We start from the raw sequence: 72089 nt of genomic DNA on the forward strand, positions 1-72089 counted from the left end.
GGGGTAGTCTTAGAAAGGGTGGACAGAGCAACCTTAGCTCACTGGCAAGTGCAAGAGCCAGGCTAGAATGTGGGACATGACTAGCTAGGCTATCACATCTGCTGGTTTGCATGGGTAAGGGGTGGGAGTGGACTGGGCAGGGCCAGGCTGTAGCACTCGCCAGTAAAAGTTGGGACTGGGGGCAGGCCAAGTTAGGCTGCAGCATCCGATGGCAAAGGTCGAGACAGGGGACGGGCTATGCAGAGCTGGGTCATAGCAACCGCTTGCATGTGCAAGATCTGTGGCTGGGAACAGACCTGGCTGGGACCTTAGGGACACCCCGTTGAACTTCTGGTTACCACTGGTGAGTGCAAGGGCCAAAATAGCAGTGGTGATCTGGGCTGGACATGGCTTAAGTGTCCTTCAGCATTGGCATACACAAGCTCTGGGACATGCCAAGCTGGACTATATTCCAGCACCTTCTGATGCTTGTGAGAGCCAGAGAGGGTGTAGGACAGGTTGGACTAGGTTTCCGCTCCCACTGGGCCACATGAGAGCTGTGTCAAAGCATGGACTAAGTGTGTCTGGCTTATAATATCCAACAGTAAGAACCAGATAGGATATGTACCAGTTGGGCAAGGCTACTGTTCCTGCCAGGACAGGAGGTGGACTAAGTCAGCTCAGACCAAGGGCCCACCAATGTGTGCGAAATCTGCCACTGAGAGGTGACCCAACAGGAGAGCTTGAAGAACTCCTTTGTCAGGGTGCAATTCCTGCAAGTGAACGCAAGAACCAAAGCAAGGAGCAGCTGACAGCAGACCAGGTTACAGTACCTGCCAGCATATGTGTAGCTCAGGTATGAGGGCAGGCCAAGCTGGACCAGTTCATAATACCCATGGGCAGATCTGAGAACCAGGATGGGGTGCAGGACAGGCTGGGTCTGGCCGCATCACCAGCCTATTCACATTAGAGCTGGAACTGGAGACTGGCTGTGCCAAATTGGGCAGCAGCTCCAATCAGAATAAGCTGGAATGGCGCAGATCAGACCAGGCCAGCTATAGCATCCACCAACAAATGCCGAAGTGAGGCAGGCCATGTGAGACTGGGCCACAGCACCCACCAGCACACAGAAGACTGGGTCAGGCAGTTGAGCCTTGTAGAGGAGTAATGGGAACCCCACTGCTAGACCACCACTCCTGCTGGCAAGCATGAGAGCTAGAACTGGGGATAGATCAGGCAGGACAGGGCTACAACAACCAGTTGGCCTATATGTGAACTGGGTTGGGGGAGAGCCAGGCCAGGGTAACCGGTTTTATCCACAGGTACAAGCATGATCCAGAATAAGAGCAAGCAGATTGGGCTTTGCCACAGCATCAGCTGGCAAGTGCTGGGACTGGGGGCAAATCCTGTCAGGCTAGACCGCAAAACCACTTGGGGGTGGAGAGTGCAAGATCCGGGACTGGGAGTGGGTCCAGTGGGAAGATTTTGGGCTCCTTTCATTGGGCTGCAACTCCCACTGGTGACCATGAGAACCAGGACTGGGGACAGGCCTTGCTGGACAGGCAGTGGCACTCATTAGCAAGAGTATGTGCTGGAGGGTGGAGTCAGCTGGATTGAGTTAGGCTCCAAAGCCCAATGATGAATATGAGATCTTAACTGGATATGGGGCAGACCAGACCAGTCCACTGCACATGCTGGCAGGCACAGCAACCAGAGCTGGGGAGACGGTCCAGTAGGGTTATTGGGGGTCACTCTGACTGTGCTACGCGAGGGATGGACCAGGCTTGGCCACAGTACCCATTGGCTTGCTGAGGATGGAGGGCAAAACAAATTGATAACTACCCCAGTGAAACTTGACAGCAAACTTCTGGGCCAATGGAAACTCAGGGGTGGACTATGACAACCGATCGACCTCAGAAGGATTTCCTCATCCTTGGAGCAGCGCTGTCAGCAGTAGCTCAGAACTATCCAAAACACATGAACAAATCCCTCAGAAAATGTTCCACCATGGGCACCCTGAGATGGCAGTGGGTGCTAGTTCCCCATCCCCCAGGTAACACAGCGGTTGGGACACTGGGCATGGTTTTCCCTCCTGTATCTCCCACTCCCCCATATGTAAGAAGAAGAAAAAGAAAATGTGTACAGAGTGGTCTCACGCACTATCCCCTGACCCTCGACCCTTCCCACCCTGATCTACCATGTAAACATCATCAATAATAAAAGTAAAAATAAATAAAGAAGTAAAAAATTAAAAAGGAGAGGAGCAAATGTTTGGCATAGATGTTTGGCATAGACTCCTACAGAGGTGGAATAAAAGAAGAAATGTGACAGTTAACAGTGTTCATGTTCTCCTATTCTTCCTAGTCACTGTTCGTCCTTTAACTCCAAGTCACTGAATCTGATCAGTCTGGTGGTGCTTGGAGAAATGTGATGAAAGCCATGGCGGTCTGCGATCCAGCTAAGGCCATCGTGTTATTTCATCACTATCATTCCCCTCTGGCTGTTTTGTTCTCAACGCATACATGCCGTCACTCAGTCTCTCAATTAACTTTGTGTGGGTGAGAAACATGTGTTGTTCAGTTCATATTTCCCTTAATTTAACTGAAGTTCTGCTTGGTGACTAACTTAGATAACAATATACTATCTAATAATATTTGTTCACTACAGACTCTAATATTCATCTTGTAAAAGAATAAGTTGATATATGTTTTTCAGTGCTCATCAAGAAAATTAACATTCTGTAGAATTTATTTCATTTGCACATGTTTTTTTTTAATCTGATTCATCTAAATGAACCTCCAAATGAGCGAAAAATGCATCTAAATATTATATTTTATTTGAACAGTCTATTAAATGTTAAACATCTCAAATAAATTTTAAGAGCATTTCTGTGAGGGGAAAACATTTCCTTTAGAGTGCTTTTCAGATTTACTTGTTCTAAATCCATCGCAGAGCCATTCAGAATTTAAGAAACCTGGATTTGTTTCAGACATCACATAGTGCAGCTATGTTTCCATGGTTTCATTTTCCTAATGTGTCTCTTCAATATCTCTTTGTCTATTAGCGATACTCCTGTCTCCTCTCCCTCCTGTTGTGAAGTGTGTATTTAATAACTGCTAGCTTAGATGTATTTAAATACAAATCACCTGATTGGAAATGTATTTCTGCTGTTAGTAGTCCTAATACAGTTTTTCAGTTTCCGTTAATTTAAGGTATAGCCACTTTCACGTTTAACATTGGGCTTCACAATGAAGGCTGAAAGCAACTTTGCTTTGATGGTGCCCTGCTGCCCTCTAGCGGAGGTTTGTAAGGTCCTCTGCAACCTGACAATTGGTAAGTCTATGGGCATGTCCCAAAATCAATAACCATAGTTTTTAGTGAATCATATATTCACAGTTCCATAAAATTCAAGTTTAAGAGCTTATTAAGTGAGGTTTTGTCTTTTCTCTTTTTTCCTTTAATATTATCAGGATCTCATATATGTTTTAGGAAGAATTCAAAAAGGAGAAGGAAAGATTCTGTTATTTCATTGTCTGGCAGGTTCGCAGCTAATTCCCTTTACCCTTAATTGACATCTCTCTCCCTCATGTAAATTAGCCATCTTCAAAAGCCAATGTGCCTTCAAATCTGTCATCCCTTAAGCAACCAGAGAGAAGTATCAAATATCTAATTTTCTTAATGAATGCTGGGTTCCTGTCAAAGAATGCTTCTGTGAAAATTTTTTAAAATTCAGTCTGATCTTAGAATAGTAATTACTAGAGCCTGGAAATGGTAGGGGGTGTGGGATAAAGGGAATTTGGATAACATATAGCAACCCAACTAATTAGTTTTAGCTTTCCACAGCACAGTGGGATGACTATGGTTCTTAATCATGTATTTGATGCCATACAAAGAACTAGAAGACGGAGACTGAAGATTGCAAACGTAAAGGATAGATAAGAAAGTGGGAATGCAAACTACTTGATCAGAGCAGTTTACAGTACGTGTATAGGTTAAAATGTCATTCTCTATCCCCATAAAAAAGTCAAAGTATTACATATCAATCAAAAAATTGAAATAAAAGCAAATAAATGGTACCAGTCTAAATCCAAAGATCTATCAGAAACTTCTAGAGGTACCTTTTTGCTAAAAATAAAACTACATAAGGATTATACTGGTCTTCTGTAGGAGAAGTTGCATAGCAATGTTATAGCATGAGACACTCTTGTGAAGAGGTTTTCTGGCCTGAATGGAGTTATCATGGATGTAGTTACTTACTGAAACAATTCCATATCTGGTTTTCTGAGATTTGTTTGTCATATTATATTCTAACTACAAACTAAAATTTAGTGGAAATAGAACAACTTCAATCACATATCAACAAAAAGGCAAAGTACCATCATTTAACAGGCTCTGGTCATTTTGGTGCCCAGACTCCTTCAAATCAAAACCAGAATATGCAGTGCGATTCTCAAAGCTGCGTTCTACAGGGCTGTGCAATAAAGACATTTTTAGCATAGCGAAGACCATAAAACTCAAAATGGAAATCTGAATTTTCATGCCATTAATTTTTACTTATTTTTGTTTGAAGACTGAGGGGGATAGTTAGAGGATCTTCATCTCCTAGCTCGCTCTTCTGTGCCCACAACAGCCAGGACTGGGCTAGGCTGAAACCAGGAGCCAAAAACCTCTGTCCAGTTCTGCAATATGAGTAACAGGAACTCAGGTGCCTTTGCCACCACTTGCTGCCTCCTAGGCATTCATTAATAGCAAGCCCAGAAGCAGAAGCAGAACAGGAAATTCAGAATTCTCAGGAAGGTTGTAGGCGTTGCCAGACATTTCTCAAGGGCTCTGGCAGATCCAGACCACAAAACCTGAGTTTGATTTCCAGTCCTTCCAAAACTTCTCATAGCCTGACTTTTAAAATAATGAGCATTCCTTCCCCATAAAATTATAAGCAGCATGAGATAATGCAGTGAGGGACAAAGACTCACATGATGTATGCTATGTTCAAGGAGTTTAATAAACCTTTTTAACTCTAAATCTGATAGAAGCATTAAATTCTTCCTAGTCTTCTGACAAGAGAGTATTGTTTACCCTTCTCCCATCTCCCTAGCGAATTTCCCTTACTGTGTGAATGCCTTTTCATGCAATAATTTTCACTTAGACCTCTTTTTGCAGATGCTAACTACTTCAGCGAACAAGGAATTTGTTAAAAGATACTAATTCTCTTATAGCACCTGGAAGGGTCAAAAACTTAGGCTTAAAGGTCACTGTTGATGGCTCCAGAGAGATCCTACAATCACTGCAACAAGGCCATGGCACCACCACTGCCACTCTGGGATGCTTAACCACAGCCCTTCTCAATGCTGAGTCCCTCAAGCTTACCCAAAGTAGAATTCATGCTAGCTTCAGGATCGCATCTGATGCGCAAAATAATCGGGAAAATGGAATCTTACAAGAGAAAATTCAAAAAACATAAGAAATTGTTCCAAAGGCTTGGCCACACCACCTTGCCCTCTGTTTCTTATTATCGCCATGCAACTCTACTGACTCAGAAGTTTCTACATGAGGGCCAGAGTTGTGGTACAATGGACAAAGCTGCTGGCCTTCAATGCTGATATCCCATGTACATGTCTCAGCTGTTCCACTTTCGATCCAACTCCCTGCTAATGGACTGGGAAAAGCAGTGACAAAATGCCTGGGTGTTTGTGCCCTGCCACTCAGATAGTAAGCCCAGAAGGAGCTCCTGGCTCCCAGCTTTGGCTTGGCCCAATGTTGACCATTGTGGCCATCTGAGGAGTGAACCAACAGATAGAAGACTTCTCAACATCTCTCCCTCTCTTTGCAGCTCTGACTTGCAAATAGTAAGTAGTTCTTTTAAAAAAAAAAAATTCTAGAAACAGGAAACCTGATAATCAAATTTCAGAGTTAATTATAAACCAATTTGATCCTCTCAGCTGTTTTCATGTTTATTTCTTACTCTGCCTGGACATGTGAATGTGTGTACCTTAATAAAAATAATGCTAAGCTTACTCTGTGTGCCTTGGCTGGTTGATTAACCACTTATTAAATTTCAGAACATTTCAACAAACAGAAAATAAAAACACAAATATAACACGATCTGTGCCTTTTATATTTGGAACTAATCCTTTCTAATAAATATCAAGTAAACTGATTATTGATACCAGAACAGCCCTATTAGGGAGAGTACTGCAAAAACAAGTGATGTTTAGAAGTGTTTAATTTTTAACATCTTTAAAAGGAGATCAAAGTTTAAAGGCATTGTGTGACAGTATCGACAACATGTGTCAATAGATTGTTTTGTATTGCTGGAAAGTTCAGATTTCACCGTGTGTTTTCAATTTTTATTCATATTAAAGTTTTTAGGTCTTTCATTGCCTTGATCACTATTTTAAACTCTGTTGTTGTCCTGACTCTGTAAAATGGAATTTTACATGATAAAATGTCTTTAAAAGTAGAAACATCTCACTATGATACTAATGTTTTCATTTTCAGTCTTAACATTACCATTTTTAATTTACATTTCTTATGTATACTCATTTAATAACCAACTTTATATTCAGTAATCACATTTTCCCGTAAGCTTTGATTAAAGCAATTATAGTAAATGAAAATAAGAAAGTAATTTCTGTAAAGACATTCATAAAGCATCACTTTCAAACCATAACATAGACTTTTAAATAGTTTTGTGCAGCATTAGGCTTACAAAAAAAAAAAAAAACCTTTCTGTTTCATTTAAGACACACAGATCTAAAACTTTTAATGTCTATTCATCACTCTTTGTGTTGACCTCCATGAGTATGACAGTAGAAGGCTTAACACTAAGGATGCTCAATAAATGCCTTTGAGTGAATGTCTGGCCTTTTTAACTTAGGCCAAGAAGGCAAAAGCATCAGCAAAAAGACCTCTCTAAAATACAGAGCTAATAAACTGAGAAAAGAGGTAGGCTCTTCACAGTCACCCGTCCCAAGTTTTCTTTAGCCCTAAACTTCCTTGGCCAATGCTTATTTTTGATGTACTTTAAAGAGTAAGAGTACATATCAACATACTTAACTGACGCGCCTGTGGAGACTGCTCTACCAACTTAAGATACAAACTAATGCACAAGAGGTGGCTGAATATTTTCTATCTCCCCTCTACTGTACACAAAACAAGGAGATAATATTCCCAGCTCATAATTTTCTTACACTTGGCAACCTGAGCATGTGTTCTATAAATTGTACTAATAATGTATAAAGCAGAAAAAGTTCAAGACTACAAACACTGTTTTTCTAACAGAGTTTTATAGACTGTTTTACTGATTGGGATGAAATCAAGAAAAGAAAATCTCATGCAGGCCCATGACCTGTGAAGGGGTCTGCACGCTTCCACGGGAGAGACAGTATGCTTTCTGCATGAATGAACCTACTCCTTGTGTGGCATTCTCCTCTCTAGGCGGGGGAGCTGAGGGAATTGCCTCCTGTTCATTCTTCTATTTGTTCATCCTCAAAATCCTTGAAAATCCCTCTGTCTCTCTCTCTCTCTGTCTCTCTCTCTCTCTCTGTTTCTCCATCTCTCTGTCATACACACATACACACACACAAAATGAGTTTTGTCTCAAGTAACAAAGAATCGAAGTCACAACATCTGCAGGCCCAATAGCAAGGGGAAAAAAACAGAAACTGAGAAAGGGAGGGTGCACAGCAACTAATCTTTAAGAACATTTCCTGGAAGATTCATACAAGGCTTCTATTCGCATCTCTTTAAGCTGACCCAAACTAATAACAAGGCACAAGAGACTGAAAATGTCAGTTTTATTCCTTGTCGCGTGCTTCTACCTTACAAGCCGCGGCTTTATCACAGAGAACAGACGGAAAGAAGAATCTTGGAGACAACTAGCAGGTTGCCACGAGGCTCCTCCTTGTGAGGAGGTGCCCTGTGGGATTCCACTGCAGCGAGTTCAGGGCAAATGCCTTGCCTTTCCCCTCAGCCTGCACCTCCTATCTCCCTACCCTGATCCCTTCTTTGCAATATTATTGCATTCAAACAAAGGGGATGGAACATTTAGAATTCTTTGGGGAGATACCAACCTTTGCAAGCAGCACAATTACAATTTGAACATAATTTTAAACTAATAGTTTTTTACCCGTGCCACAGATCACTAGAGTGAGGTGTCAAAGGAATGTTGATTTGTCAAAAAATGGAGCAAAGCAACAGAGTCCACCCACAGACTTTATTCTGTGTATCTTTCATGTGTTGGATTTCTACAGGAGTTATTGTGTAAAGAAAGGTTTTCATTGCCTTTAGAAGGTGAGATCATTTGTTCCCAACCCTAATTCTATATTCTCTGAATTGGTTTCTTGGGAGCAGTGTGGTCTTAGTTCTGAAGCATTTCAAGAGCTAATGGATACGGGTGAAAAGAAAAGACATGTGAAAATTCTGCTGGCCTGTCATTGTGACTTATTCTTGAAAAATCTGCTTTTTTGGAAAAATCATAATCATGCATACAAATTAGACATTTAATATGTCTTGATTAGATCTATTAGCATATTTGTCTCCCAAGTAACCATAGCTTATGTGTGTCATTGAAACTATTATTTCCTTTCATTTATTTTTGTGTCATTTAATTTTTACTTTCTAATGTTTTGGTGGACTTTTTTTTTGTAATGTATGATTATATTTATTGCCTGAAAAAAATATTGGGTATTCATATGTGGGTCAACATACCGGCAGGAAATAATGACTGACAAGGACTCGTAAGTTTGTGTGTCAAGGCTTCACCACAACTTTATTGTTTGTTTCTGTAGTCAGAATTTTCTTAGCAGTCCCACTTCATTTGTCAGATATTCCAGAGGAACACAAAAGAGCAATAGCATTTATGTTCTGTTATTATTAACTACAAAACATCAATCTTTTTATTTCTGGTAGGTTAGTAATTTAATAAGCTTATCTCTCAAGAAACAGTTAATCGTTCTGTTCTAGATAAAATACTCCAAGAATTTATTTCTCTCAGCATCTGTCTCTTCATTTTCCAACTCATATTTCTTCATAGCCACAAAATAGCGAATGAAAGTTTCTCCCAGAGCCTGTCTCAAACACTGATCTTCCTCCAGTGCTACAAGAGCATCTTCCAGTTTCAAAGGAATCTCAGATGGTTTTGGTTGGAAAAGTTCTGTGCTCTCGTCTGAATCAGCCACTGCAACACAGCTACTCTGAAGCCCATCTAAGCCAGCAGCAATGGTGGCAGCCAGTACCAGGTACGGGTTTGCCGTTGCAGAACCTAGCTTGTTTTCTATGCGGGCACCTTTGTCACCATGGCACTTGATGTTGAAAGCGCAGCTATTATCATTGTACCCCCATGTTGTGGGCACACTATCCTTCAGGTCCTTGCTCTCCTTGGCATAACGCTTGCGGCAGCTAACAGCTGGTGCCATCAGGCAGCTGAGAGCCGCAGAATGCTTCAAAAGTCCTGCCAGCCATTTTTTCCCAGTGATTGTAAGCTGTTCAGTCCCAGAACTGCTGCAGAACATGTTTTTCTTCCCGTTGGCATCCCACAGACTATGAGACAAAATTCCTGAATTGCAGAATCCAGTCTCAATGAAAAAGCTGGCAATGTAATTATATTTCCTTGCCACTTCTTTGACACCTGTTCTGAGAGTAAATGCATGATCAGCTGAACTTATGCCAAATTCAGGCAGAAAACAAATTTCCATCTGACCAGGCCTGGTAGAGGAGGAAAAGCTCTCAACATTGGCTCCTGTGTGGTACAAGCCATCAACAAGCTCCTGCATGAATGGCTGATCATGATTATTTACTAGTGTTGAAGCAGGAAACGATATAGTCTTTGAGTTGATCATTTCAGGCATTCCAAAGATGCAAAAATCATAGATGAAGGCAGAGAGGAGGGAAAAACCACAGTCCTGCAGCTGATCCAACTGCCGCTTTGCAATGTACCGTGGGGAAGTCAGCAGTGGCTCTCCGGTCACAGTGAAGGTATCACATATCACTCTTGCAGTCCTCTCAGCCCAGGGCAAAACTCGAAAGGTAGATAACTCTGGCATCAGGACTATATCGCTATTAAAACATGTGGCTCGGATGTGATTCACTTCATTGTCCTTAGGATTCGGTATCAATTCAAGATAACCTCGAGGCATGAAAACACCATGAATCACCTTTTCCTAAAGAAGGACAAAGATAGAGTAACCAGGTTCTGAACATTGAAGACAAATCAGAGCTGAAAAGAAGTCTTGTGGATAAGAAAAGTAAAATGTGTTTGACATTTGTTAACACTAATTTAATACTAGATAAATGCTAACTATTTTTAAATACTTCTTATATATATGACCTAATACTGTAAGTCTTGAAGAATGTACTTGTTCTTTTTAAGAAATTTCATTTACTTGCTTTAGATTCAGCAATTTGATGTTAGGGCTGGTGCCATGGCTTAACAGGCTAATCCTCTACCTCCAAGCAATGAGCGTCCCATATGGAGCCTGGTGCATGTCCTTGCTCTGGCTCAGCTCCAGCCATTGAAGCCATTTGGGGAGTGAACCAGTAGGTGGATGATCTTTTCCTTTTTGTCTTTCCTTATCTCTGTAAATCCCCCTTTTAAATATAAATAAATAAATAAATCTTTAAAAATATATTTGATGCTGACATCCATTTCATATACGGCCAATATATATATTTTTTTTTCTTTTTTCTTAAAGAAACAGGAATGTTAACACCAAATACTATGGAACCTGTAAAGATCAAAAAGTGAGTAAAGAAGATTATTTTGTCAGTTCCATAATTCAGTGAAAACAATATTTAAAATCATCAGTACACCAAATAATATGACAGACACACAAATTAAAATCTTCTCCCTCCCCCCGACCCCTCACACACACACACACACAAACTGTGTATGAGAGAAAACACATGATGTATTTGTCCTTGTGTAATTGGCTTATTTTGCTTATCACACATGATCTCCAATTTCACCCACTTAGTTGTAAATGCCAGGGTTTCATTTTTTATGCTGAGTAATATGCCATCGTCTGTATATAACACATTTGGTTTATTCAGTCATCAATTGGTTGGCATACAGGTCAATTCCATATCTTTGCTATGGTGAATTGCATTGCGATAAGCATGGGAATAAAGGTTGCACCGGCTTCATCTCTTTGGTTACATTCCCAGGAGCGGTATAGAAGGTCATGAATATATGTATTTGTAGGTTTTTGGGCCTGGCATGGTGGCCTAGCGGTTTAAGTCCTCGCCTTGAATGCGCCAGGATCCCATAAAGGCACCGGTTCTAATCCCAGTGACCCTATTTCCCATCCAGCTCCCTGCTTGTGACTTGGAGAAGCAGTCAAGGACAGCCCAATGCTTTGGCATCCTGCACCCGTATGGGAGACCTGGAGGAAATTCCTGGCTCCTGGCTCTGGATCGGCACAGCACCAGCCACTGGGCTCACTTTGGGAGTGAATCATCAGACAGAAGATCTTTCTCTCTATCTCTCCTCCTCTATATATATCTGACTTTGTAATAAGAATAAATAAATCTTTAAAAAAAAATAGATGTATTTGTAGGTTTTTGGGAAATCTCCATATTGTTTCCTATAATGGCTGTACTAATTCCTACTAAGTGTTTTTGGAGCCTCTTTTTTTCCACATCCTCACTAGCATGTGTTATTTTGACTTGAGTAGCAGTTACTTTAACTGCAGTGAGGCTATCTGGGTTTTGGTGTAGGGTTTTTGTTTTTGTTAAAATGCCTGAGCTCAAGTCTGAGCTCCTTTTCCAATTCAGCCGCCTGCTGATGTGCAGCAGATGGGGGTTCAAGCACCTCGGTCTCGGTCTGCACAGGAGACTGCAGCACTGGCGATTGAGTGCATTTGGAGAGTGAGCCAACAGTTGACAGATCTGTCTCTCTACCTCTCAGATGAATGTTTAAAATAACAAATAAATAAAAATTAAAAGCATCCTCAGTGCTTAGAGAGCTCATTGTGGTCAGTTTTACAGCAAACAGGACAATTTTTCTAACACCAGAGAAGCCAGGTCTGCAGACAGCTGCTCACCTGCCTTTTACTCGCTTTTACAACTCAACTACTTTACAGCCTCACAAAGTTTCACAAAACTCATGTGTGAACAAATCTCCAAAGTTAGTTTCCAATATGTAGCAGTCTTTAAACCAGCACAAACTGGGTGTTAGTAGATATGACTTCTGGTCCTAGCTTATTTATTAATTACTTGTGTGCAATTAGGCAAATTGCTGGACTGCATGCCTCAGCCTCCATGTCTAAAACCAAAGAGTTGGGCTAGATTGATGCTTAAAGACCGTTGTCTTTAGGGTTCATTTGGGGAGTGAACCAAATATCTTTCTTTCTCTATCTTCCTATTTCCATCACTTCATGCCAACTTTCAAATAAGTAAACTTATTTTTTCAAAAAAGAAATAATGCTATGTTAATTTGATTTTTTAGCTTGAAGATCTGCATCACTTCTGTTTGTATCTGAAAGGAGAGATGATGTGTTTTATTCATGAGACTTCTAAATGTTCCTGCATTTTTAATCTGTGTTTGTAATCTCTTAGCTGTAAATAAGGGAGAACAGCTGGTCACCACTTCATTCTAACATTCCTCCACAAACTTGAAGAATAATAAAATTTCTCACTTCGATCTTCAAAGCATTTAATATGTATTTTTCTGGCTCTCTTTCCTATTACTGTCATTTTCCTTATTTCTTTTTAAACATGCTAAATTCAAATGACACATCGCTAGTGCTGAGAAATATCTGTGAACAAATCCAGGATAAAGAATTAGCATAAGTCAATTTAGGAACAACTTCATATTCCAGCAGAGATCAGTATGAACTTAACGAGAATCTTACCAAATAATGCAAATTCCTGACAGCTAAAATCTGGACCATAATAAAGGTCACCTTGTGAAATAACCCCAAAATTAGTTATCAATATATCATGTTTTGATTTGATCAAAGAGTTCCATCTATGATTTAGTCAGTCCTTTAATAGAACAGACAAAGTGTAAGTTGGCTATAAGGTTTAAATGTGCTAATATTTGTAAGACATTTAGTAAATACTGGGCACAGGGTAAATTCTCTGGAAAGAGGAAACATCATTTCATCATATTTTCCCTGTTTGGTCTTTTCCAATTACATACCAGTCCATTCCCCTAGTCTTAATAGATGATTGTGTTTTTTTTTCCAAAGTCAATATTTTTTCAGTTTAATAAAACATAGATATTAGTCAAATGAAGGAGAAAAAGACACACTAAAACTGAGCCAGAGGCAGTAGATCCAGTTGAAAAAAGAAGTTCTTTGAACTGGAAATGATGCATTACAGACTACCAGCCCAGCTCTGCTGCTCACTACCCACATAATGCTAGCAAAGCTTCCCCTAAACCATTCTGGCCCTCACTTCTTTCATTTTAGTACAGGAAAAGATATAGATTGCAATACTTTTTGTATGGTGGTATGGTCTCATGTAATAATTTTCAAGATGAGAGTTTATGTCTCACAAGTAGAAAAGCATTTAAAAATTGTCTCACAAATATCAAAATTACTTTTCACTAAGCCAAAAACAAATTCAAAATATTGCCCTGAGCCAGCACTGTCGCATAACATAGGAAGCTACCACCTGTGGTACCAGAACCTGTTTAGATGCTGGCTTAAATTTGGGCTGCTCTGCTTCTGATCCAGCTCCCTGCTAGTGTGTCTAGGAAAGCAGCAGTAGATGGTCCAGCTGTCTGGGCAGCTACACTCACAACAGAGTTATGCATGAAGCTCCTGGCTCCTGGTTCTTGGCTGGTCCAGCTCTAGCCATTTTGGCCATTAGAGGAATGAACCAGTAGATAGAAGATCTCTCTTCTGCTGTCATTCCCTCTCTGTTGTAACTTTGCTTTCAAATAAATAATTTTTTAAAAAAATAATGCCTTTACTATGTAGTGTTTGTATGTGTGCACACACATTGTTCTCATTGGCTTGCACAAATAAGCCTTTCTAATGGTTCTATATAAAACATTTTCCAAATAAGTCATTCAACTTAAAGTATATGTACTCATGAAGCAGTTACAATGATATTTACCTTCAAGTTTTCCAAATTAATTTAACACATAAGAAGATAAGGATACTTCATAATCATTACTTGATACATTACATGATTGTTACATAATTAGTATAAATAAACAGATAATCAAAAGAGAAATTAGCTAGTAGAAAATTAGAATCAAAAATAGTTGTAGCCCTTAAGAATGTTACAGAGAGGTTATCAAAATTTTCAAAATAAAGTTGTTTTTTGGTTTTGTTTTTGTTTTTTAACTGGGGATAGTATTGTGCAATACTGGCTGAGCTGCCACTTACATTACTAGCACGCTCTCTGGGCACCTGTTCAAATTCCACTGCCTAGCTTCTTACCCAGTTCCCAGCTTTATCACCTGGAAAGTAACAGATGATGGTCCCTGACATTCAGGTGGGAAAGCTAGATAGAGTTCCTGCGGCTCCTCTTCATCCTGGTCCATGTCACAGCTGCTGAGCCATTCAGGAAGTAAACCAATGGATGCAAGACATTCCTCTCTCTCACTCGCTCACTCTCTCTCAGTCCCTCTTTGCTCTCTCCTCTCTATACCTACTTTTCAAGTAAATAAATAAATCTTTTTAAAAGCCTTTTTTCCTAGCTGAATTCCAGGAAAAAGTTGATTCTTTTATGTAGAATATTGAACAGAAAAATGGAAAAATACTCTTAACAAAAGTATGTGAGAAAAGTTTTGGGGAGAAAATGAATAAAGAATATAATACTTATGTAAATTATATAAAACCTCAACAAATGTAAGCAGCATATTACATTATATTTTTATGAGGGAGTCCAGATCCTTCCAATAAGTATCATTGAGTGCCACTAGTGGGATAAATAATTCAAATATGACAAAAACTGAAGAGCCGAAATATTAATATTTGTTGGAGTCACACAGGTATGGGAAGTACCCGTTATGTTTTCTAATAGATTAAAATAGAGTCATGTGAATTATAGTTTGGGTTATCAGGATGAAAAGGAGCTATCATGTATGGATACATTCAAAGAACCCCTCTAAGAAAGTAATTTGGATTTTTTTTAAATGATTTTGAGAATTTTTTGAAGATACCCAGTGTTTCCCAACACAAAACACACAAGAAAGTTGTAATTTAGACATTAAAGTGATAAAAACATAATGTATTTTTAAATAAATTAAAAAGATGGGTTTTTTTTTATTTTTTTAAATGACACTAACTCATGTCTGTTCCTGAGAAACACAACAAATCAGTTACCAGAATAAAAGCATGACATAAACTGATTGAAACATCCTGCAAAAAATGTCGAAACAAAGATAAAAAGGTTTTGATATTACCATTTTTCAAAAATTCAAAGCCATTGAGTCATCTAATAACAATAAAATATTATCAGAATTAGAACCTGAAGAGGATACACACTTTATTTAGAAAATTATTTCCATTTATTCTTTCTTTCTTTCTTTCTTTTTCTTACTCTTTTATATTTGCTCTTGGGTCCCTCTGTCACAATTTTCTCATGTCAAATAAAATACTATCTTCATAATTAGACTAAAGGAGAAATGATAATACTGTAGAGAAAAATTATTTTAAAAAGAAGAGCTAAAATTGCCAGACTTAATTAGTTTTATGTTTCTATTGGGTAAAGAAACTTGCTGTTTGAGAACTGAGAGTATGTTTTCTGTTCCCAGTAATATGCTTAATGAGAGGGAGAACAAGAAAAGAACCAAAATGAATTATTGGTTTTTCAACTTGAATTTCCATGTAGGTTACAAAAAAATTGTTTTTATGTAATAGGGACTATTTGCTTGTTAATGGTTATGAAATTGCATTTAATCATAGCCACATACAAAACTCACTTGGAAAAAGTGTGCAGGAATACTCTTTGACCGGGACACACCATGCAGATCAGATGCTTCAAACTGGACAAACTGGAGGTGATTTTTGGCCATCTCTTGCTTAATATGCTTCATTCTAGAAGAAAGCTGAGGTGGCGTCAGAATTTGAGTGGCATCCCTGGTACAATCTGTAAAATAAAGAATGGCTTTGCCTCACTTTACCATCACAATTGAGAAAAGGAAAACCTGAGAGTAGTTAACTGGTCATTTTGATTATTAACAAAAGCCTCATGTAGTCCTCAAGTCATTGACATCAAATGGGAGACTTTATTTTTCTTAACTTGCCTTTAGCATCTTCCAAAGAAATTGTGTCTAAATAATCAACAGATTGGTTATAAATCACAACTAGGTTATAAGTAACATTGTTTTGATGAGTATATAGCAATGTCATACGTACTTTACAGAACGTCTATAAAAAACAGAATAAATTCACATAACGGATAGCACTGGCACCATTAAGTCTACATAGATAACCACCATTGTAAAGATTTTTAGGTTTTTGAGCTGACTTAATTTCTTTTTTCTTTTTATTTTTTTTTAAATATTTTTAATTACATTTCATTTTGACACAGTTTCATAGGCTCTGGGATTCCCCCAACCCCTCCTCATACCCTCCCCCCATGGTGGATTCCTCCATCTAGTTGTAGTATTACAGTTCAAATCCAGTCATGATTCTTTCATTGCAAGCATGTACCATACATAGAGTTCAACATTTTATTGTCCAGATAATTTCAACAGTTTCTTGGGGAGACCATCTCTGATCTAAAAGCAGAACTGGCAAAATATCATCCTAACCAATTAAAAGCCACAACATAACATCAACAACAGTTTACAGCCTTATGGGGTTAAATGACATGGTATTGAGTGACCAACATGTTAGAAAATATAAGCTCTTAACCACATCCTGTGATTACTTCATTCACATTTCTATTTTATTTTATACACATCCAGCTGCTATACACTTTAAAATGGCTATAAGGTACTATTCAGCTGTTTCGTGTCTGTTTTCATTTTTGTGTTTATTAGCTTATAGTGTTGAAGCATAATTTTTACTGAACTTGGTGGATTTTAGGATAGTCCAAACTGGCTTATAACTCTAACAAAGTATATGCCAATAGTTGAGGCACAGAACAGTTTTAGGAGGGCTGTGCAGAGAAATCCTCAATACCTTAGTGAGGAGTAACTAATCTTTGTGTCCTACCTAGTAAGGTATATGAGAGCCAAAAATTCCTGTAGTTTTAGATAAAATTATTTATTTTTGTTGTTCTGTTTTTGAGTGGTTTTTTGGCAATAAGTGCATTATCCTTTTGTAATAATATCAGAATGTAGGAAACCTACCTCTACCAAAATTCATACAAGCAAACAAAAACGTTTTTCAATAATGAGAGTGTAGAAGATGAAAAATCTGTATTATATATCAAATTTTACAGTTAAATACAAAGAAAACCATTCTTTTCAGGGCTTTTAAGATAGTATGAGGTGTCTAAATTGAAATAAATTGAAAATGAATCATCTAATGTGAGCAACTCATTAATTGTGTCCTGTAGAGATGTTATGAGGTAACCTAAATCACACTTATCAATTTATTGCTGAAATTGAAACTAGAATTGATATTTCTAGACTCAGCCAGAGCTCATTACTACAATATAAATTAATACATTCACAGCACATGGTACACAGAGCTGTACTGCTTATCCTCAGTTTCACCTTGTGAAGTTTCAGTTGTCCTTGACCATTGTGTTCTGGAAGTTAAATTAAAAGGTTATATATATAAACAATCTACAAGTTCTACATTGCATGCTATTCCGAGAAGTGTAATGAGCCATTTTGCCATTCTATTTTATCCTGTCCAAGGATGTAAATCATCACTGTGTGTAGCATATCCACATTGTACAGGCCTCACATATATTAGCCACAATAGTTTCACAAAGAATATCATGTTGTCACAGTGCTACTGCCTTTATTTTAGAAATGATTTTAAAATACAAGAACAGTGATTCTAGTGATTTTATTGTAATCCATTGTTTTAATTACTCTAATCGTATTAGTTACTCTTGCCAATCTCTTACTATAGGTATGTGTAAACAGAAAAAAAAATAAGGTATGAGGATAAACATTTGTGGGAAATGAAATTCCAAGATAAGTCTACTTTGGTATAAAAAAGGAAGGAAGGAAGGAGGGAGGGAAGGAAGGAAGAGAGAGAGAGAGAGAAAGAAAGAAAGAAAGAAAGAAAGAAAGAAAGAAAGAAAGAAAGAAAGAAAGAAAGAAAGAAAGAAAGAAAGAAAGAAAGAAAGAAAGAAAGAAAGAAGAGAAGAGGGAGAGAGAGAGAGAAGAGAGAAGAAGAGAAAGAAAGAAAGAAAGAAAGAAAGAAAGAAAGAAAGAAAGAAAGAAAGAAAGAAAGAAAGAAAGAAAGAAAGAAAGAAAGAAAGGAATTAATTCAGGACCGGTGTCTTGACGCAAGTGGTTAATCCTCCACCTCCAAGCACTGGCATCCCACATGGCTGCCTGTTTGAGTCCGAGCTGCTCTACCTTCCATCCAGATGTCTGCTTTTGGCCTGGGAAAGCAATAGAGGATGGCTTATGTGCACTCACATGGAAGACAGGGAAATAATTTCCATGGATGGAAATAAATAAATCCTTTTTATAAAAAATGAAATCCATGCAATTTAAAAATATATATACGTGTTTGCCATGATCTTTTTGGAGACCGTCTATAAGATTCAACATGTTTTGCACCAGGATAAGCTTATCTTTCTTCCACTTTTCCAGGAGCTCTTTGAATTACACCTCTTTTGAAGCCCAATAGTCATAGTTTCAGGCATCCACTGGAGATACTGTCCAGAGGTTTAGAAGACTTTATAGACTGCATTGGTTCAGCACAAAACACTGAAGTTCATCTGCCTCTTTAAAAAAATATATATGCATTTTCATTTGAAAGGTAGATTTATAGAGTGAAGGAGAGACAAAGAGAAAGGTTTCTCATCTGCTGGTTCACAGTTCAAATGACCACAATCATAGGACATAAGCCAATCCGAAGTCAGAAGCCTCTTCTGGGTTTTCCATGTGGGTGCAGGGTCCCAAGGACTTGGGCCATTCACAGCTGCTTCCTCAAGCCATTAACAGGGCACTGGAAGGAAAGTGAAGCAGCCAGGACATGAACCTGTGCCCATATGGGATGCCAGTGCTTGATTGTGAAGGATTAGCCTGTTGAGCCATGGTGATGGCCTCTTATGTGCCACTTAAATGCTGCTTTGCCCTGAAAACCTTCTTCTCTCTGTGCTCTGCTTCCTCAATGATAAATATCACCTACTCCGTGGGCTGGTTATAAGGATTAAACAAGCTGTTTAACAGTTATTGGTAGACAGTAAAAAACACCTAAGTGTTATTTAGGTGCATAAAGTGAGTAGAATTACCATAAGAAATCATACCACGGGCCCTGCACAGTAGCCGAGTTGCTAAAGTTTGCACACACCAGGATCCCATATGGGCACCTGTTCTAAATCCGGCAGCCCCACTTTCTATTCAGCTCCCTGCTTGTGGCCTGGGAAAGCAGTCGAGGACGACCAAAAGCCTTGGGACCCTACATCTACTTGGGAGATCTGGAAGAGGCTCCTGGCTCCTGCTTTTCAGATTGACTCAGCTGCCGTCGTTGCAGCCACTTGTGGAGTGAATCAGAGGAAGGAAGATAATTCTGTCTCTTCTCTCTGTAAATATGACTTTCCAATAAAAATAAAGTAAATCTCAAAGAAAAAAGAAATCATACCATAAGCATGTCTGTGTTCAAACAGCCTTCGATCTATTGCACTGCTGATCTTCAACAGCTACAATTCTAAAGCAGTGCCTCATCACTCTTTTTCAAGAAATAATTAGGTATTAAGTGAGCAAAAAGATTGACAGTTTAAAAATGTAATTTAAGTGGATTTTTAGTATTTAAGGGAAACAAATTACTGATTCCACCTATGTAAATATCTTAGAGATAATATCCTGTCATTGATATGCCGGCCACTCCAACTCTGAGGCTTTGGACTCACCTTTCATTTAACACAAACAAGTAAGCTGTATTATAGTGCTTCCTGCTAAATGAGCAGCTGCTGTGTTCCCAATCGGCTCTAAAACTTTGGGTGTTTGGCTCACATTGAATAATGTATGTTAAACCAAAAAATATGTATAGACATTCTATAATATGGAAATTTTCACATAACCAGTATTCAATGTAAAATAAGCAGTTTCATATGACGTTTCCTACAAAAGGAAAAAGTAATTGTATTTGCACACTGGTGTTACGATGACAGCTAACCTTACTGAGCTTTTTTTCCTGACCTTATCTCTACCTTCACAATTTTCTGTAGTAAATTAGTATTATTTAAAAGAAGCAATATAGCCATCTATTCACAACAGATGTTTGAATCATCACTGGGTATTTCATACTATTTTCTAAAAAGAACACAAAAAGCTGTCCTCACAGGCCTTTAAACTGTTGAGAGAGAGAATTACAGAGAGTAAACAGACCCTCAGAGGACAAAGGGAAAGGTGCTGGGGGAAGCCCATCGTCATCTGAAATGACACCTGTGTGAGAAGCAGTTGCAATGTGGGACACATCCAATTCCTGATTCATTCGAACACCTCCAGCTTTCACTATGACTGGGCAGGTGTGCATATGTGCCAAACAGTTCTGAAGGATAACAAATTCACCAAACCTGTCCTGGAGGCTGGACTCTGAAGAGCAAAAGCAGTGTTCCAGCTGAGTGTTTCTCTCTTAGCTTACAGATGGCCACTCCTTCCAATACCTTCACCTAGCGTTCTCTCTGGGAATGGCTGTGTCCTAATCTTCTCACAGTGTTGGTCACACCAGATAGGGACCTACACTACGGACCTCATTTAACATTTGATTCCTCTTTAAAGACCTCATCTCTCTATTCAATTACGTTCTGGGGTGAAGTATTGAGAAGCAGGAATTCAATATAAAAACTGAGCCAGTGTCCATCTGTTACGCTGCGTTCCTTTCTTCAGACCCCTCATGTTTTACCTCCCTGTCATATTGTTTTATCACCTGTTACTGTCCCTTCCCACTGGCACATCAGCCGCACCACAGCAGGGCTTTGCTGTTGCTGTGTGCTCAGGACCTGCAATGGTGCAGGAACAGGATAAGCACCCCATAAATATCCCTCTAGCAGGTAAGTAAGAGTGTGTGTGTGAGCGAATAGATGAATCAGTGAATGAATTAACACATCCTCCGTGAAAGACCTTGTCTAATTAATAAGTAAAAAATAGCATCATATATTTTAGTTTGTCTCCTAAGTATCAATTTTTCATTTAAAAATTCAATTATTTCAGCAAATATAAGAACCCTATCCAATCTAATCTCATTTTCGAGACATCAACTAATCTTGCTGCATCATTGTCTGAATTTCTTTTTTGCAGATAAATCATCCTTGTTACTGACAATTAAACTTTTTGGCCAGCCTTTTCCAACTGCACATGATAAATAGCAGGCAGATAATTGCCAGTTCAGGGGCCCATTTGTTCTTACAGTGTGATTCCTGGGAGGTGTTCTCCTTTCCTATCTCCTCAGAGGACTAATAAATTAAAGCAATGTGCTTTTATAGGAGGTGTTTTATTGCTGTGTTTGGGGAAAAAAAAAACAGCAGGAAAAACCCTAAACACTCTATAGTAACTAGAAGGCCCTGGAGAAATGCCTGTGTCCAGTGACAATGAGGACATACTTCAGTTAGAACAAGCAAGACATAGGCACTTATACAGGGCAGGCTGAGTAGTCCGTTGCACTTTCAGAAGAAAAAAAACAAAACAGTGCAAAAAAAAAAGTGCATTTAAAAATACATTCCAGGATACACTCAGCTTATTACATACCGGGAATGATTGGCTACACTCTCACTGTCCTTCATTGATACGGCCACAGTGCGAGCCACCCTGCTAGTGAAAATGTGGGGGCAAAACAGATGTAAAAAGAAAAACAATTTTAAAAGGCGTCTTTCTTTAAAAAAGAAGAAGAAGAAGTAGTACCATCTTTAGAAAAACTTAGAATAGTCATTACAAAGAAACATATACTATTTCAAGCATTTTACATATAAGTTTTTTTTTTAGAATTATTTTTAAAATATACCCTGGTGGTTTGCTTCTAGGTTTCATCTTTCTTGGAAATCAGAATCTTTGAGGAACTTAATCCAGCAATAATGCTACTCACACCCATAATCATGGTTAGTGTTGCAAAGAGAACTCATGGCATAAATTCTCTCACCAGATTTTTTACTTAAGATTAACAAGTGATCAACTGGTCTCTGGTCTGTGGGTGGCTACAACTAGTATATATAAAACAAGGATCTGCTTAGAGGAGGATAGCAGATGCTTTCTGGTCAGTCTTTCTAGCGCTAAAACATTTAACCATTACAAAATTCAGATAAAAATCCCGACTTTCAGTTTCTCTTGAACATAAATCCAGCAATTCTTTTTTGACTATTTACCCACAACAGTCAATGGCTGGAGCACAGAAATACCATCCTCTAGCTCATGGTGTGGCACATATTTTCTGCCCAAGGACAGAAAGCAAATATTTGTAGCTTTGCAGGCTACATGGTATCTATCACAGCTGTTTAAATATACCGTTTTAATTCCCAAAGAGACATAAACAATATGCAAATTATTTCTAAAAAAAAACGTGTAAGTGGCTATCTGCAGGCAGAATTGGACCCCTGGTTTCTGTTCTAGTTTCTCATCACCATCATAGCTTGCTGTTTCTTCCAGTGCCCCACCTCTCACATTTGTTTTAGCTACCTGCTCCCACCCCAGGGTATTTTAATCAACAGTTCTCAATGTTTATAGGCTATCAATGTTAATTATACTTGCTTCATGGGGAAAATCAGGAAGCCATTGTGCAGAGAAATTCAGAGAAGAGAAATGATGAGGTAGACAGAATTATCCCTAAAGATGTTCACCCCTTGTTAATCTCTAAAACATATTAAAGCAAACAAGATTGTGGATGTAATTAAGACAACAGATCTTAAAGCAGGAAGATTATCTTGCATTATCCAGATGATCACTTAAAATACAGACCTTTCTCCAACTAGTTATACAAAAGAGGAAGAAGGGGAATTAAGAAAAATTTAAACATATAAGAAAGACTTGGGGCCCTGCGTTGTCTAAAAATCAGGGAACAGAGAGAGGCTCCTGGGAACTGAGAGACATCCCAGTTAAGAACCAACAGGGAATCAGCAACCTCAGTCCTACAACCAAAATAACCAGATGCTCCCCTCCTATAGTGCCATGAAACTATACTGTTTCCCAGAATCATTAACCCCTTGGCAAGACAGATAAGTCACCTGAGTAAACTTATACCTCTGACATGCAGAACTGTGGCATAATAGATTTATGGTTTTCCTTAAATGTGAAGCTCATAATAATTTGTTATGGTGTCAATAGAACACTAAAACGGATGGAGTCCCAACAGTGTTCACGTCCCAGGCTCCAGTTCCTGCTAGAGTCTTTTGTGAAGGAAAGAATTCAGCCTTGCCCAAAGAGAGGTCTGAGACCTGCCCTTGACCACTGAGAGGTCATCTTTATATTCCTGGAAAGTTCTGCCTCACTAGAGTCTTTGCTTAGGAGCTATAGGCCATGCCATAGAGTCTGATAACATAACAGTAGAGACTTTGGATGCCGTGATGTGTTCTTGGGGCCTCAGTGAAGCCAGAAATGAAGGTTAGCCACATGGCCCATTACTCATGGCATCTCAGCAAAGACTCTGGGTGCCAGGATGGGCTTCCCAGGGAAAGGGTACCATCACAGGCCATTCCCAATAAATGATATTTTTATTGGAAAACCAGATATAGAGAGAGGAAAGACGGAGAGGAAGATCTTCTTTCTGCTGATTCACTCCCCAGGTGGCCACAATGGTCGGAGCTGAGCAAATATGGAGTTAAGAGCCAGATGTTTCTTCTGGGTCTCCCATGCAGGTGCAGAGTCTCAAACCTTGGGTGTCCTCAACTACTTTACCAGGCCACAAGAAGAGAGATAGATAAGAAGTGGAGCAGCCAGGACACAAACCAGTGCCATAAAGAATCAAGACGCATGCAAGGTGAGGACTTTAGCCACTAGGCTACCATGCCAGGCCTCCCCCAAAAAAATCCTTTAAAAAATACTATTATCCACACACCAGAAATTTAAAACAATAAAATTCCACTTTTAGAAAAGACTTGGGAGATCTTCCATCATTTTCCATACATTTTTTTTTTTTGGCTGAGAAATGCAAAAGAAAAGCAATTGAAAAGTAGTTTATAAAGTACAGGAGGATACATTCTTCAAATGTTCTAACTTCCAGATTAGCATTTCTCAACACAACACAGATTAGCATTATCTCTAGCACAAATACCAAGTTGGAATTGGTGGTTACAACTGCATGCCAGATAGTGATGGAATGCACACTGGCAAATTCTTACCAGAATTTGGGTTGTGTTCACCACTGGGAACACTGGCTGACGTTTTGGGGGGTAATGGTTTAATCACCATTGTCTGATCAGCAGAGTCCTTGTTATCCTGTGACATGTGAGTATCAGCAGAGGTAGGTCCCGTGACTGGTTGGCTTGCATCCCCCAATTTGTGATACATCATCTGGCTTCTGATTCTCTCTGTAATTACACAGAAAAGCATTAAAGTATATCGCCCTTGTTTCCAACTGTCTTCCAATACCATACATAGGGGAAGACTTGGAAAAATAGTAACTTCGTGGACAGTGATACACCTACCACATGAGTGTTGGTGGCAGTGATTGGTCCTACTTGCTGGCCATAGGAGAATGCATTGTCTATTTGGAATTTCAAAACAATACTTCAGCTTTAGGCAACTGCCTAGGTTGTCTTGTAGCTAGGAAAGTGTTACACTACTTGGAGAAAAATAGCCAATAGCTGGAGGGGATATAGGGCCTGGCTAATGATATGTCTGTGTTAACTATAGCAATGTACCAACATCGTCACAATCCAATTTTTTCTTTTATTAAAGATATCTGGGGAAGGTGTGGAATGTTGGGCCTGAACACGACACTCTGGCATCCAGGCCCACCACACCACTGAGCTGTGGTTGATGGAGGCTGCATCTCTCAGGAAAGGGACTCTGGGGACGTGTTGGAGTGGGGGTTACTAAGGGTATGTTTGACAAGTAATGAGTGACTTCTGGGGACTTCCACAGACATCAAAAATAAAATAAAATAAAAGTCTGCCATTTGCAACAAAATGGTCCCCACTAGAGAACATTATGCTCAGTGAAATAAGCTGATATAATAGGTAAAAATGTAAATACACATTCTCACAGATTGATGATATAATGGAGACAGCCAACCATGAAGCAGATATGTTGCAGTAGGTTTCTCCACTCCTGAACAAAAGGGGGACTTCCACTGAAACAGTTAAATATGCCATAATAATAGGGCACTAGATCTTAAGGTCTTGACACACTTAACTAGCAGAATGTTGGACTTGATTGCTGCTGAAGGACTACACTATCGTAATAAAATGACAAGGAAATCAGGGAGGAAAAAAGAGAGGGAGAAAGGAACAACAGAGGAGGAGATCCCTATTCTGACAAAACTTTAACATAGAAAACAATCATTTAAAATACAAAAATGGATAGATAAAAATAAATAAATACCATTTGCATCAGGTGTATCCATTTCTCCTGCTTCAGTTGAACAATCATGTGACTTAGCGACTTTCTTTCTTGTCCTTCTCAATTTATTCATTCTACTAGCTTCAGTCTCGTCAACTTCATTTGTTGCTGTGTCCTATAAGAGTTAATAAGCAGAAAAGTCAAGTAGCTAAATATTTCACTCATATTAATTCATAAAACAATCACTGAAGTACATTATCATATCTATTTTAAATATGAGGAAAAATGAGTAAAGAAAAAGCTAATTATCCTGGAACAACAGATTTTATAAATGAATGAGCTAGTATTTGAACCCAGAAAAACTGTTCTTAGAGTACTCACTTCTCAATCATTATTATTAAATGCTTATCAGTCAAAATTCTCCCTCACCATTGCTGGACTACTGGGTGCTGAGCCAAGGTCCAAAAAGGCATCCTTTGGAAACGAGAGTTTAACTTTTAACTCTGTAGTTGATTGTACAGAGGTCCAATGGTCTCAGAACAGTAGGACACTAGTAAAGTGCGATGAGTGGAAAGGCATGATTAAGAGTTTTTTGTCAGCAGCTCTATACCAATAAATTTAGAAATATTTCACCATTTGTCAAGCTTTACAGTTCCCCCTTGTTGTACACATATATTGAGCAAGTAAGTAGTGCCTGGTTCATACTAACTTCTAAACAGATGCTATGGTTGTTCTTACATTCATACACCATGCACTACTGAGGATCTCCGTTGGGAAGATACCTCAATTTTAGGTGATACCAAAGGCCCTAAGCATCCTAGAGATGGCTCCCATTGGGCAAGGCTTTAACACCCTAGCTAAGTAGCTTTAGATTCTGGACACTATGAACTAGATAAGCCCCTCAAAGCAACAAGGATTTTGAGGATCCTCAGAGGGAGAATGTGACCAACATACTCTTGCTCAGAATCTACCACATTGTTATTATTAAACAGACAGAATAGTTTTTTCAAGTGTCTTTCGTAGGCAGGGAATTGAGGACAACTTCAAGCAGAAGAGGAGGCATTGCAGTTGAAGATAAAGGTGAGATAAGCTTGGTTGGAAGAAATAGGAATGCATACACAGAAACAATTTAATTTCCATGGCGTGAGATAAACATACAATTCTAATTCATCTCAACTTTACAATTGTCAGTATTCTACTAAAACAGGTTGATTCTAGTCTCTTTTGACATTTCTACCAGAACTTTTTCTATGCAGATATTTTTCTGCTGTTATTTCCCAAGGGCTCCTTTGTGTCATAATCAGGAATGGCCATAAGGAATGCTTAATATTATAAGACATTTTCATAATTTATGTTTTTATCAACTGACACTTGTTCTCAACTGACACTTGTATTTGAAAGTTGCTTACATGTATTACTATAAGTTTGTCACTTTATATTTTAATTTATTGACATGGCCAAATTAAATAGAATGCTTACCCTAAAGGAATATTGCTAAGCATTAAATTTAGACCCTAATTTGACCTATGAAGTTCCAATACAGTAAGCAATGTTATTTAGATTCTAAATATCACTGACTTCATCATTTTCTTTTAATTTTCTCTAGCAGCTACCTTTTTAATGTAACCACATTAAAAACTCTGGTTTTGACCCTGTATAATAGCAGTATGCTACAGTGGAATCACAGTTTAACAACTACTCTGATTTTCTCAACAGTGGTGGTGCTTAAAAACAAAGCAAGCAAAAATGAATAACCCCAAGTTTTAACCTCCATTAAAAATTATGGGGAAAAAAGGGTCAATGTTTATCAAAGTTAAAAGAATATGTCAAAGAGGGAAAAAAGTTTTCAGTTACCTTAAATTATGCTTTTCAAAGAAAACAAGGAAAGTTTTTTTAAAAACATAAAACAGGTATTTTAAAGAATACAACACAAACTTCAATTAACTAATTAAACATTTTTATCCTTTTTAATCCAATATTGTTTGTAACAACACAGTCCAAAAAGACAATAAAAAATGTATGATCATGAATCCACACTACCATTTTTTTTTACAGCAGTAAAAACTTAAAAAGCAGTTTGGAGCAAAATAGTAACCGTTGAATATGAGATGACTCTTTCAAGTGGACTCATTTTAAATTAAATATTTCAGTTCTCCATCTTTTGTCACCTGGATCATCACAGTCTTCACCTTGTGCTTACCCTATATCTAAGTCTACTCATACATAGCTTCCATCACAGCTATTTCATGATTATTTATCTAAATCACAAATTTGGCCTTGTTGTTTAGCTGCAAAGATTCACATCACCTTCAACAAACATTCCAATTGGTGTTTTCTGAGGCCTCCCGTATGCCAGTTTCATCAAACACTCTGACCTTCATAACTGGCCATGCTTTACGCACAGCTCTTACCTTCCTCTGTGCCAAACCAGCCTCATCACTCATCTGGCCCCCATTGCTCTTCTCTTACTGGACTCCTATGGGGTTTTTTTGGTGGGATAGTTACCCACTCTTCTGATGACCATAAAGGATCAGCCGCCTGAGTGATTTGAAGTTCTCACTCCACATATCATTAATGTTCTTGTCTGGGTGCAAAAAGTCATCTCTGCATCTCCTGTCCTGTCTAAATGGTTATTTACTTAACTGATGGTAAATATTTTATTGTGCACAACTTATATTTTGGACATAAATACTGTGAAATGACTAAATCAAGTTATTTAATGCCTGCATTATTCCATATTCTTATTTTTGGGGGCAAGAATAGTTAAAATTGGAGGCAGGCATTTGGAAAAGCTGATGAGGACCCATTTAGGAGATCAGCATCCTATACCAGAGGGCTTAGATTTGGCTCCTGGCTATGCTCTAGGTCCTAACCTCCTGCTCATGGGTCTGCTGGGATGTACTGGTGATGCCTCAGATGAGAAGGATCATGTCACTCCCACACAAGACCTGGGTTGAGTCCCCAACTCTCAACTTTGGCCCAAGCTGGAGGTTATGAGCATTTGCATAATCAACCAACATAGAATTCTATCTATGAAATACATGAAATCTGTTTTTTATATTAACACAAACTTTAAAATAATGTTCAAAACTCTATTCCTTTAGCAATCTTCAAATATTCAACTATTAATATTGACTGTGGCCACTATAAAATAAAATGGATCTTCTTAGATTAACCCTCTTATATACTGAAATTTTTTGTACTTTGACCAACATCTTCCCATTCTCCCTATCTCCAGCTCATGATAGTCAATATTTTACTTTCTGAAAGCTTAACTATTTCCTACTGCAAATACATGTGAGACCAGTGCAGCATTGTTCTTCCTTGCCTGGCTTCCTTGTCCTCCAGGCTCATCCTTGTTGTCACAAATGATTGATTCCTATATTTTTAAAGGCTGTTCTAACCCTGGCTGCTCCATTTTCCATCCAGCTCCTTGCCTGTGGCCTAGGAAAGCAATCGAGGATGGCCCAAAGCCTTGGGACGCTGCACCCTCATGGGAGACAGTGTGGGAGGCTCCTGGCTTCGGATCGGCTCAACTTTGGCCATCGCAGCCACTTAGAGTGTGAACCAGTAGATAGAAGATCTTTCTCTCTGTCTCTCCTTCTCTATGTACATCTGCCTTTCCAATAAAAATAAATAAATCTTTTTAAAAGGGCTGAACAATATTTCATTATATATACATATATGTATCATATTTTCATACATTCATCCACATATGGACACTTATATTGATTTTAGTGAATGTTGCCTTTCTGCATAGATTATAATGAACTTGGGAGTGCAGACATCTCTTCAACAAATTAATGAAAGAGGATAAATACAAAACATTCATAACTCTCGTTGACTAGTAACTTACTGGGACCACTCTACAGAGCAGCGCATTTATTTATTTAACCAATACTTAAAGATTGTTTAGAATTGGTCAGTTATATGTCTAGATGTTCAAGGAAAATGTTAGAAATGAACAATATGCTGTTCCATGGAACAGAAAAGTAATACACAATTTCAAAAATGTATATGAGTAACTATCATATAAATGAAGAATATTCTAGAACCATTTTCCTGATGAGACAGCTGAGGTTCTGGCAAATGCAGCAACTCACCTGGCTTTATAGCTAGAAAATTGGCAGAATCAAAATATGTATGGTGTAAGACCCTCTTTTGCTTCTTCATGCTACTTAAAAACTGTAGGCAACAAAATGGTGGGAAAAAAGGTTTCCTTTTGTCAAGCACTAAATGTTGAACAGTTTTATAGAAAGAGGATCGAGAAATTCGGCTTTTTTTTCCCCAAATTTCTTACTTCAAGTAAGAGTCCAGGATTATATCTGTCCTTCATGGTGAAACAAAGCATAAGTAAAATCCACAAAATTTTTGCTAATTACAGAGAATCTTCATTTCATTTGCCATGATGGACATAAAACAGAATGGACTATTTGGAAAAATGCTGAGCTTTTCATTCCCAAGCACATTTGTGAAGGAATCGCATGGCCAAATGTCAGGGACAATTGGATTATTTCCAATCCTACCACCAACTTATCAATTATTCACCCTCACTGATTTTTAAATAAAATAACCTAGATCCAAATTGGCAAGTATTCACACACACCAAAAAAAAAAAAAGAAAGAAAGAAGAGAGAGAGAGAGAGAGAGCAATATTTGTTGTTAAATGCTGCTGTGTGACAGAATGTAAATGACGGTAGCTGCTCCCCACTGGAAGAGCTCTGGGACTTGTGTTCCCAACAATCTGGCAAATGAACAGCAGCAAATACATCCCATCTCTGGGGGCAAGGCAATCAAAATTTGCAATACAAAACTCCGTGCAAGGAAAATAAGCCTCAACAGTTTCATAAAAGAAAAAGCAATTTTATAAAGCTCTAAACCATGTATTTTTGTGGTTAAATATTAAATGAAGCCAAAATTTTGGTCAGTACTCTAGATTTGGTGCTAGCCCTGATTTTACTGAGCAGTTTCTTCGGCGAACTGAAAAAAAAAAAGAATCTATGCATTCACTAAAGAAATTAAGATTTTATAGCTAAAAATACATTTACCCGTGTACGTAGGGCTAGAATAATATAGGAAGGCATTGTAGATGGGCAAAAAATCCCAACACATTTAAAAGGTAAGAAAAGGCATACAGAGCACAAATTTGGGCTGCCAACTGCCAGCTGTGAGCCACTATCTTACTTTGTCAAGGGAACAATTGGAGAGAAGTTTGTAGTAGCAATTCTACAAAAAGAGGAATGCCATTGAACAGCGGGGACAATTTGATCACACAACATTGAGCAAAGCATTGCCAGTGACTCCTGCATGTGTTAGTTGGAGGTGATACTGTCTTCCTGAAGCAAGATACCCAGCAATGAGCAGAGAGGAAACACTATCTTAATAAGATAAGTAGAGGCTGCTTTGGCCATGCGCCACTGGGTGATTTTATTGGAGGGATAAATTCACTGTCCCCACTGACTTTGAGTCTGGCAAGAAGGGTTTGGATGTCACTCTGGACTCTTGTCACATCTTCAAACACTGGATGGAGCTTCCTGGGCCCAACCAGCATATGTTTCTGGAAATCTAGAGAAGGAAAAGACACTCCACTAAGCCACAGGCATATTTCAAAGGTTAAAGCCATCAGAAGAGAAAATCAATGCATGGTTCCATAAATTCATACAAATAAATGCAGAAACACAATAATCATGAATTATTATGGGGTGCAGCCAGTGATAGCCAGCACCCATTGACAGTGGGTGAATGAAATGTGGCTGTGTGTCCCGCCCTCTGTCCTGAAGGTGGGTCCTAACAGCAATGGAAAGTTAATTCCATCCTCAGCCAATCTCCTCCCCACCACCACCACCTAGGTATTTGCTTCTGCACACCTGTGGCTCACCTATCAATTGAGAGGGGACAGTATTGCATTGTTGTGTAACCACTACCCTCACAAGCCCATTAAAAGGCGTGTGAAGCGGGGAACGGGCTCACTCTCTTTCAGGTCAGGTGCTTTCGTTACTCTGGCACCTCGACTCTTGGCTGACCCAGGACAGGTCCCCTGATGGTCCCTATGCACTGCTTAGATTGGACAATGGATATAGTAATGTTGTTTCTGGTTTGTGTACTATCAGGAGGTCCAGAAGCGGTGAGGCCTAGCAGTGGTGGAATGTGGGCAGAGAATCCAGGGAAAGGTGAATGTCTGCAGCTTTGTAAGTGTATCCGGGTTATTCATTGCATGTCTCTTAGGATAACTTACAGTTTTGGGGAAGCTGGGACATAGTTTTTCAACTTAACAGATGGATTTAAGGGTAATGACCATTTGTTCCCCTTTGAATTATGTTTGGCTGGTTTACAATTGGTTGGATTGCCGTATGGACTTGTGATTTGCTATTGCTAGTATGCTCAGTTATCACCAAGCTTGGTTAATAAAGACTCCTTAATAAGCCTTAGACATGTCTGGTGCTATCTCGATCGCACCCTGGAACAGAACAACAAACAAATAGGATTCCCCAAAAGATATACATCACTACCTCATTATTAGAATGTGGAGATGAAGCAATTGGTGAAATGCCTGAAAAGGAATTTAAGAGTGATTATAAGATTACTCAGAAACACAAAGCAGTGCGTTTCATGTTTTTGAGTAATCCATACATTGCATGGATTAAAAATCCAAAGAAGATATATAGATATTGATGAGGAATCAAAATTAAATATTAGAAATGAAGAATATGTCAACTAGAAAATGCAGTGGAAACCTTTAAAACAGACTTGGCGAGACAGAAAGAAGAATATCCGAGGGAGAAAACAAATGTTTAGCAATATCTCATACAAAAAAAAAAAAAGAAGAAAAATAGGAAAACTGAAAGTAGCATTTGAGATTTGTGATATACCTTTAAACAACAAAGCATTCATGTCTTAGGAGCTACTGAAGCTGTGAATAGAGTAAATGCATTAGAATACATATTCAATAACATAACAGCAGAAAACATTCCTTTTTAGAGAAAGCTAGTGACGTCTAAATATAGAAAGTACATAAAATTCCTTATAGACGTGGTAAAAAAAAAAATCTTCACCATGAAATATGATGGTCAAAATTTCAAAAGTAAAGCATAAAAGCTTCTAAAATGTGCAAGAAAGAAACGTAAGATTATCTTAAAGGATCTCGAATTACTGATAGACAATAACTCAACACAAGCCACGCAAGCTAAGAGACGAGGAGAGACATAGTCCAAATTCTAAAAGAGAAGAGCTATCAACCCATAATACCATATCTAGAAAAACCTACATGCATAAATGAAGGTAAAATAAACACCTTCCAAAACAAAAAATAAATTTTTGAAAGAATTTGTCACCACTCATCCAGCCTTACAAATTAAACTTAAAGATGAGCTACAAACAAAAGCAGAGCTAGACATCCTCATCGTGGAGAAACGTGAAGGCGGAACAATCTAGTAAAAGTTCAGAGGGACCAACATGGTGAAAGTGCAAGTTGGGCTGCCACCTGCAATGTCAACATCCCATATGAGTGCTAGTTCACATTCTTGTTTATCCATTTCTGATCCAGCTCCCTTTTAATATGCTTGGAAACGCAGAGAAGCATGGCCCCAAGTGCTTGGGCCACTGCACACACATGTTAGTCCTTGAAGACTTAAAAATACCTTCTAGCTCCTGGGTTCATCTTGGCCCCACCCTGGCAATTTTGGTCATTTGGGTAATGAACCAATGATTGGAAGATCTTTCCCTCTGTGTCTGTTCCTATCTCATTAACTTTGTCTTTTAAATAAATTGTCTTCAAAAGAACACAAATAAACTCCAAATAAACAACAGGAATATTTATGCAAAAGTTGCAGACCAAGTTGTTTCTCAACAATAACTTTGATTGTAAATGGCCTACATTATTCAATTAAAAGATACCGACTGGTTGATACAGATTAGTTAAATGAAATAAAAAACAAGACCCATCTACTTGCTGCCTACAAGAGATACACATCACCAGAAAAGAAACATGAATATGTTAAGTGAATGGATGGAAAAAGATAACTCAAGCTAATGGTAAGCAAAAAAAAAAAAAAAAAAAAAAAGCCAGAGGTATCACAATATCATTTCAAGACATACTATAGTACAGCTGTAATCAAGAAAGCCTGGAACAGAATAGAAATTAACAGACTTAAGCAGAATTTAACAGAAATTAATCCATGCAGCTAAAAGCAACCAGTGTTTGAAAAACGAGCTAAAATAAATCCCTGAAGAAAGGAGAGTCTCTTGAACAAATGGTGTTGGAAAAACTGGATCTTTCCATGCGGAAGTATGAAACAAGACCCAACTTTATACCCTATGCAAAAATCAACCTAGTGTGTCAAGGAACTGAACCTAACACTACCAAATGACTAGAAGAAAACAGGGGAAGCACTCAAGACATTTGGAATTGGCAAAAACTTCTTAGGTAAGGCCCAGAAGTTCCCTGCTTGTGGCCTGGGAAAGTAGTCAAGGACAGCTCAAAGCCTTGGGACCCTGCAGCAGTGTGGGAGACCCAGAAGAAGCTCCAGGCTCTTGACTTTGGATTGGCATAGCTCCAGATGTTGCGGCTGCTTGGGGAATGAACCAGTGGATGGAAGATCTTCCTCTCTGTCTCTTCTCCTCTCTGTATGTTTCACTTTCCAATAAAAACAAAATAAATCTCTTTTTAAAAAGATATAAAATCCACTCAGGTGTTCATCAGCTGATGAATGGATAAAGAAAATGTAATACATATGGATATATACATGTATATATAAAATAAAATGAAAACAATTATATTTATTGAAATACATCATTCCCCAACATACAAATAACATTTTCTCTTACATACAGTACTTAGTATACAATACAAAAAACTCATGGAAAAAAGTTGACATCTTCCAATTTGGTTGTTGCTTTTAGTCCTTGTTTATGTTCCTATGGAATTGTGGTTTTCCTACCTTTCACTTATTAAATATTACAGTAACTGGTGCATTACACCTGTGATTAGAAAGTGGATCTGAAATTATGTCATAAAGTCATGAATTTAACTATTAACTTATACAGGACAGAAAACAGATCCACCCCAATTTACTTATCGTATTACTTAGCTAAAAATCACATGCAAAATTCTTGATATGTAGATTTTAATTATTATTATGTGCTATCATTACTCTCAGTTTCACAACTTCATACACCCATAGGTTCTACTATGAGGGATGTGTGGTTGATCTAGTTTCTATTCACTGCCACTGAGAGTTTGGCAAATGCCTGATTTTTGGCATTATTTTGAATATCAGAGAATTTGAGGGGGAAATATCAAATCTAAAATTAATCACTGTTCTTTTTAATGAAAGGCAAAGAATGGTTGCTTTGGGAAGTGATTGTCCTGGGTAATTTTCTTCACACACACAATCTGTGCTTTGGAATTCGAGGTGCCTCTCTGGGGCACTGTGCTTCTACAGCTCACTTTTACGCTGCTGTTGTTCACGTCACCAGGACATCTGGTGTGGAGCACAGTCATTGTCCTCCTCACAGTAGACAGTAAAAATGATTGCCACCATATCCCTCTCCCAGTCCCTCCTGAGGATATAGCATCACACAAGAGAGTACCCAGCACCAAATAGACTATGACTCCTGGCTGTGAAAATTGTGAACCTTTTTCTTTTCTTTAAATCATAGTGCTTGTTTTTCCTCCTTAGAGACAACAATCGGCATTTGGACTAATCTAGACATAAGAACAGCATGGCTCCTAAGGATTGTCAGAACAGTTGTTTCACTGGGATCCTGAGATGCAGTTATGTGAACACAATTCTGCAGAAGGCTTGGAATTAGTATGGAAAACTTAGTCAAAAAATAGTTAAAAATTTCAAATGTTGATGATATTCATACAGAGCAACATTTCTTTTTTCTTCTCTAACCCATCTTCTGCAGTTACAAAATAATGTCAGATAAATGTGTTTGCCTTTATCAGCTGGTGCTGTGACAGTGACATACATTAGAGGCAAACTCTCAGCTCCTGCTCGGTTAAACCCTGAAAAGTACGTGTGTTCTTTCCTCTGCCCTAAAGCACATTGTTAAATTACTGTAAATACAGTAGTGACTTTTTTATTCCTTAGATTTTTAGCTAAATTCAGAAGGAGAGAGGATTATTTCTATACAACACCATTTTGTGCACAATGCATTGCCAACCACTACTCCATGCACATAGTTGATTTGCCTCTTGTGTTAAATTTCCTTAACATCATCTAAGAAAACCGACACCAGACTTGACTTCAGCTTGCTTCTGAATCTTCATTTGAATCTTTCAAAATGGTCTGCTAAAAACAAAAGACTAGAAGTTTGGTACAAACACATTAAGAACTGATGGGAAATGTTTTGCATTGACAACATGAAGTGTTTTACTATATTATATTTCCCATGCATGACTATCACCATTTAATGTTTTATATACCTTAAATACAATTTTAAAAACGGTTTTTACATTTTGCAATTTAATCTCAAAGTACATTTGTTAGAAAAAATAAAAGATCCAAAATAAAACCAAATATGAACAATATGCTGTTCCAAATATGAATGCAATGTAATTAATAAAAAAAAACAAATGTTTCTCTCACTAACAACCAAAATAAAAAAATAATTTTACAACATACTTATACTTTGGAAACAGTGTTTAATAAAGTTATCTTAAAATTTATTCAAAATAAGTGAACTTTCTTAGATAAGAATTCCAAATTGCTGAGTTCTTATTAGGTTTAGAGACTTACTGTGAAATAGAAAATTTCTTCAAAAACTTTCAAAGAAAAATATATAGGAAGTAAAATCTTACTATTTCTATTTTTATACATACTAAAATAGTTACTGCAGAATAATAAAAAGCCTTGCTGTCAGTATTTTGGTGAAGAGCATTTTAATTATTAACTCCATACCTCCTGTAGAAGGTCCCCTTCATCACTCATTTCAACACTTTCTTATTGAAGTCAGCTTTGGAATCCACATTATCTGTAACAAATGCACTCAACGTGTATTTATAGGTATGCCTCCACCAAAGACAGCAAATGATGAATTCCATGGTGACTTTTTCCAGAGGGGACTGGCAGGTAGAAAGAAATAGTAATAATAAACATCTGATTCAGGTTTGTCATGCCCAAGGCACAGTGTGCTAGCAATGTACTAGAACAATCCAATGACAAGTGCTCGTCTACGCCTGACTCCCTTCGAACAAAAGACATACAAAGCTCAAAAATGTGTTGATGACTTTTTTCTCTAACACGCTGGATTTTTTTGTTACATAGCAATTGTGTTCTGGAAACAAGTCTATTATACTCTGACAATGCAACATTTATTAGACAACTATGCTATCAAACATTACAGACAAAAACACAAGTTAAAAAACGCAGCTATAAGCAAACCAGATTCTACCAGAGGTAAAGATTCATCCATTTTTTAAAAATAGGGTGGAGGGAGTCTATGTCCTCATCTTTTAAAAAGATTTAAAAGGCAAAGAGGTGGATGGAGAGAGATCTTTCATAAGCTGATTCCCTCTCTAAGTGTCCATGGCAGAGTTGGGTCAAGCCAAAGCTAAAAACCAAAAAATTTAATACAGTTTTCTCACACAGATGGTAGTGACCCAAGTGCTTGAACCACCTGCTGCCTTGCAGAATGTGCATTAACATGAAGCTGAATCAGACTCACACCTGGGACTTGAATCAGTCACACTAATGTTGGATGCAGGCACCCAAGGAACTACTCAACAACTGCACCAAATATCTGCTAGACCTACTTATTTTTAATTCCCATTTTCATTTTCATTTTGTTTCCTAAAAGTTGTCTGAATTCCAAGTTAATTTTGCTTCTTTACTATATATCTGCAGCCATCTCTATCTGGCCTCCACAATTCTCCATCTGGAGCAAATTGTAGCCCATCCCAGCTATGCTCAATGAATGGGAAATCATTTATAGGCTGCATCAGACTTGTAGAAACAATGCCAAGGCAGAGTACCTGAGAGTATTTTGTCTCCATGCTACTGTACTCAATTACAACTTCCAATATAGTTAGTACAGTTGGTGGAACGAAGGAGGGATGATAAGGAGTTTCTTCTGTTTCAAACCAAACCCTCTCTAAGGTTTTTCCCTGTGCATATGTACAGTTTACACTGCTAATCAATCTAGGTCTTCTGGGCCTCAATAAACAGATTAAGCATTCCAACCTGTCAGGCCTGATGTTCTTGGTCTGTTTAAAAAGTCTTATTTCCTAAGAACAGATATAACTGTTTCTATTTTCATCATGCTGACCCTGAACTCTCCTCCCTGCTGCTTGATTTCTAACAAAACCTTAGCTTTAAACCTAGTCCTGGATGCTGATGCCCAGTTACAAGTGTATCCTCCACAAAGGTATTGTGGACTTCCAGGTTTACCCAAGAAAACAAGTTGTATCTTCCGTGCTAGTATCTGACTTGGAATTCTTGGTTCTCTCCAGACCACTGGCACCGTAATCAATTCCTACAACATGCCAAAGCCTATTCCCCTTTTGTGACCATATTTACTTTCACTCTATCTAGTATATGCCACTCTCTATATAAAATATGCCAATGGGGAAAAAATCTTTTGTGAAAAATTGTAAATGTTAACCTCAATCACAGAAGAGAATTGTCTGAGTTGTGCTTACGTATCAGAAGACAAAATCCTTTCTTCGTAACACTGTCCAAATTTTCACCTGGGAAATTTATTATCCTCTAAGATGTTATTTAATTCATTTCATCTTCATAGTCTAACTTTCCTTTGATAATCTTACCTTATTGGTGTGAATCTATGAGTTTCTTCTAACTATACTCCCATATACATCCAAAAGAGGCTTGATTCCCTGTCAATATGCATATTTTTGTTTTTAAAATATGTATAATACTTTAAAGTGATACATAATTTTTAGGAAAAATCACATTTTCTGCATTTAATAGTCATTATGTTCCTTTAATGAGCTCTGTTTGTTAATTTGTTTCCTCTCTTTCCACTTGTCTTTTTCTTTCTTCTTCCTTATGAATTTCAGTATCTTCTCAGTCCTCCTTGAGTACTTTCCTTTGTGGAATTCAATATAATGCTCATAACATTGGTTTACCGCTGATTGATTCTTTTCTGTGTCCTTAGTTGCATTGCTAGGTGTCTAAAAAGCATCCCATTTCTTTCTTAAAATTTAGGAAACCAGAGTTGGCACAGTAGTTCAATAGGCTAATCCTCTGCCAATCCCATAGGGTTCATGTCCCAGCAGCTCCACTTCCAATCCAGGTACCTGTCTTGGCCTGGCAAAGCAGTGGAGAATAGCAAACGTCCTTGGGCCCTTACATCCATGTGGGAGACCTGGAAGAAGCTCCTACCTCCTGGCTCCTGGCTTTGGATTGGCTCAGCTCCAGCCATTGTGACCATCTCATGAGTGGATCAAAGGCTGGAATATCTTTCCCTTTCTGCTTTTCCTTCTTTCTGTGAATCTCCCTTTCCAATTAAAATAAATACATTAAAAAAAATAAAGAGCTTAGAAAGCTATGTCAAGGTACCAGTTGATTTGCTTAGTTTTTTCATAATTCATCCAAATCAGTGTTTATTCTTTTCACAAATATCAATAATCCATGTATTAACTTTATATAGCTACAGTGAAGTTAAAACCAAAGCAAATAGTGACTGAAATTCCCAGGTAATCAACACAATTTATTAACTGCTATTATCTGCATCCCTTACAACCCTGTCTTTCTTTGACCCTCCAAGTGAAAATTCTTCTTCTAGCATTGAAGATAGTAACAGCATTGCAAAACATGACATTATTACATTACTGGCAAATAAATCAGATAAACCTCACAAAGTTATTAGAATTCACTCCTCATTTATTTTTTTTTTATCACACAGAGAGATTGTTACATGCACAGGCTGGACATAGCAGAGAGATTTTTAACTGCGAGATTTTCATTTCCAGCAACAACTTCTTCAATGATTATCTTTATTCTCTGTTCCACTCACCAGACCAGGACCCCATCATTTTTAACCTTCTTGTCAAATTTTATTCATTCCCCTTCTTAATGATAAATCAGTTCTTCCCCGCTCTGTATCTTAAGATTAGTTATTTTTAAAAATTCATTTGAAGGTCAAAATTACAAAGAGATCTTTCTGCTGGTTCACACCCAAATGACCTAAAGCCAGGAGTTAGGAGCTTCAACAGGGTCTCCCGCGTGGGTGGCAGGAACCCCAGAACCAGCATCATCTACCACTGCTTTGCTCAGGTCATTGGCAGGAAGCTGGCTTGGAAGTGTAACAACTGGGATACAAACTGGTACTCATGAAATGCAGGCATCACAGGCAGTGGATAAAGTGCCACAGTGCCACTCTGAGATTAGCTATTTCAACTTTAACCACAATTTCTGTTACCACCAGTTCAGTTGTATACTTACTAAGCATCAGGATAGAACTTACAGTTCTGAGTGTAAATTTCAAGTGCTTTACTAAGTCATTAACTCTCTTCACAATCAATGACATTAGCTTAATATGCATTCAAAGTTTTACTGTAATTTAGTCAGTTTTTACAATGGAGAAACAAAATTGTTTTCTATTGTTTACTTTTTTTATGATACAATTCTATAGGCTCAAAGATTTTCCACACCTCCCTCTCCCTATTATTACAATAGTGTAGTCCTTTAACAATAGTCACAGGTCCATCATTCTGCTATTTAAGTGACATAGTAGGACTAGACAATGGCACAAAGTCAGAATCCTATTGTCAAGATATAATTAACAATTTCATTGGGAGTCCATCTTTTATTCAAGAGAAGCAATGCACATTACAATGTATCTTCACTCCTTGGTATGCTAGTGTCCATTATACAGTTCTCCTAGATGAATATATGTGCACACATGGGGAAACCAAATGTTGGGAAAGGGATTAAGAGAAAGAGGGTTAATATGACCCAGCAATACCACTTCTAAGAATATATCCAAAATATTTGTTATATGACAAAGCAACATGCACCTCAATGTTCACTGAAGTACAATCAACAATCTCAAGAACGTGGAAGCAACCTAAACTCCCATCAACAGAGGACTGGATAAAGAAACTGTGGTTCATCTACACTATGGAATACTACTCAGTGATTTAAAAAAAAATGAAATACATTACGTTGTGGCCAAATGGGCCAAACTAGAGACCATTGGGTTGAGGGAAATGAATCAATCCCGTAAGGTCAGATAGCATGTTTGCTCTAATATAAGATAATATGATGTGAAATCTAGGGACATTATATATGAATCTTACTCTATGTCACCTCATACTTACCTGTACCTTCTGTAACAAGATCTTGAGATGTAATTCATTAATTAACCATCCTTAAGTGGATGATTGTTTATAATCACCTGGAACAGTTTAAGTGAGCTAGCTGAAACCTAGGAATAGGTTATGAAACCTCAAGTTATGTCTGGTCTTTCAGAAACACGAGGGGAGGAAATGGGGCTTGCAATTGCTTTCTCTTTTTTTTTTTTTTAAGATTTGTTTATTTCTTATTGGAATGTCAGATTTTCAGAGAGAAGGAGAGACAGAAACAAAGACAAAGATCTTCCATCCACTCCCCAAACGTCCATTATGGCCAGAGCCTAACTGACTCGAAGCCAGAAGCCAGGAGATTCTTCCTGGTCTCCCAAACAAGTACAGGGTTCCAAGGCCTTGGGTCATTCTCTACTCCTTTTCCAGACCATGAGCAAAGAGCAGATGACAAGTGGAGCAACCAGAACATGAGCCAGTGCCCATACAGAATGCCAGCACCACCGGAGGAGGATAGCCTATCCCACTATCCCTACTGTCATTTTTTAACACACTTTACAAACATACCTTGAGACAACACTAGCTTTCCAAATTCTGGCCCAAGCTTGTCTCAGCTTGAGTGCACCAATTAGCATTAATTTATTATTCATCAAGCAAATTTCCTAACAGTGGCATTGCTTTGATTAGTCCATAGATTGGTTAATCTCCTTTCCTTCCTACATTCTTTTGAGTTTTTTCAAACTACTTATGAGTTGAGAATGTTTCCTACTCTGATCAAAACATTGGTACTTCTCAAATCTATGAGATCCTTTCATATTCACATTTTAATTTTAATAATGCAACAAGATGTGTTTAATATAAAAGCCTTCAAGTTTGTATGAATTGTAATAATGACTTTTCTATTCATATCGTACTTTGACATATAATTATTTGAAAGGAGTTAATTTTTAATTTTTATTTCATGCTAATAAAGTAGCTGAAAGAAAACAATCTGTAAGCTAACTCATTAAGTAAACCAGGATAATTTTTAATTAAGTCCTTTTCACATTTTCAGACTGAATATAAATCTATTAAAGATTAACCCTGCAGTTTTTTTCTTATTATTTTCCAGGTCATTTTCACCATTCTCAGATACAACCTGACTTTCAAGAATTTATATCAGTTTGAATTTTTTATTTATAAAATAAAAGAGGTGATAATAAGTAACTTTTTAAAAAGTGTATGTCCAAAAGGAAATTACCAACTTTCCATTCCTCAAAAATTCACAGTCCTATCCCATGCTTGGTTGCCTCCTTGACACAGTTCCTGGAATACATAATCCAAATGTCTGCCATGAGGATTATGACACCTTTTTAAGCAGGTGACTTCCACTTCAAAGAAGCTAAACCATAAAAGGAATCATGTCAGTCTAGATCAGGGTACCCTGCTTTCAGGAGCAGAGCGAGGAGGATGGCTCCCAGGATGATACCTGCAGCACAAAGCCGCAGAGAAGGCAATACAAATGGAAGCAAATCTGAAATTCTGGAGACAGTCTTCAAAATGATGCTCCTAGTAAGAGTGTCTAGCGGCTATGAATATATGAAAAGGAGATTTAGGCTCCAACTAATAATTAACAAATAGAAGAATAAGCGGATGAACACAAACCGTTACTAAGCAGAGAGAAAGTTATAATAAAGGAAAAATAGTTGGATATAATATTAATCTGAGTCATAAATGTTTATAGTCAGGATACTGTAAACACATAATATTGAAAACTTACAATGTGATTACATTGGGATAGGTGCCAGGAAAATCACACCACTATAATTACTCTGGCTTAATGTCCCACATGTTCATCAGAACCTTTCTACCATTTTTCTCAACAGCACTGGCTAAACAGGAACCCAAAGGTTATCCGTAACTGCATTTCTATGGGAAAATACTCCATTTGTTCCAAGCAAAAAGTTTAGAAACAAACTTTCAGAACCAGCACGATTATCCCACAAAAAAATCAACCGTTATCTCCTTAACAAGTAGAGATGAAACCTAGACTGAGGAGTCTTTATTTCTTCTAATAGGTTTTAATAAAAATATTTGTAAAATTTCTTCCATTATCATATATTTGTAAATTCTAAATGTTATTTTAAAGCTCAAAACCAATCATACATAGAAATAAGTTCATCTAAGGAGAACGTAACTCCGAAGTGATTGGTTATGTTCATTGGAATTTTATTTCCTTCAAAAATAAAAGCTAAAGATAAAATTAAAACTTGTAGTTTCAGAAATCCTATTCCCTTTACTAACCGCAACAATGGGTTTTTCCACAAGACCCCAGATAGCTTCAAGTAGGAGATATCATGTTCTCATTATGATCAAAGGTAGCAACATTCATCCCACTGGATGACAACAGCACTGACTTTGTGTTTATTCCTCAGGTTGAGTCATTGACATGACCAACTTACTACTGGAGAGACTGCAAAGTGCTGCCAGGTGGTAATCACAGGCTCCCTAATAATCAGCATAGGACAGGACCAACTAGCAATTTTAGACACCACATCTTTCGCCACATAACTATTCCATTTCATCAAAGACTATCCTTTTCTCAAGCTAAACTTTCAAGAAGTCTTTTCATAGAATCTGAATTCCATTCTATTCATCAGTCTGTTGATTCTTACACTAATCCTGTAATGTTTTGTCAGGCTGTGATACAATAAAAATATATGTTGTTTGGGCCTGCATCTGGCACAGCAAGTTAAGCTGTCCCCTGTCATGCCAGGATCTCTTATGAGCACTGGTTCACGTCCCAGGCACTGCATTTCAACCCAGCTTCCTGCTAATGGTCTGCAAAAGGCAACAGAAGATGGGACAAAACCTTGAGTCCCTAATGCCTACACAGCAGGCCAGAGGAAGTTCCTGCCTCTCAGCTTCAGAAAGGACTTTGTACACATTTTGGGAATGAACCAACAGATTGAAGATATTCATTCTCTCTCTCTCTCTCTCTCTCTCTCTCTCTTTCTCTCTTTCTCTCTCTCTCTCTCTCAACTCTGTAATTCTGTATTTCCAATGAATTAATAAATCTTTAAAATCAAGAAATAAATCATTGCTTTCTACCCCTCAGCACCTAAGAGAGTTCTTAAAGCCTTTGTAAGAGGTGCTAGATGAATTTTTATTCTAATTTTGTTTGTTACCCCAGTTCATCACAGCAAACTGTTAGTCACTTGAAATGTCTTAGGTAATAGAGTACCATTTCTTCTAGTGAGGTGACTCTTGATGGGTTCTTTCATGAGAACTACTCACTAGAAAGATCAAACCATGATTAGGAGCTCCAAACATTCAGCCTACCACTCCATGGACTCCAAAGAGAGAGCACTGGGAGATAGCTTTAACAAGTAACCAAGGCTACTTGATGCAACTTCTATAAACATCCCAAAGCTATTGATTTGGAGAGCTTTGAGAACGCTCAATAATTAGAGGTGGTAGGGGGATGGCAAACCTTGGAGAGGGTATGGAAATTCTATACTCCTTCCCTAATAACTTGTTTGTGCAACTTGCTGTTCATTTGTGCCCACTATAACACCTATCCACCATTGTAAACCTAAAGTGAGTCCCTGAATCTTGTGAACATCTTCAGCAAATAATTAAACACAAGCACAGAGTCATGGAAATTCCGGTTTGTAGCATGTCGATCCTAAGTGTGATAATGGAATTTCTAGTGGGACTGAACTCTTAGCCTGTTGGATCTGACTTCAAGTCTAGGCAAACAGTGTCAGAATCAAACTGAAATATCAAATGCTCAGTTGGTTTCCAACAGAGAATAAGTGATATAAATAAGAGAAGCAGAAAGTTTCTGGGACAAATTTTCTGTGATTGTCTCTTTTCAAAAGTTTCTTGAGTATGGCTTCTCCCTTTGTCTCTCCCCTTCCCAGACACAGGAAGGAAAAAAGAGAATGTGGAAACAATGGTCTTACCCACTTCCCTGCAGCCCTTGACCCTTTGCACTGTAATAACCATGTAAAGATCATCAAAATTAAAAAATAAAATTTAAAAAAAAGTGTTTTGAGTAGTTTTGCCCATTTTCCCTTATGGATAAATTTCAATGATAGTTCTCTAAAATGAACATAAAACCTCTGGTAATTTGAATTCACCAAAGCTATGGAATATTTTGGGAAAATTATCTTTATCATTTGTAATGTTGCAATAATGATGCGGTTATCTATGTAGGCCTTGTGCTTTTTGTTAGATGGTGAAGTTTTCTTTGTTGTTCACCCATACAATTTTTTTTAAAGATTTATTCATTTTTATTGGGAAGTCAGATTCACAGAAAGAAGGAGAGACAGAAAGATCCTCCATCCACTGGTTCACTCCCACACAGATGCAGGATCCCAGGGCTTTAGGCCATCCTCTACTGTTTTCTCAGGCCAAAAGCAGGAAGCTGGATGAAGTGGAGCAGCCGTGATATGACAGTGAGCGCCCATATGGGATCCTGGCGCATACAAGATGTGGACTTTTGCTACTAGGCTACCATGCAAAGCCCCACCCATACAATTTTAAAGTGTATTCTTCTGCCTCAGTCTCTTTTCTAGTCAAACATTATCTAGTCATTCATTTTTTTTTTCCAGCGTGGCATTTTCCAGTACCCTTTCATGGCAAGAGGCATCTTTAAAATAAGGCACTGCTTTTCACAGCTGATGTGACTCATGCTTCATGAAATAAAGTAATTACTGCCAAAGTCCTGTGAAAGTTTGGAAAGGTACAGAATAAGTATCTTTTTTGTACTTATTTTCAATTAGTCACTAACAAAAGCGTGCAAGGTGAATTTTACAATGACTAATCATGTTCTAAAGCCTGTTTAAATAGATGGTAGCTCATTAAAAATCCAAAATATTCGCTGAGTTATATATGACTCACAGCAGAGTCCATTAGTCAGGAATGACTTAGAGAAACATGCCTAATATTAGCAAAAGAGTAGCTGTATAAATGCAGAAGATAAGATATAAGACTGAGTCTACTTCTTGGTTTTGAACATTTTCTTAAAACTGAACCATAAATTTATTTCTTAAGGTAACAAAAAAATAAAATAGAAAGGAATGCCTATTTGTATGAGAAGAAAGCATAAGTGAATTAGTCATTCCATTTTAGCCATCAACTGAAGAACATAATCTAGCTTAGTAAGAGCAGCTCTAAATTTGGCAACATTAAAAGCCAGCAGTCCCAAAAGCAAAAGCACAGACTATCATCCAGTTAAGAGAGATGTGAAGGTAAAATTAATTATTCACAATGCAGATCTATGAGCAGGTGGTTTGTGCAGCATTCTCTTTCCTATGTTGATTTTCTTTTGTCATTGTTGCTAGTGGCTCAACAAATATTTTAGAGCATAGCATCTCTCCAGGGCATTGAGAAAGGTACAGCTGACAGAATTCTACAAAAGCCACTCACATTTTCGGTGCTTATAAGACAGAATGATAAACCAAATACAGATCTAGCCTGGAGAAATCTGCCATTCAGAAGCAGCAATGAGGTATTTACCAATGATCTTAACCCAAGTGGAGTGCTAACTGCACAAGTAACACAGATTTTTTTTTAAAAGTAAAGACTTTCAAGAGAAAGAGGATAATGGGAAGTATTTTTTTTTTTTTTTGGAACCCAACATTGACCAACTACTAGTCGTTATTACCAAGATTAAGGTAAGGAGCAGGGAGAGAAGTCCAAGCACTGGGCTCGCCATGCACAGCACAAACAGGTAAGTGATGCAAGAAGGAAGCACAAACAGGAGTGGCTCAGACCTGATTTTCAAAGATTTGTTGGTTTCAAACAACTAATTGTTGCTATTAATTCATGCAAGATATTTAAAATTAATCAGAACAGTGCTTTGGAATGATTCTTGGAGGGGCTCCTTTGTAGGGGGATCTGATAGGTGTACTGAGACGGACTGGAGAGTGAGGACCAAATGAGCAAATGTTTCTAGCTGTGCAGATAAGAAGCACCGCTGAGAGAATTCTGAAAAGGATCCCCAAAGCCCCAGCTCTTGGTGTAAACATACCTTAGTTATGCAACCAAACACTGACCCTAGGTGCTGCCGGAAAGGAATTTAGTGACGTCATTGTCATCCCAAACAGTTATGGTAGAGATAGTATCCAGGTGGATCAGCCTGGAACTCCAGTGATTTCCATCTTGGTCAATGTCATTAACTGAGAAGCTGAAAAGATTCAAAGGAGAGAAGAAAGTCAACAACAGAGAAAGTATAAACATGAAGTCGACTAGGTATCAAGGAAAGCAGCTAGCCTAGAAGCACAGCGTAGCCCCTGACAAGCAGCACGGAGAAAGGAGTCCTGGATCTTAAACTGAAAAGGGTTTTTGAAAGCACACATCCACTTCTTAGATACTGTGAGCATCGAACAGTTCAAGTTGCAGGCTGTAGAAGAAGCCGTAGATCGGTGAAAGGTCAGGTGGCTTTCTCTTACCAACAGAACTGAAAGTCGAGACACCTTAATACTAAACTAGATTGCTTTATCAAGATGAAGCATGCCTTCATTGATCTTTGACCTACACTGGAAAAACTACCAGCTAATCTTGAGTAAATTCTTACATCACACTGCTAATCACTAATATAGATAATCCCTGTGTTTGTTACCCAAATAATGGCAACAGTTTTTGTAATCCAATTATTCCAATCTTAGAGGAATGAAAACTTAAACATGTTTTTCTAAAAATTGATGTGTTTAGCCATTTAAAACTTACTTGCAAGAGAACCAGTAAAAAAAAAGACCCTGTCAGAACAAGTCAAAAAATGTTCCACTAAACTTGCTTCACAAACTTAAGAAGTGTATCAGGGTTAACTTCCTTAATAATAAAAAGATAGTTTTTTAAGATTTTTTTTTTTTTTTTGGAAAGTCAGTTATACAGAGAGGAGGAAAGACACACAGGAATATCCTCTGTCTGCTTATTCACTCCCCAAACAGCAGCAAGGGCCAGAGCTGAGCCAATTCGAAGCCAGGAGCCAAGAGCTTTTTCCGGGTCTCCCACATGGATGCAGAGTCCCAAGGTTTTGGGCTGTCCTCGACTGCCTTCCCAGGCTACAAGCAGGGAGCTGGATGGAAAGCAGTGCCACCAGGATTAGAACCGGAGCCCATATAGGATCCCAGAGTGTTTAAGGTAAGGACTTAAGCTGCTAGGCTACCACACCGGCCCATAAATAGATATTAATATATCATGAGTGCTATTTGTCTGTTGGATTTTCAGGTTTTTTTTGCGCGACAATAGCTCAAGAATACCACACTACTAGAAATAAGTTTGCAACCCTTTGATTTTCAAAAGGAATTTTCATGTTGCAATTTGATTTCTAGGTGTTTATTTTCAAGAATTAAAAAGTTAATTGTATAATAAGAAATCAACCTTGTATCATAATATAGTCATTAAAAGTATAAACACATTAATGGCATGGAGTTAATTATAACAAGATCTGAAACTTAAAACAGACAGATTCTGTTGACCTAATGTCCTGGCATAATATGACTGAATTAGGAGCATAAAATAGTACAAAGTTGGAATCCAGGTGCTGGGCAGGCTGAGTTCTTATGTGAGTCTCTGGAACAATCCTCTTGTCAATTCTTTCAGGTGGGATTTTGGGAACTGATTGTTCAGGTCAGCTTAAGAATAAATTTCAGGTCATTTGGGTTATTGGATACCTACCTAAAGATTTGACGGTCAATGGCTTCATTATCTTAAAATAGTTTTAAATTATTCATTCAAAAATTATTTAATCATTTAAAAAGCAGAAACTGGAAACAAGAAAAACCACCTACCATGTAGATTAGTTAAACTAACTGATAAGGAACAATAAAAGTAAATAAACTTTGGGTTAAGAAAATCAATTTTTTTAAAAGGATTTATTTATTTACTTAAAAGGCAGAGGAAGAGAGTAGGGGGAGGTAGCGTGATAGGTTTATCTTCCATCCACTAGTTCATTCCCCAAATTCCAACCCCAGCTGGGACTGAGCCAGGCCAAAGCCAGGAGTCAATAACTGCATGTAAGTTTCCCACACGGGTGGCAGGAACTCGGGCACTTGAGTCATCATCTACTTTCTCTAAGACCCACGGGCACAAAGTCGCATTGCAGTCGTGAAGCTGGAGTCCGAGCCAGGCGTTCCCGTCGGGATGCAGCTGCTGTGGCATGATGCTATGGCTAAAATAACTCAATGCATAGTTGTTTGGGCAGTGTGAAATCCAACAAGTACCTTGATTCTTCCCATCTTACTTTTATTATTTGTAACTAAAAGAAAAAAAAATACAGTGCTAATTACCTCACAGTCTTTTGTTACTAACCCCAACCTCACTGAAATATGCTAAGACTTTTACAAATTATTAAACACCCTACAGGTTTTAATTACAATTGAATGTGGACAGTTATTTATCTAAACCACCATTTATCTCAGAGCATTTAAAGTGACTTTGAAATGTGCTTGTGAAGCCTGTATTATTTCTGGGATGTGTGAGTGTGTGTGTGTGTGTGTGTGTGTGTGTGTGTGTGTTTTAAGATTTACTTGTATTTTATTTGAAAGGCAGGAGGGAGAGATCTTACATCTGCTAGTTCACTCCCCAAATGACCGTGACGGTCAGGGCCTAGCTGATCCTAAGCCATGAGTTCATTCGGGTTTCACACAGAGATGCCGCGTCCCAACTACTTAGCACATGCTGTGCTGCTTTCTCAGACCACAAGCAGGGGGCAGAGGGGGTGGATGGAAAGTGGAGTAACCATGATTACAACCAGGATGCTGGCACCTGAAGGAGGAGGACTAGCCAACTGAGCCATGGCACCAACCCCCTGTTTACTGTTTTAATCAACAACATGCTAAACATCATGCCGTATACCCATACTACTATGTGTGTGTACCTAGTAACACAAAGTACACAGCTCATAAAATTAGTAAGTAAAATAACTGGGTTTTTAGTCTAATAAAAATAATTTGTTCATCAGTGACATGCAAACGTATGTACAGTGCTATGATCTGAATATTGACCCTCACAATACATCCATTAAAAGCTAATCCCAGAGGTGACGATATTAAGAGATGGATCACTGAGATGTGATTAAAGTATGAGGATGCAGCCCTCTTAAATGGAATTAGTGCCCTTTCAAAAGAAGTTCAAGAGAGATTCTTCACCCTGTTAGCTCTGAGAGTGTAGCAAGGCAGCATGGCATGTGAGGAAGCAAACACTGGAGCTAGAATACTGTACTTCACAACCTCCATATTCATGGAAAATGAGTTTCTGCTGCATATAAACCTCTGAATTTATAGCATTTTGCCATTATAACCTGAACAGACTAAAATAGCAGGCAAGAAAGCGGTTATTTGCCTTATAAATTTATTGAATTTGAATCTGAAGTAAAACTTAGCAAACAGGTCATTTTGTTTGCTTTGAGCTAGATTGGAGAATAATATATTATTAAATGAGGTTTCAATTACATATACTGTGTAATTCTTTTAAATTCTGAAACTGATTTATTATTTCAGTACATTCAGGAAGATTTAAAGAAAATTAAATCGTGGGCTCAGGATTTTCTAATATAAAGGAAGAATTTCTTCTCGTGACCTTGAAAATAGAGTCCTTTAAATAAAGTTCAAAATAAATGATTTTAAAAGAAAAAGACACTGAGATCAATATTATGGAAAAGAAACACAACTAAAGGAAGAGTATTGTCCTAAAAAGTGAATTTATCCTTGCATGATTCCAGGCAAACGGTAGGTGGCAACATCTACACAGTGTTGTCTTTGAAATGATTGTATAACATGCAAACAATGGCTTACAGTCCATGAAATACAGCGCTTTCCAAAATTCACTTATTAGAGTGAACATTTATTCATGAACACATCCCTTCTTTTGTTGCATTTTAAAATGTCATGCTTATGCTTTATCAAAACGATTCCACTAAGATCGTTTATCTTAAAAATGTTATATATGAGTCATGTTAGATTGTTCCTATGTCTCCTAAACTCTGGGTATAGTATTTTTTTTCCTCACTAGAGTCGGCCAGATGAGAAAGTTGAACTAGATGAGCTTGAAAAAATTACAGAAATAGGTATTTTCTTAAAACTTAAATAAAAAATCCCACAGTGAGATCCAAAGACTAGAGTTTCCAGCAAGTTCTAAGGGCACACCCTATGGTAAAGAGATGGTGGAAGCTGCATCCGAATTCCTGCTCCCTGAGCACAGCAGCCCCGTCGGCTGCCCTGACAGTGAAGGCTGGAGCTGGACGCATGACCCTGTCCCTTGACCTCCTAAACAAACTGCCAAACCTCAGACAAGACACCACGTGGGAGACACATGGTGAGAGAGCTGGAGACTTTGAGATCCAGGAGTTGTTTTCCTTTCCAGAATGGTAAGATCTGCTGCTGAACATTTGTACACTTGGGAACCTCAGGGTGGCTACAAGGGCCAGCAGAGGCACTGCTTTATGGCAGAAGGGGTCAGTAGCACCAAAGGGGAAGGAAGTTGAGTAATCAGGCCAGAACTTGCTGTCTCTCTCTGTGCTGCAGAGAAAACACACACATACATACACAGGGGACCTGATCTTCACTTCCCAACAGAGCCTCCTATGCCACAAGTGAGAAATGCTTCCGTCCCTGGCAACAGTGCCTTCCTAGACATGCTTTAAGACTGTAAGGTGTCTACGACTTTTTCCGTTATGGCAATACCCTACCAAGGAGCTGTTTGTTTCCTCCACAGAATATTTCTTAGGGAACCATAGGAAGGTACAAAAAAAACTTTCCACAAAACTCCTTCGTAACTGTCAAAAATGTACTCTGCTGGACTGGAGTTTACCTTTTAGAAAGAAGCAAATTGTGGCCCAAAAAGGGAAGAGGATTGGAGCATGGACTTCTACCCCTCTTTGCAGATATTTAATGAGTGCCAGATACTGTATTTGTACAAAAGCAAACAAAATGTGCACATGATTTCTTCATGGAACTTAGAGTCTGTAAGGATAGGTAGAAATCAGCCACCACCAATAAAGATAACGCGTCATGTCAGGTGTCGTACTACTTTTCTAGAATCACCATGAGCAAGTGCCATTACCTTAAATGGTAACATAGGAGGACAGAAATGCACAGTTTCACAGGCAGAAGACAAGAAATTCAATCAAGGCCCAAGCCTCTTCTTTACCTTTTCCCAGATTCAAGGGGTTTGTCAAGAGTCTTCAGCATCCCTCAGTTCAGATCTTGGCATCAAATTCACAGTTAAAGACTAGGGCTTGAACATATCATTTTGATAGGATGGAATTGAATTAAAGCCACACATAATTAAAAATTAAGGAGAGTAAAAGAAATAGAAAATAATAGTGGAGGAGAGAGCAGGCATAAAAGTCAGGACCGGAAGCCTGCCCACCTCTGTAAGGCGGTTTCTCGAAGGTGCTCTCCTCGCCTCCTGGCGGCTCCCTCCATCCCCAGCCAGGGCCTGGGGCTAGGCACAGAGAGGGGATTACTGGTGAGGTGTTAGCACACTACTGACCAAGGAGAAAGCACTCTGAAGTTCCTATGAAGGTGTGCACTTGCTCTTTCGATAACACTGTGCTGGAGGCAGACAATACTAAATAGAAAATAAAAAAACATCATGACAGTTATCAAAAGAAACCTGAGAAAAACATGAGTGCTTCTACTGTTTTTTAGGGGGAAAAAAAAATTGACAGTGAGCCCTGCAAATTATGTAACTGATTCTTCTTGTAAAACATAGCTCACTATCACACACTACTTGTGAATACATCAAAATAAACCATAAAGCAAATGAAATTGGTTCTGTCAGCCTGAAAGCTTAGCACTACTAGCTTCTCAAACCGGTGGCTTGTTTTTATGCCAACGTGCTATCTCCTCTAGCATTTCAAGTTGTTAAACTGCTAATGAGCACATTCTGCAAATCAGACCTTCTCTATCCAGACTTACCTAAGAAGTTGGAAGACTCTTTAAGATATGTCCTGTATACTTTTCGGGCAATTTCTCTGTCCTCAGTGCCCTGGGCCAGGACTAAGGTGTGTCCCCACCACAGTGGTTAGAGATATGGAGTCTCGTTCTCTAAAGCCAAACATCCGTAAGTCACTGAACCCTGAGGTTTGCTCTGCAAACCAATGAAAATGGCATTTCCTTCTAGGTGGATCTGTTCAAAACAATAGAAGTTTCTTTTTAAAAAATATTTTTATTGTAAAGTCAGATATGCAGAGAGGAGGAGAGACAGAAAAGAACTTCCATCCGATGATTCACTCCTCAAGTGACCGCAATGGCTGGACCTGTGCCAATCTGAAGCCAGGAGCCAGGAGCTTCTTCCGGGTCTCCCATGCTGGAGCAGGATCCCAGGGCTTTGGGCCATCCTTGACTGCTTTCCCACGCCACAACTGGGCAACTGGATGAGAAGCAGGGTTGCCGGATTAGAACCAGCGCCCACATTGGATCCCAGCGCATTTAAGCCGAGGATCTTAACTTCCACATCAGGCCCACAATTGAAGTTTCTACTGAGGAAATTATTTGAGACCTTAAGCACCTTAAATTCTTCTTTAGGAGAAATCAGGGAATAAATAAAAAAGGAGCATAACCCCCCCTTTAGAGCCTTCTAGTGTTGAATTTTCTGCTTCATCTTATGAGAACTAAGAAGAGCCAAAAAAGGGAAGGAAGTCCTAACTCCTGTACATGTCAGATGTTGAAATAGTCACCAGTTGCTTCTGTATTTACCTGCAAATGAGAACCAGCAGTCAAAACAATGCATGCCTCATTTGTATAGATACTTTTCGTCAAATATACCATGATTTAATTGCCATCATACAATGCAAATGGCATTGGGTCCTTTAAGTTCCTGGGCTTTAACAATGTAATTTCTCAGTGTCAGGTCAATGAGGAAGAAAAATAGAGGTCAAGAACAATTGTGTGTGTGTGTGTGTGTGTGTGTGTGTGTGTGTGTGTGTGTGTGTGTGTGTTTATTTGTCCAGGGATTATTTATTTCAGTTCTTACTTTTGAAACACAAAACTTACTTTATTTTTTCCTTTGTTGAGTAAGTATTCCCAAATCTCTTAATTTTTCATGGCAAAGTCTTTCACTATTTTCTGTGCCTCTTGACAATGCTGGCTGTAGAATTTTCTCCAGTCTGTATCTTTCCTGACTTCTTGATTTCAGAAATCATGTGTATTTAACTCTTGAAGGTAAACAAGAGCTCTTATGACTTAATATACTTTCGTTACCATACAAAAGAGATACATGAATCAGACTCCAGGAGGCTCCACTGGACAAGTCTCAGTTCTGGGTATAGTACACAGTGTATCTTCTAAAACATCACAGCCTATCAGACACAAGCATGTGTCCAACTGACCTAGAAGTTTGTACCCACTGAAGTAATGTGAGTCTTTCTGAACCCACATCAAATGAGTTGATGAATTTTCTACTGTGTTGGCCTACTAGTGGCTTTATCTTAAGTGTAGGGGAATGAATGATGGGAAGAGGGCAAGAAGTGACTACAGGCTGCCTTAATGACTTTCTAAATTCAAGGTGGATACAGTAGATAGTTGTCCTACTTCATAGTCTTTGTTGGGACCTGTTGTATAAATTGTTTTCTATTGAATTTCTTTTAAGAAATTCAGGAGTGCAGATTAACAGTAGGGAATATAATAAATCCACCCACAGCAAAGTCCTTAATCTGTTAAGGCCAAAAACAATATAATCATAAGGCATGCCATTCTGTAATAGTTAGAATGTTTTAAAATCTATATACAATGACAGAAAGCTTTCTTCAGACTAAAATTATTCACTTATGTCTACTAAATGAATTATTTTGGACTTAGTTATATACAGAATTTGCTATGTATCATTTTTGTGCACACACTAAAAGAAAAACACGGCATATAAATTATTGTTAATCTGTCTTGCTTATAATCATTTTTTGTATCCAATACTGACCTTTACTTTTAGTCTCAAATTCACAAGCGCTGGTGTTTTCATTTCTTCCAACAACAAAAAAAATCTATTCTCTGTTCCATCAATGGCCCTATAATGATGTAACATGTCACCTAATCTGCCAAAGAATGAAGCCTTTGGCACAAGGCTCTGTACTGACTTGCTGTTATGTAAAGCTAGCTGGCACACCTTTGACTCCCACTTCTAAAGTGTCATGTTTGCAACTTGACCTACGTGACTCACCAACCTCCCATATATCCTCTCGACAGTCAGGCTGTTCCTACAGTGTGAGCACTCTGTTGAGAAAGGGTGTTTACATAAGCACAGTTTCTTCCTGCCTGATACATCTTAACCATCAAAGGAGAAAATTAACAACTACAACAGAGGAACCTGGTGATGTCACCTGAGCTCCGTGAATAAAACAAAACAACATTAACATTAACACCTAACATTCTACACTGAAAATGGATATCTGGGATTGTCCTGTCCCTAGCCAAAAAAGTATAATCTGAATCTACTCATGAAGAAACATCACTACCAGTTCACAATTTAGCTCAAACTGAGTAGTTACAAAATTACTCTCTGTAATATTCAAATTGAAGAATAGTTTATATTTAAAAGAAATTAAAGAGATAAGATACTTAAATACAATATGTGAGCATAGTTTGGATCTCAGATTATAATTATTTATTTATATATTCAGAATAGATTTTATCAATACTGATTGACTTACGTTGATACATGTGCAGTGGTTATGACCAAGATCACCTTGTGTTTACAATATTCACAATGAAGTATTTTGAAGTAATAGGCATCATGTCTTCACATCTACAATTCTCAAATTTTACAGAAATGACAGATGACAAATAGCAGAAATAAAGATAGCAACAAAGAGTAACAAAGTCACCATCATAAAATGTTAACTTTGTGAAATCTAGGCCAAAACTACATGGGAATTCTCCATGCTACTTTTTTTCTGAAAATCTGAAGCTAATTCAAAACAAAATTGTTTTTATCTCTACTATTTTCTGTGATTTTTTTTTCCCAATAGTTGACTTCACCTATTTGACAGGTTTTTCTAATGATGTTTCCTTTCAGGTTCTCAAAGGAGTGGATAAGGTTGGGCCCGACGTGATAGCCTAGAACCTAAATCCTCACCTTGCATCTGCCAGAATCCCATATGGGTGCCAGTTCATATCCGAGCTCCACCACTTCCCTTCCAACTCCCTGCTTGTGGCCCGGGGAGGCAGTAGAGGATAGGCCAAAGCCTTGGGACCCTGCACCCACATAGGAGATCTAGAAGAAGCTCCTGGCTGTGGCTTCAGATAGGCTCAACTCCATTTGCTGTGGTCACTTTGAGGAGTGAACTAGTGGATGAAAGATCTTTCTTTATATCTCTGTATATCTGCCTTTCCAAAACTAAATAAATAAAGAAATAAACAATTGAATAGATAAATCTTTATTTTTAAAAAAAGAGTGGATGAGGTCCCTATGGCCCCTTTGTCATCTGACCTATCAGATTATGTCATTAATTCCAAGATGCTTCCCACTTCCCAAGATATTACAGTAATGGCATCTTAGTGCCATGAATACATGTTACAATAGCCACATTTGGAGACCATATCAGAGCAAATTCTCGGAGGTTTCTGACCAACAGGTCCCTGCAACCGCTGAGGGAAAGAGGCAATGCTATTCTTCAACAGGAATCATTGGAGACAGTCTGATCAAGCAAGGCCATTTATTGTAAAGTAAGCACAAAACTTATATAGACTAAGAAAATGGGAAGGCAGAAGGGTTTCTTCCAACAATCCTTCCACCCACCAACAGCACTGTAATTGGCTGGAAGACATCTCTGTCTCTCTGGACCCTCCAATCACTCTGTAATTCATGTACATCACATCTGGCTGGCAGATATGCCGCAGGTCACATACACCAAGTACGGCTGGCAACTAACATGGGACCACACTGACTTCTCAGAGTTGCTTATCAAGAAAGTCCCAACACAGCTTGTCCAAGGACAGAGAAGAAAGACCGGGTAGTACAGCCCACCACTTTCGCCCGTGTGGCCAGTTATCAGGTCAGGTTGAGAACTAGGAGTGCCAAGACCATTGCCAGGGGGCCCACATAGGCCAAGTAGGCAGAGATCCAGGGACAACCTCCCACAGCAAATAATGACCCTATCTTTTAGTTTCAGTATAAAATTCCGATTACTGCAGTAACATTGATATAAATATACTGACCTAAAATAACACATTTTTTGTTGTTGTTCTACAGTTCTAGAGATCATTAATTCAAAATGGATAAGGGGAAAATTCCTCCTTATCTTTTCTAGCTTCTGCTTGCTAGGTTCCCTAACTCTGAATCTCTTTCCAACATTTTGTGTCCATAATGTTCCTACTTATAACATCTACACATGACTCAGGTAGTATATGTTTCTCTGTGACTTACTAATCCCTTATTTAAAGAAATGTTGCTATACAAACATATGAACTAAAAAGAACTTTAGATAAAAACTTTAGATAAAAAAGTTTTTTAGATAAAAACTTTAGATAAAAAGGATTGATAACACAAATGCTAGAGATACCTAATCTCTCTAGTTATTGAACTAGGATATTTTGGCACAAATAATTATTAGGGCAGCTCCATTTACAATATAAGCCTCTTACTTTTATAGACGTCATTGATTTTTCTGGAACAATAGGGAAACATGTTATCAGGAAGTGATAATTAAACTTTAATGTTTGGAAGTTTATTTTATTTATTTGAAAGGCGGAGTGCCACATAGACACCAACCATCTGCTGGTTCACTCCCCAGATAAATGCCTTCAATAGCTAGATCTGGGCCAGGCTGAAAGCCAGAAGGTGGAACTCCATCTTGGTCTTCTGATGCTTTCCTGGGTGCACAACAGTGAGCTGAATAAAAAGCAGAGAAACTGGGGCTGGAAGGCCAGCATTACAGGCAGCTGCTTAACTCACTGCACCACAATACCAGTTTCATTTTCAACCATCAAGGTGATTCAAGAATACAAATGTTTGTGATTAAGGAGTTCCAGAAACTATGTTAATTTGTTTGAAGGTGCCAAGAGTTCATAAAAAACACTACACAGTTATAATAAATGCACTGTTGTTCCTCATGATCAATATAGACCATCAGTAATTATATTAAAGGAATGCATACACACAATTAAATCAGAGGAATGCTTGGTAACAACTGTGTGTTACCTATCATTATTATAAACTGTTCATTTTACTATATAGTAGTTGTTAACATCTTTCTTGGAAAGTATTATTACTATTTTGCATTGAAGTTGCAAGAAAATAAGACTTACCTGTGAAAAAGTATTAATTCACATTCTCAAAGTTGAGACATGAAATACGTAAGCTCTCATTTGTATGTGTGTATATAAACCTACACACAGTACCTACTTCACAAACTATTCGAAATATTAACTTAGGACAATCAACACTTAACCTACACACTATTTCATTGAGTATTATTTTTAATTTTTAGAAACTTTCTGAAGGATCTAGAGAATTCTAATTTGGAAACAAGTTAAGCAATAGAGTAATACCTATACAAGAAAGTACTTATCTCAAGTCATCTGACCTGCTGTGGACGTGAGTTTAAGATGGCTTCCTGTCCTCTCTTCCACTGGTCCATTTCCTGAAAACTGGAGGCTCCTTTTATCCCTAACCTACAGCTGCTTAGGCTGTGTCAACAGTTCCCATTGTGGCACATAATTCCTAATAATTTGCATTATGAATTTGAAGTCTTTTAAGGATTCCCAAGAGGACTCCTTGTACCTCAGAAATTATCCTGTAATTTGTCCTTGTTAAATTTGCCTGTGCTGTTTTAATGCTACAACAACGTTGTGTGTATCATTCTGTGATTAAATCTCTGGCTTGCTGCAATGATCCCTAAATTCTAAAGAGCCAATTTTAATTACCTTATGCTCTTAAGGAAAACAAAAGAAATGAACTTATTTTTGTCTGCTCTTTTGTTGGAATGAAATATTTAAAAGGGTAAAGTAGAAAGAAGAAACAAAATTCTGAAACTTTCAAGATGGAAAATCAATATGAAATTTAAAATATTTCTATTACCTATTTTAATACTGTCTTTGAGTGAGAGAATAAATAGGAACAAAGAAATTTCTTTTCAAAAAAGGAAAACATTTCTTCTAAGTAATTTCTGATTAAAAACAATGCCTAATATTTATTCCCGTGTTGAGCCGGCTCTGGGGTGGTGACCATCATCATTTCCATGGCGAGCCAGTAGCTCCAGCTCATGGAGGCCTGAGGATGCAGGCTTGTGGGGGTGGGGGGCTGGGTAGGGAACAGGAGCATAGTATTGAAAGGGCATGTGGGGACCTGGGAGCTTGTGTCTGGACAGATGGAATGAACCTGGGGATTTACCCATGTTATTGGTCCTGGGCGAGGTAAGGAAAGAGGAGGAGAGAGCCCCAGGTTAACATGCTGGCCTGGTGTGCTGGGGAACCAGACTTGGAGAACTTCAAAGGATCTGGATCTTGTATGTGTGGAGGGGTAAGGCAACAAGCCAGCACACATACCAGGAGCTTAGGACTATGGTGCGCAGGCAGAGCTCCACACTAGCACGCCACCCACTGGGCTTCCAAATGCTAGGCAGGTGAACCCATGTACTCCTGGGCACACAGATTATAGATTGATTAAGGAAAGGGTCAAGAGGATATTGAGGAAGGAGGACCACTATGGGAGTGTGTTGCAAATGAGGAATGACTCCTGAGGGACTCCCAAGCACACAAGAGAACCAGGTGGGAGTGGGTGGTGATTCTGTGGGGGATAAATGGCCTAACACTGTAGAACTGCAAATCCCATTGGTTAACTTAAGAGTTGGGGGTAATGATGGACTGAGCTAGGTATGACCATGGAGCCCACTGACACTCATGGGTGCTGGGGCTGAAAACAGGCCAGGCTGATCCAGACTGCAGTACCTACAGGCACACCCAAGAATAGAATGTGGAATGGGCCAGGATTCTGGGGGGGACAGGGAGGGCAGGCTATGCTGGGTAAGGGCCTAGTATCTGCTGGCATGCATGAGATCTGCATTTGGGAGTGGACCTGATGAGTGAGTTTGGGAAATTCCCCTAGTAGACTGTAGCTCTCACTGGTGAGCACAAAGTTCAGGCCTGGTTGTTGGTCAGGCCCAGCAAGGTAACTCCTCCTGTTGACAAATGAATGGATTGATTTTGGAAGAGAGCAGACTGGGCAAGGCCTAGCAAATCTTAACCCACTGGCATGTACAGGAGTCAGGCTGAAGTTTGGGTCATGACAGACTAGGCTATCATACCTACTGGCTTACATGAACCAAGGGTGGGAGAAGACTGAACAGGCCTGGGCTGCAGCACCTGCCAGCAAGAGTTGAGATTTGGGGCAGGCCAGGACAGGTCAGGCTGCAGCATCTTAAAGAAAAAGTTAACACAGGTGAGGGACTATGCCAAACTATGTCAGAGCAACCATTGGCATGTGAAAGATCTGTGGCCTGATTGGTGAGTTAACAGGATGTCTCAGCTGATTTGTGGTTCCCAATGGGGAATGCAAGGGCCAGAATACGGACTCCAATCTGGTCTGGATGTGACTGCAATGTCATTTGACACAGGAGTAGATTGGGTCTGGGTTGTGCCAGACTGGGCTAGACTCTAGCACCCACTGGTGCTCATGAAAACTAGGGTGGGTATAGGACCTGTTAGGCTAGGTTTTTGTCACTGCTGAGCCACGCATGAGCTTGGCTACATGGTGTGTGGACCAAGCTTGGCTGTAAGAACCAGAATGAGTGCTGGACAGTAAGAACCAGAATGAGAGCAGGACAGGCAGGAAAGGCCACAGATCCCGCCAGGACAGGAGGTGAATTAAATCATTTTGGGCCAAAAACCCAGAGTGTGTGTGATATCTGGCAGCAGAAAAGGTTTTGATGGGGGTGTTTAGGGAACTCCTTTGTCAGGATGCAGTCTCTGCAGGCAAGCACAGGAACCCAGGCAAGGAGTAGCTTGGTGTTGAGCAACTCAGACCAGGCCAGGTTACAGCTCCCACCAGCATACATATGTTTCAGCTGTTGGGAAGGGGGGACCAGGTTGGACCAGTTCATATCACCCACTGGCATATGTGAGAAACAGAATTGGGTACAGGACAGGCAGGCCAGGTCGGGCTGCAACATCAGCCAGTTCTCTTTACGGCCAGGACTGGGGGCAGGGGTTGGTGGAGGAGGGGACTGACTGAGTTGGGCTAGGCTGTAGCACTCACCAGCATAAGCTGGAACTGGAGGCAGGCCAGGCAGGGTCAAGCTACAGCACCCACTGGCAAATGCTGAGGTGAAGCAGACCATACCAGACTGGGCTGCAGCACCTACCTGCACTTCTGAGACTTGGGGGAGAAGGAAATTAAGCCTGGTAGGTGGTTGCAGGGGACTCCTCTGCTGGTGAGCATGAGAGGTGGGACTGGAAGCATACCAGGCTGGGAAAGTCTACAGAACCTGCTGGCCTGCATGTGAACTGGGTTAGGAGGAGAACCAGGCCGGGTTGACTGTACCCACTGGTGCATGCGTAAGCCAGAGTCAGTGCAGATTGGTTGGGATTTGCCACAGCATCAGCTGGCAAGTGCTGGCACTGGGGGCAAATCCTGTCAACTAATCTTTTTAATGAATATGATTTTTCATATCCGTGTACTACCACATTAGTCACTAGACCCAAATAAAGTAAACATTATATTACTCCACTTTTGCCAGAGGTTAAAGAACTGTCCTAGTCATATAGTAAATATCAATTAAGTATAAATAGCAATTAATAAATTGAGATCCGACCAGTCCAGAACCCATGTGCTAAAACTAAAACACTACCCCATACTTTCTCCAGAATGTATACTGTTTTCTCTTTATTGCCCATGTTCGCCGACTGCTTCCTAACTGGGCTTCAGTCTTCTGAGTTTTATGTTTGTAGCCGCTCAAACCTTCCAAAAAAGCAGAGTGAAAGCTTTTTCTCTTATTTTCTTTACTTGCCCCAAAGGCTTCTTATTAAGGGCAGGGAGCATTTTTCTGAAAAGAACCCCTGTGGTTCTCAGGCAAGGGCAGCACTGGCAACACCCAGAGGCACCGTTTGAAACCAAGGAAACATCAAACTATTCTCCATCTCGACTCTTCTTAATCAATACTTCCTATTTATTCAGGCCCAGGCTTATCAAGAGTGAAGATTTTCTTGATGAAGGGCAAGCCCTCTGGCTGCTAAGGTTGGCATGTAAAGAATTCACAGTGGTTGAAGTCAATATTCCACACTATAGTTCCCTAATAGACTCAAGCAAATGGTACAGGATGCATTCAGCCTTTTCTGAACTTCTAAAAAACATTCACACCTTGCATTGCTCTTTCACATCTTATGTAATTATACAACTGCCTCTCACCTGAGTTCAATCACTTTTTAAATATATAAAGGGATTGTTAGATAATAGACTTAAGATGGAGAAAATAAGAAATTGGTATCTTATTTGTTTTTAAAAACTCATCTACTTGCAGCATTTCAATCAGTTTGCTAGCTGGAACAAGATTTCAGAGTGAAACTTCCATTAGAATCTAAGGAATGCATTTCAACATGGTATACATTCACAAGTGGCTGCTATTTTTATCCAAGCATCACTTCGCTAAGGGAAATGGTGCTTCAAGATTCCTAAACTTGGGACAAAACAGAACAAAAAATATATATACTATGTGGAGTGGCTTGTTTCTGCCCTCCTAAACTAGAATAGACTGCAGCCATAGTTGAAAAATTACTGGAGTGCAAATAATGTACCAAAAGGAACAGAAAAGCATTAATTCTCTTTGACATTTCAATATATACCTAAAATTAATTTTAGATTAATTTTCTTTTGCTTCAAGGCAAAATATTGCTAAGGGAACGACCTGTCTTCATTTGGCTTATAGTGAATATTTGTACTAAATATTCAGAAGCCAGTTGGATTTTTTTCATCTTTGGCAATTACTGCTACAATTTTTTAATAGATTTATCTTTTTAAAAGATTTATTTATTTTTATTGAAAGGCGGATATACAGAGAGCAGGAGAGACAGAGAGGAAGATCTCCATCCGATGGTTCATTCCCCAAGTGACTGCAATGGCTGGCGCTGAGCAAATCCGAAGCCAGGAGCAAGGAGCTCTTCCAGCTCTCCCATGCGGGTACAGAGTCCCAAGGCTTTAGACTGTCCTCAACTGCTTTCCCAGGCAACAAACAGGGAGTTGGATGGGAAGCAGGGCCACCGGGATTAGAACCAGCGATCATGTGTGATCCCAGCACGTTCAAAGTGAGGACTTTAACCATCGCGCCAGGCCCTGCTACAATTTTATGAACAGGGAGAAGATAGTGTTGGTAGCCTAACAGCAGGCAGTGGAGTGCTAACAACTATCCTATGCATACTTTGAAAGTACATTTTCAGCTGCCATCCCATTTCTGCCACGCTGTCTTCTGCTATGCCCTCTAAGCCATTTTCCAAGCAGCCTTGGGAAGTTTGCTCATTCAAATATTCATTGGAAGATTAGCTTGTACCAGGTATTATCTCCAATGTTAGGAATATAATGATGGAAAATATAGAAATGGTATGTGTACACCTGATTACAAACCATGGAACCCAAATAAGTAAACAGAGAATTAATCACTTTCTGGTGACAAAGAAAAGGTAAATTCAAGTAAGAGTATTTAACTAAAACTTGAATCAAAATAAGATTTCTTGGGGAAATGATAACCTGACTGAGAAAACGTTTGAAAAACGAAAAGAAATGGAAACTCAATCTAGAAAGACAGCAGCAAATGTAAAGGACCAGAAGTAAGTATGTGTGTGAAACTTAAAAAATGTCAGTTACCCATGCAAGGATAACAAAAGATGGAATGAGAGCAAACGGCAGATCTACAGATTACAACTGTACAGGTTACACTGAAGTAATGAGGAAACATCCAACTGTCAATGATTTAATGCAACAATCATTCTTCTCAAGACACATATCCCTGTGTAAATGAAGACGAGTTGCTGCTGTCAGGGTCTCTAGCACACAGAACTACTCAGGTATCCAAAATTTGGAATCCCGCCAAATCACAGCTGTAACATCAAGAACATATTTCTAATTTAGCATTCATCAGAGTATGACTTTTAGATGCAGATCTCACTTTGATGTGCTTGAATTTTTATGCCACATTACACATTAGTAGGCACTTGGAAATCATCTCAAAATTACAGAAGAGAAAGCAGAAAAATCTAACTGAACATAGATTCCTGATGGAGATAATTCTGAAGGCATGCTATTGAGGATCAAACAGCATTCCTTCCCAGGACACAGGCCTATGTTATATCCATCTTGCATTCTTTTGATAGACAGTATTCCTAAAAGCATCATAAAGCTAAACTTCCTATCTGATGGATGGAATCTTATATGATTGACTTAACAGATGCAATTTTTAAACCCATTTTTTCTAGGTCCTCATAGAAGAGTTAAGGAAGAAGCACCTTCATTTGTTATATTGAAACTTGGCCAACAGGATAAAAGTGCATGTTGTGTGATATCAAAATAAGAAATTGTGGGTTTTTTTTCTCATTTTTCTCTAAATATTTGTTTTTTATAATTTCATCCTATGTGTCATCAATTTATTTGTCTTTTATATGTGTGCTTTTCCCCTGTATATTGTAAAACTTGTTTTCCATAAACTTTAAGGAAATAGGAACCCTGTTTGAAATTAACTGACTTCGCAGAAGAAAAGAATAGGTAGTTCTTTTTCAGTTGAGAATCAAGCTAATGTCTCTCTAGTATAAGGTAACCTTCATACAAAACACAAAACAAATAGATATATAAGTGAACAAATATACACGTATATTATCATAGATGAATGGAGAGTAAAACACTAGGAAATGAAGCTATGTTTCAGTTGGCATCTCTACTCCTGAATGAAAGGAGGACTCCCAGTGAAGCAATTAAATATAAATTGACAAGATAATGCTAGATTTTCTATCTTTGCTATACCTACAATTCCATAACAGACTTAAACATAAGAATGTTAAACTTGGAACTATTACTAAAGGGCTATACTTCTGTAATTACATGAGGGACATGGTTAGGAGGGAAAAATGAGCAGCAGAAAGGGGAAATTAAGTGTGGAATCCCTATACCTATAAAACTGTATCATGAAAAACAATGAAAATAATTTTTAAGGGAGTCAAGCAAATGTCTAATAAAATAAATGGCTATATAACCTAAGTAATAACATTGATAACTGCATAATCCAAAAATTTTTCATAATCACAAGAGTATGCATATGCTCAAGAATGAAGCAGGTATCAAAATACTTCCTAAAAGCAAGATTGAAATTGAAGTCAACTTGAGTCCACTGTGCATGTTGAAAGATGCAGAATTGAATAAAGTGTCACCACTCTTAGTTTCTGTATACATCTCAGCATCTACCCAGAACATGCACCTACGCATCATAGAAACATGCAAAGGAGGTCTCATTTAGACTTCCAGCTTTCACTATCAAATGAAATTCTGCTGGTGTTAGTTCTCCAACAACAGTGGTAACATTGACTTACACCTTTTTGATTTCACCATTTTTCTGGTGTAGACCTCAGTTGAATTTGCCAAGTCTTAGAACTAATAATCATAGCAGAAGTTTGTCATGTCATGCCAGACCATGGCAGATCATGGTGGAGAACATAGGCAACTTGGCAAGATAGAGAGTAATTTCAAGCATCTGATTCTGTGATACTTCCAAGGGTCTTGTAAACATATAATTCTCTTGCTAAATTCCCTTTGTTACCTGAAATTAAATGCAAATTGTTTTAATAATTTTATAAACCAGAAACATTCAATGTTACTTTTACCTTTCTTTATAGTATTGTATGTTCATGTTTGCATATACATAGGCTTTTTTATTTGTAAATTTTCTTATTGATGATATTTACATACTTGATCTGGGTGGGAAAGGTCAAGGGATAGGGGAAAGTGGGTTAGACCATTGTTTCTAAACTTCTTTTTACTTCTTGCTGTGAAATGGGAGAAGTAGGGGGCGGCGGGGGGGACCATACCTAGCTTCCCAAATGCCTCAATACCTAGGGATGGGAAACAGCCACCTAATGTCATCCCAGGATGCCCAATGTGGCACATGCTCCTAGGGATCTGTTTAAGTAATTTCAATAGTTCGATGGTTCAGAAATGCTGATTATCTCACCAATCCAAGGATAAGGAAATCCTTTCAAGGTCCATTGGCTGACACGGCCCACCTTAGAGTCTTCATTTTTCCAGATATTTGCTGTCAACCCTGTCCACCACACATTCAGCTCTCACCTACATGAACAGGGACTGCAATCTAGTTGGAGTGATCTGCAATAATCCTCCACCAGGCTTGCCTCCTGCCCAAGTCCCTGTGCTTGACAGTATGTACAGCAGACTGTCGCACATCCAATTCAGATCTCATACATATCAATGGGCATTGAAGCCTTGCTTAACCCAACTAGCACCACTATCCACCCCACACTCATGCTGGCAATGCCACTGCCTATCTAGCGATGCCCACCCCAAGCCTTGGTTCTTATGCTTACCAGTGGAGTTGTAGCACATCAAAGAGGTGCCCGCCATTTCCCTAGTGAACCCATGCCCTGTCCTGGATCTTGCACTATCCAGGAGGTTCTGCAGTTTAGCTTGACAAGATTTGATAGTCAGCACTTGCCAACTAATTCTGCTGCAAAGACCAATCAACCCGTACCCACTCTGGCTTATGCATGCACCCATGGATACAGTCAGTTAGCTTCTGCCTGCAGAACTATGAAAAATAAATGTTTGGTGCTGGCATTGTGGCACAGCACCAGCAACATCAGTATCCCTTATAGCATTGATCTATGTGCCACTGCTCCACCTCCAGCTCTCTGCTAATAGCCTGGAAAAAGCAGTGGAAAATGATCCAACTGTTTGAGATCCTGCCATTTACATTGGAGACGTAGAGGAAACTCTAACTTGATATTTTTAAATATGGGAGAGTGCTAAGACAACTGAAAGTAGATCTACCATATGATCCAGCTATCCCACTTTGGGGAATATATCCAAAGAAAATGAAATCCGTTATGAGAAAGCGATCTGTAACCCTATGTTTACAGCAGAACAATCTATGATAGCAAATAAGTAGAAACAACCCAGATGCCAGCTGGAAGAGGAGTGCATAAAGAAACTGTTGTACATCTACTCTATGGAATACTACTCAGCCATTAAAAAGCATGAAATGATACCATTTGCAATAAAATGGTCCCAACATTATCTCAGTGAAATAAGCCAATCTCAAAAGTGCAAATATCATATGTTCTCTCTGATAAAAGACAACATTCTTGCAAAATACAAGATTAGCAGATATTTTGGTCAACTTATATACATTTATTTATCAAAAGGAACTGTATGATAGAGGCAAGATTATATGATGAAGTGAAGATATGTCACAGTATGCATCTCTGCTTCTGAATAAAAGATGGACTCCCAATGAAACTGTTAAATATATCTTGAAAATAGAATGCTGGACTTTCTACCATTCTTTATACCTACAATGTCATTATACACTTAAATGTAAGAATGATGGATTTGTGATTGTTGTTGAAGGACTGTACTATTGTTATACAGGAGAAAACAGTCAGGGAAGGGGTAATGGGTGGAGTGGAAAGGGAAATCCTTGAGCCTAAGGAACAGTATCATGAAAAGTAAGAGTTAAAAATAATAGTTTTAAAAAAGATATTCTTAGGAAAAAATATTAAAAGATACTTTTTGATTACAGACTCTTACATTGTGGTTGAAAGTTTCATGGGATCCTTTTATTTTGTTTATTTAAAGATTGGCTGATTTAAAAGGTAGAGTCACAGAGAAAGGAGAAGAGAAGAAGGGAAATATCTTAAATCCACTAATTTACTCCACAAAAAATCCACAGTGACCAGGGATGGGCCAGGCCCAATTTAGGAGCCACAAGTTTTTTCAGGGTCTCCCAAATGGATGCACTTCTGCTGCTTTCCCAGGTGTATTTGTAAGGAGCTTGATCAAAGGTGGAGAAGTTTGGATATCAGCCGGCACTCATATGGGATGCCAGCACAGCAGGTTGTGGTTTTGTATGCTATACCACAACATAGGCTCCCAATCTTTTTTTAAAGAATTATTTAGAAATTCAAGGTAATGGAGAATGAGTGGGAGGGGCAGGGAGACAGAAAGATTTTCCATCATCTGGTTCACACCCAGATGGCTTCAACAGCCAGTACTTGACCAGCCCAAAGCCAGGAAACAGAAACTTGATCCAAGCTTACCACAAGAGGGAATGGCCCAAAGCACTTGGGCTATCATCCACTGCTTTTCGTAGGCATTTAGTGGGGAGCTGGATCAGAAGTGGAATAGCCTGTACATGAACAGGCACCATTAAAGGATGATAGCACCACAGGTGGCAGCTTCACCAGCTACGGCCACAATGCTAGTCCCTTGTTGGAATCCTTATAAAAGATTCTGTGATAGACTTTATGTGGACTGGTGCACTGAACATATGCAGCTTAACACACAAGCCAAATTGGGAGACATTATATCATGAAGTAAAATTTATATTTGTGGCTTAGCTGTAAATACTTTCCTTTACCCATTGAGAATTAACATCAGTAAGTTCCAGAGTGAGTATTTTGTTTGTTCTATATATATATATATTTTTTTTTTGGCTCACTTCTCATCTGATTCTTTGAACTTATTTTTGTAGGCTCCCTTACATAATTCAAGCCTTACTTCTTGACATTTGCCTCACTCTTTGTCATTAACTTTAATACCATTCTTAAAAATACTCTAATAATTCATTTTAATGATCTTAGTGATGTGCAACACCTTGACAATAAGCCCAGCCTTGAAGATCAGCCAAAAAAGTCAAGTGATTTCCTTTGAATAAAAAATTATTTTGGTAGCATAATCTATTGGGAGAAAAATAATGTGACTTCCGTAAATGGACATAACTATGACCCAGTAGTACTCTTTCAGGGAGTAAATTAACAGACAAATATGAACAATAAGAGGGAAAGTGGTCAGACTTTAAATTCATACATCTCATGAAGAGATGTTCTTATTGGTGAATCATTGTTGGATTGTTTTCACAGAATTATCTTAGGGCCAAAATTTTGAGAAGAGATTGAAGAGAAGTGCAAGCATTTGGGGAGAAGTCACAGAAATCCACTTGGAGCTTAGGTGTAATTAATAATTTTAGAAATAAAATGTTACTGCAGAATATAACCTTATAATTTAAAAATTACTTCTGATTGATGAGTTATGAAGGTACGTTCTTAAATTTTTTCACAAGGCAGAAAGTTGGGCAGAAAACCAAGATTCGAGGTTCTTTGCGGGTGAGGTATGGCCCTAGTGCAGGTGGGTACATATTCCCTCAAAATTTCTATGCGATTTCCTATCTCACGGAAACTCAGAAAGGACTGTATTTTGCAATGTGTTCTATAAAGACATATTTCATTTAAAATTAGCTTCTCTGTAGTGGGCCATAATCTTATACAACTGATATCCATTTAAGAAGAGGAAATTCAAGGGTTGGACACCCAAACAAGATTTGCCACCCCACGGGCTACTTTTGGCTGGTGGGGGGGCAGTTTTGCCTCCTGGGCTGGGAACTCACAGAGGCAGCTGATGAAAGGTGGTTGGCTCAGGCAGATATTGTGCCAACTACACCAGGCTAAGCTCCCTGGCTGCCTGGCAACAAGCTCATGGTACTTGGGGTAATGAATTACTACCTAAGGACATCCATGGATGAGGTCACCATACATGTAGGTGAGGAATCATTCCTAAGGGACTCCCAACGACAGAACCACTGTACTTGCAGGCAAGTGAGGGGACTGAGACCTGGTAGTTTTGAGGGGAGAGACTAGAAGACCTGCATGAGTCTGACCGATGCACCAGCCCAAATGGGAGTCCTGAGATGGGCTTGTTAGCACAGAACTTTGCTCACCACCACATGCCAGCCCACAGGAAAGCTAGAGCTGAGGGCCTGTCTTGTAGGGCTAAATCCCAGTACCTCACTGAGTGTAGGAACAGGAGATGGGTCACATCAGGTAGGGCCATGACACTAACCAGCAAGCAAGAGAACCAGGTCTGGAGGTAGAATCTGTGGGGGACATATGGGCCCAACCCTGTTCCTCAGTGGGAACCCAGTCCCACTGGTTAGCTTAAGAGTTGGGGTGGTCCTGTGGAACTGGAATCTCCACTGGCATAACCAAGCACTGTGGATGGAAACAGACCTGGCTAGGGAGCTAAGGAAATGCCCCAGCTCGGTGGAATTTCCACTGGTGAACGTAAGAGCTAGAATAAGGGCAGCAGGCTGGGCTGCACATGGCTATAGCCTCCCTAAGTGTAGATATTGAATGGGGCTGGGGAGCAACACTCCAGCACCCACTCATACTCATGAGTCCCAGGGTGGATATAGAATGGGCTGCAATAGGTTTTGACTCTTGCTGAACCACACAAAAGCTGTGTCTGGGCATGGACCAGGTGAGGCTGGGCTACAACACCCATTAATAATAACCAGAATGGGTATTGGCTGGTTGAGCAAGGCCACTGTTCTGCCAGGACAAGAGGTGGACAAAGCCAATCCGGGCTAAGCATCCACTCGTGTGTGCAAGATCTGCTACACAAAACCTGTGGCAACCTGACAGAGGAGCTCAAGAAACTTTCATTGAGACACAATCCCTGCAGGTGAGCACAAAAACCAGACAAGGAACAGCCCTGACCATGCCAGGTTACAGTACCCTCCAGCATATATGTGAGTCAGATCTGGGGACAGACCTGGCCAGGCAAGTTCATAATATCCACTGGCAGGTCTGAGAACCAGGACAAGGTGCCAGAGGGACCAAGTCAGGCCACAATGCCAACCAGTTCACACTGGGGACTGGACAGGGTTCTGACTATACTGGACTAGGCTACAGCACACACCAGCAGGAGCTGGACTGAGCCAGGCTGCACAATGTGAGAATAGATGCTGAGATAAGGTGAGCCTTGCCAGCCTGGGGTCAGTGGGTGCCAGGTTCGTGAGCCCCAGGTGTAGGGGATCCGGCAGGGCTCAGGTCATCTGGCCCTGACTCTTGGACCTGTCCACAGGTAAAAGATGCAGAGCAGTGGACGCAGACCCTGATGTACATGAAAAAATATGGCAGTCCATTTGGTATACTTGCAGAAGAAGGAGAACAGAGCAAATTTGACAACTACCCTAGCAAATGATGACAACAAAAATCTGGGTGAATAAATGAACATTGGTAGAGTTGCCTCACCCCTGGATCAGCAAAATCTATAGCATTTATGAACTATGCAAACCACTTGGACATTCACTACAGTAAGACCCTGGGTTGATATTGGATGGCAGTTCCCCATCCCTGGGTAAAGAGATAGTTGGGAGGCTGGGTGTGGCTTCCTCCTTTATCTCTCCCTTTCCTCCAAGGACAAGAAGAAACAGAATTTGCAAATAATGATTTCACCCACTTTTCTCTAACCCTCAATCCTTCCCACCCTGGTCAACCATGTAATCTCTATAAAAAAAAAAAAAAAAAGAGGAAACTTGAACATAATTATACAAGGAAAGATGATGCAAATACATAATGAACAATCTAGAACCTAAAGACAGAGATCTATGAGAAACAATAAAACTGACTTTGGCCTCAATCTCAGCCTCCAGAACTGTGAGAAAATGAATTTGTTTTGCTAAGGACATCCAGTAATGTGCTACTTTGTTATGACACCTCTGACAAATTAATATTGATTTTATAGCTAAAGATACGTAATATAAATAATGATCAGAGAACTGGCTTGGGCTGCCTCTTGGAAAAGCAAGACAGAGGTTTTTTTCAGTCACACAAACATGGTTCTAACGACAGAAGTTCTATCAGATCCCCGAGAAGCATTAGGCAACAAAACAAAAACAGAAGAAAAGGCATTCTTTTTTTTTTTTCTATGCCAAACTCATTGGTATATTTTGTCCAGCATTACTCAGATTATAACACCAAAGAAAAACACAATACAAATATAAAACTACAGACTTGATCCTTAACTTTATCATAAGTCATGCATGCTTAGTCAGACATCATCTTAGGAGGCATGCATTGCATCACAAAACACAGGAAGTAAGCCACAAGAATGAAGTATAAATGGGATTAAGGAAAAAAGACAAGAGGAGGAAAAGGAGAAAACGAATCCTTAATTCATTTAACTCTTCCATCAACCTTAATGAGTAACTGGATTTAACATAATTGTCCCACTTTGCAAAAGAGAGTACTGAGTCACAGAGAGATCAAGTAAATGTCCCAGGCTTACGCAGGAAGCAGAAAACTAGGATAAATAATAGATTTGCAAAAATGCGTCACTTTTAAA

At 38.9% G+C, this 72089-nt stretch overlaps 1 protein-coding gene across 1 annotated transcript; it reads right to left on the reverse strand.

Annotated features, from left to right (window-relative positions):
* Positions 1 to 8923: 8923 nt before the first annotated feature.
* On the reverse strand, positions 8924 to 27951 carry LGSN (lengsin, lens protein with glutamine synthetase domain). The gene is made up of 4 exons (XM_040983038.1): positions 27919 to 27951; positions 25550 to 25682; positions 15860 to 16026; positions 8924 to 10139 (listed from the first exon to the last, which is right to left on the reverse strand). The coding sequence occupies exons 1-4, from the start codon at positions 27949 to 27951 to the stop codon at positions 8940 to 8942; spliced, it is 1533 nt and encodes a 510-aa protein (XP_040838972.1). The 3' UTR covers positions 8924 to 8939.
* Between the last annotated feature and the right edge of the window lie 44138 nt (positions 27952 to 72089).

Source organism: Ochotona curzoniae, unplaced genomic scaffold, assembly GCF_017591425.1.
Source record: "Ochotona curzoniae isolate NIBS_2020 unplaced genomic scaffold, NIBS_Ocur_1.0 contig_3819, whole genome shotgun sequence".
Lineage (NCBI taxonomy): Eukaryota > Metazoa > Chordata > Mammalia > Lagomorpha > Ochotonidae > Ochotona > Ochotona curzoniae.

What these genes read in the sequence shown, in the direction of transcription:
- LGSN (XM_040983038.1), bottom strand. Translation starts at nt 27,951, where the DNA reads ATGAGTGATGAGGCTGGTTTGGCACAGAGGAAG. An exon ending in GGATACACCTGATGCAAATG is followed by an intron (nt 16,027 to 25,549) that starts GTATTTATTTAT and finishes TTTATTTTACAG; the next exon opens with ATTGTACCAGGGATGCCACT. An exon ending in TTCCTGCACACTTTTTCCAA is followed by an intron (nt 10,140 to 15,859) that starts GTGAGTTTTGTA and finishes GTCCTTCTTTAG; the next exon opens with GAAAAGGTGATTCATGGTGT.